At 42.8% G+C, this 72,089-nt stretch overlaps 1 protein-coding gene across 1 annotated transcript; it reads right to left on the reverse strand.

Moving 5' to 3' along the window:
• Positions 1–52,027: 52,027 nt before the first annotated feature.
• LOC121839943 (keratin-associated protein 5-9-like) lies at positions 52,028–52,792 on the reverse strand. The gene is made up of 2 exons (XM_042300535.1): positions 52,456–52,792; positions 52,028–52,296 (listed from the first exon to the last, which is right to left on the reverse strand). Exons 1-2 carry the CDS (start codon positions 52,790–52,792, stop codon positions 52,028–52,030), a joined length of 606 nt encoding a protein of 201 aa, XP_042156469.1.
• Positions 52,793–72,089: the final 19,297 nt, after the last annotated feature.

A 72,089-nucleotide genomic window follows, 5' to 3' on the forward strand; every position in this document is an offset into this window, starting at 1 on the left:
ACTGCGTTTCACTGAGCTAATTCCCACAAAGCAGTAAATGTGTGGAGATATGGACTAAGTCTTGCAGTTTGCCTTTAGGGCTGGAGAAATGACATAACAGAGGAGATTTAATGGAGAAACACTTCCCAAGCTAATGTTCCACCAGGGACAAATATCATAGGACCTGAGTTCCATTTATAGAACCCTGAGGGCACAATATGTAACAAGTCATTTCCTTTATGTAATTTATGGTCATAACTACTGCAGTGTGTGATGGCCTTTATGATGGTCGTACTATAAAGATTCCAGGTAGTATTATTGATTAATGGGAAATATGTTCTTGGAGAGAATATGCTTCTAGAGGTTCATATGATATTATACAGTGCCTTCGGAAAGTATTCAGACCCCTTGACTTCTTCGGCATTTTGTTAGGTTACAGCCTTTTTCTGAAATTGATTAAATATTTTTTTCCCCTCATCAATCTACACACAATACTCCGTAATGACAAAGCAAAAATAGTTTTTATTTTTTTTATTTAGGCAAAACATTATGATGGAAAAAATATTTAATCAATTTTCGAATAAGTCTGTAACCTAACATAATGTCGAAAAAGTCAAGGGGCCTCAAGTCTTCCTGGATATGACGCTACAAGTTTGGCACGTCTGTATTTGGGGAGTTTCTCCCACTCTTCTCTGAAGATCCTCTCAAGCTCTGTCAGGTTGAATGGGGAGCATTGCTGTTGAGCTATTCTCTGGTCTCTTCAGAGATGTTCGATTGGGTTCAAGTCTGGGCTCTGGCTGGGCCACTCAAGGACATTCAGAGACTTGTCCCGAAGCCATTCCTGCATTGTCTGGCTGTGCGTTTACGGCCGTTGTAAGGTAAACCAGTCTGAGGCTCTGGAGCAGGTTTTCATCAAGGATCTCTCTGTACTTTGCTCCATTCATCTTTAACTCGATCCTGACTAGTCTCCCAGTCCCTGCTGCTGAAAAACATACCCACAGCATGATGCTACCAACACCATGTTTCACTGTAGGGAAGGTGCCAGGTCTTCTCTAGAAGTCACGCTTGACATTCAGGCCAAAGAGTTCAATCTTGGTTACATCAGACCAAAGAATCTTGTTTCTCATGTCTGAGAGTCTTTAGGTGCCTTTTGGCAAACTCCATGCGGGCTGTCATGTGCCTTTTATTGAGGAATTGGCCACTCTACCATAAAGGCATGATTGGTGGAGTGCTGCAGAGATGGCTGTCCTTCTGGAAGGTCCTCCCATCTCCACAGAGGAACTCTAGAGCACTGTCAGAGTGACCATCGGGTTATTGGTCACTCTGACCAAGGTCCTTTTTCCTGATTGCTCGGGCGGGCGGGCGGCCAGCTCTAGGATGAGTCTTGATGGTTCCAAACTTCTTCCATTTAAGAATGATGGAGGCCACTGTTCTTGGGGACCTTCAATGCTGCAGAAAAATTTTGCTACCCTTCCCCAGATCTGTGCCTCAACATAATCCTGTCTCCGAGCTCTACGGACAATTCCTTCAATCACATGGCTTGGTTTTAAATTAAATAAATAAAAATAAAATTTCACATGCACCGAATACAACAGTGAAATGCTCACTTGAAGCTCTCATCCTGCTCCACTACAGCCAGTCGATCAGAATGGGGGCGTGCTCAACCTCCTTTTCCTGTAGTCCACAATCATCTCCTTTGTCTTGATCACGTTGAGGGAGAAGTTGTCCTGGCACCACACGGTCAGGTCTCTGACCTCCTCCCTATAGGCTGTCTCATCGTTGTCAGTGATCAGGCCGACACTGTTGTGTCATCATCAAACTTAATGATGTTGGAATTGCGCCTGGCTGTGCAGTCATGAGTGAAGAGGGAATACTGGAGGGGGCTGAGCAAGCACCCCTGAGGGGCCCCTGTGTTGAGGATCAGCATGGCGGATGTTTTGTTACCTACCCTTACCACCTGGGGGCAGCCCATCAGGAAGTCCAGGATTCAGTTGCAGGGGAGGTGTTTAGTCCCAGGGTCCTTACCTTAGTAATGAGCTTTGAGGAGACTATGGTGTTAAATGCTGAGCTGTAGTCAATGAATAGCATTCTCACAGAGGTGTTCCTTTTGTCCAGGTGTGAAAGGGCAGTGTGGAGTGCAATAGAGATTGCATCATCTGTGGATCTGCTGCTGCGGTATACAAACTGGAGTGGGTCTAGGGTTTCTAGGATAATGGTGTTGATGTGAGCCATGACCAGCCTTTCAAAGCATTTCATGGCTACAGACGGGAGTGCTACGGGTTGGTAGTCATTTAGGCAGTTTACCTTAAAAATTCTTGGCGCGGCCATCCCTTTAGCAGGATCATTTTCGTCAACATCCGTTGAATTGCAGAGTGCCAAATTCAAATTAAATTACTAAAAATATTACATTTTCATGAAATCACAAGTGCAATATAGCAAAACACAGCTTAGCTTGTTGTTAATACACCTGGCGTGTCAGATGTCAAAAAAGCTTTTCGGCGAAAACAAACCAAGCATTTATGTAAAGACATCTCTCTCAGCAGACAAAACATTACATTTGATGATCTTCGGATGTTTGCACTCACGAGACTCCCAGTTACACAATAAATGTTCCTTTTGTTCCATAAAGATTATTTTTATATCCCAAATACCTCCATTTGTTTGGCACGCAATGTTCAGAAATCCACAGGCTCGAGCAGGCACGACGGGGCAGACGAAAATTCCAAATAGTGTCCGTAAAGTTTGTAGAAACATGTCAAACGTTTTTTATTATCAATCCTCAGGTTGTTTTTACAATAAATAATGGATAATACTTCAACCGGACCACAGCTTTTTCAATAGGAGAGAGAGAGAACAGTCTGCTCCAAGCTGCTTGCGCATGCAAAACTCTGCTGGCACCAAGCCATCCACTGACACGATTTGATCTTTCTCACTCATTTTTCAGAATAAAGGCTGAAACTATGTCTAAAGACTGTTCAGACCATGTGGAAGCCATAGGAAAAGGAATCTGATTGATATCCCTTTAAATGGAGGGAAGGCATGCAATGGAACAGAAAAAATAGAAGGCACTGCTCTTTGGATTTTCCTCGGGTTTTCGCCTGCAATATCAGTTCTGTTCTACTCACATACAATATTTTGACAGTTTTGGAAACCTTAGAGTGTTTTCTATCCTAATCTGACATTATATGCATATTCTAGATTCTGAGCCTGAGAAATAGTCCGTTTAATTTGGGTACGTTTTTCATCCAAACATCAAAATACTGCCCCCTACACTCAAGAGGTTGTTCTTGGGCACAGGGACTATGGTGGTCTGCTTGAAACATGTTGGTATTACAGACTCCGACAGGGAGAGGTTCAAAATGTCAGTAAAGGCACTTGCCAGTTGGTCAGCGCAAGCTCGGAGTACACGTCCTGGTAATCCATCTTGCTCTGCGGCCTGTTTAACGGTCTTACTATCATCGGATGTGGAGAGCGTGATCACACAGTCAACAGGAACAACAGCTGATGCTTCTATGCATGTTTTGATGTTACTTGCCTCGAAGCGAGCATAGAAGTCAGCTCGTCTGGTAGTCTCGTGTCACTGGGCAGCTCTCGGCTGAGCTTCCCTTTGTAGTCTGCAATAGTTTGCAAGCCCTGCCACATCCGACGAGCATCGGCGCATGTGTAGTACGATTCAATCTTAGTCCTGTATTGATACTTTGCCTGTTTGATGGTTCGTCTGAGGGCATAGCAGGATTTCTTATAAGTTTCTGGGATAGTGTCCTGCTCCTTGAAAGCGGCAGCTCTACCCTTTTGCTTGGTGCGAATGTTGCCTGTAATCCATGACTTCTGTTTGGGGTATGTACATACAGTTAATGTGGGGACGACGTCCTCGATGAACTTACTGATGAAGCCAGTGACTGATGTGGTGTTCTCCTCAATGACGTCCGAGGAATCCTGGAACATATTCCAGTCTGTGCTAGCAAAGCAGTCCTGTAGTTTAGCATCTGCTTCATCTGACCACTTTTTTATAGACCGTAAACAGGATTCCTGTAATCAGGATTCCTGTAAACAGGAATCAGGAGGATAGGATTGTGGTTCGATTTGCCAAATGGAGGGTGAGGGAGTTTTGTATGCTTCCTCTGGTTGCACATGTAACATGCTGATAGAAATTAGGTCAAACTGATTTAAGTTTCCCTGCATTAAAGTCCCCGACCACTAGGAGCGCTGCCTCTGGATGAGTGATTTCCTGTTTGTTTATGGCAGTATACAGCTCATTGAGCACGGTTTTAGTGCCAGCATCGGTCTGTGGTGGTATGTAGACAGCTACGAAAAACACAGATGAAAACTCTAGGTAGATAGTGTGGTCTACAGCTTATCGTGAGATACTCTACCTCAGGCGAGCAAAACCTCTGACAAGACAGTGTATAACCCGCCAGCTTGATTTTCTTAATGTCGTCATTCAGCCACGACTCAGTGAAACATAAGATAGTACAGTATTTAATGTCCAGTTGGTAGGGTATACGTGCTTTCAGCTCGTCCCATTTATTTTCCAGTGATTGAACATTAGCTAGCAGGATGGTTTTTCCTCTGACGTGCACTGTCAACTGTGGGACCTTATATAGAAGCCTTTCCAAATCATGTCCAATTAATTTAATTTAACACAGGTGGACTCCAATCAAATTTTAGAAACATCTCAAGGATGGTTAATGGAAACAGGATTTACCTTAGCTCAATTTCTAGTCTCATAGTAAAGGGTCTGAATACTTATGTAAATAAGATATTTCTGTTAAAATTTGTATAACTTTGCCAAAATTTACTAAAACCTGTTTTCACTTTGTCAAGAGGTCTGAACTACTTTCCGAAGTCACTGTATGTGACTTTAAGGGTTTTGCTAGAGTATAATTTGTATTATTCAGAGCCCTTGCTCCATTATGACCCCTGACCCCTATCCCTCAGTGCACATCTGAAAAGACTGTCTAGAAGCAAGCCAAAGCTAGATACATCTGTTTCCATATCACCTTAGACCTATCCAGTCCTTTTTGACCTATAGACATAGAAATAGGCTAGAACCAAACTTGTTTCTACAGTATGTATTTTAAGCAGAACCGTACTGGTGATGTGTAGTGCTGTACTACAGTTCATCACAGTCCTTCCAGGAGAGAAGAGGACAGGCTATATACGGGGTCATGTTGTAGGCTACTGTCACGTTGAATATCCTGTCTATGCCATGATTCCTCTACTGCATTATATGCAAAACGTCAGTCCTTCTGGGGATTGGCATCAATGCCTCCTTTAATGTTCTGAGACAGCATCTGCGCCCCAAATTGAACCTTATTCCCTTTATAGTGCACTACTTGTGACCAGGACCATAGGGCTGTAGGGCATTATATTGGTAATAGGGTGGGTGTCATTTGTGATGCATATGCGTTCAAGGGTTTTCTCTGCAGAAGCGTTCCATATTCAGTGGTGGGCTTCATTGTAGGATTCCATCTGGCTCAACGCGGCGGTACAATGTGTGAGTGTATTGTTGCTGTATCAGGGTGCAATGGAAACTCATTAATCAACTAGGGGTTTATCGAACCAGACAGAACAAGCCAGGTTTCTTTACACTCAGCTTGACCTCAGTCAGATCCCATGTAATTGCAAGTGTAACTTGCCATGTCAAAATCAAAAATACATCCCTGAATTTTACGTCTATTCTTTGAGTTAAAAAGAAGAATAAGAACTATGAAAAGATAATGAGTGAATATGGACATCACATTCTCTGCAGGATTAACATCATTACTATATAAGACACAGCTTGCTCTGGTCGGTTATTTCCTGATGGTAATAATACTGCTTCAGTGTTGTCCTCTTCCCGAATGCCACTGATTCTCTATTAGTCCACTTCAGAGTAGGCACCGCTGTCAATCAAATCTCTAATTTTTGCAGACTTGTCTGTCTGTCAGTGTGTGGGCCTGTAGAGTGTGGAGATAGCTAGACACTGGAGGTTCAGGTGGAGAGGGAAAAGACTGTTTCAAAGAGACCTGGGTTCAAATAGTATTTCAAATCCTTCAAATACTTTGAGCGTTTGCTTGAGCATGTCTGGATTGCCAGATTGGAAAGGATCTAGGTTGGTGCTTTTGGGACTACTCTATTGGTTCCTTTGCACCAGACAAGCTCAACCAAGCGTAGATAAAGTATTTGAAAGATTTTGAATACTATTTGAACCCCGATCAGTGTCTCAGACACCTATGTGCAAATCCAGGCAGGTCAGCCGTGATACAAGTCAGTAGTCAACATCCATCCATGTCTGAGGACATCGAGAGATGACGTGGAAATTGGCCACTAGGGGCCAATTTAGTAGGCTTTGGTTTTGCTCAGGTGTTGTGGACGGGGTTGGCGGATGGGTGTAAGCATCTGCCTCTGGTTCCAAAGGTTGCATTTTTGAATTCAGCAATTTTGGTTTTAAGCCTATCCCAAACCTTGCTCTTTACCATAGCCATTCAGAGTTAATGCCTAACCTTAATCATTCAGAATTCATGTCTAAACTTAACCTTTGAACGATACAGAGAAGAAACTAACGACTTTGAAATGTTATGTTTAGAAGAATTTGACATTTGACCTGAAACATGGATGAATGTCTAATTCTGACCTGAGACTGTGAGACCTTTTTGTGCAAATCTCCCAATTCACTTGAGTGTAGTTTACTATCCCCTCACGCTGAAGCCTGACCAGTGGGGTTATTTAGTTTGTAAATCGAGACCTTAACAGCCTGTCTGTGCACCAGCCAAGGAGAGAAGACTCTTGTTTGTGTCCTAAATCATAACCCTCTGGTCAATAGTAGTGCACTATAAAGGGAATGTGCCCTGGTCAAAAGAAGTGCACTATAAAGGGAATGTGCCCTGGTCAAAAGAAGTGCACTGTAAAGGGAATGTGCCCTGGTTAAAAGTAGTGCACTATAAAGGGAATACCATTTGAGACACAAATCTCTCATCTCTATGAATAGCAAAGCAGCCGAGCCAGCTGGGGCCGACAGTAATCAACATAAATAACAGGTTAGCATCTTTTGTTTTTACAGATTAAACCTGATCTTTCTTCAAATTCTGCAGCACTTCAGAACTACGTTCATTTAGAGACCGGCTGTCTGCCTGCCTCGGATGAAATATTGAGCTTCTAACTTTTGTTGATGATTAGTAGCAAGAGGGTCTCAGGTAAAGCACATCTGGGTTGGAGTGGTTCAATATACTGCACAGTTACATTTCTATATACTGTTTTTCATTCAGTTTAGGCCCTTAGTAGTTAGGCCAATGTTTAAATTAGGACCAGGTCAATATTACGTAAGTGTCAAAACCCTAAGAAGGGTTGCACCGCTGAAAATAGTAAAATACTTGCCTATGACAATTAAATGTTTCCTCCTTGAAATGAAAATGTTTGGCCACAGAGATCACTGAAACAGGGAAAAGAAGCAGTGAATCAGTTTTCCCATATATCTCACTGTGGAGTAGTGTCAGGAACCAGCACAGCCAATAATACCAGCCTGCCTGCTCCCTAGTGTGCGCTGGACTTTACCAGCCCTCCCTCCATGTCCATGGGAAGCTAGCTCCAGCCCAAGCCCTACAACCCCCCATCCCACCTGGCCCCATGCTAGTCTGTCTCTGAGAGCCCTGTGATTTGCTCAGGGATGCAGGGAAGGGATGTTGAGGATGAATACGTGGTGTACTAACAAAGCATTAAACATGCCCACAGGCTTTGCGTGAGAAACAGACAGATCTTTCAGAAGGAGAGAGAAGGGGAGAGAAAAAGCCTTGCCCTTGAGGCAGTACTTTTTAATGCACGGACCAAAGTCACCATTTTCTGCGCGTCACCAGTGATAGCATATGTGTGTGTGCCTGAGGAGCTGTTCTGTAGCCAAGCAATCCCTCTCTTTTCCCTTCTTCACGTGCAAATGGTATTTCTCCCCACCTCACAGAGAGAAAGGAAGGAAGGACTGACAGACGATAGAGCCACACAAGGACATTTCTGCTCATCTCCAGGCCTGCAGGGAGACAGAGACTCTGCAGGGAGACAGAGACTCTGCAGGGAGACAGAGACTTAAAGGTTACCTTCAGATGGGTAGCACTGACAGTGCGGCAGATTGGACATGGCATTTCTCATAGGGGACAGAGCTCCTATTCTATTTTTTCAGCTCTTATCCTGCACTCCTAGTGGCAGGGAAGTGCTACTGCAGGCAGCGCCTCTGAGTGAAGGTTGAGAAAAGGCAATTGGTGTGGGAAACTTCCTTACATTAAAATATTATTTCGATAAAGAATTTAAAATGCGTAAATTTGAAGTCTAATACGATGATGAAAATGAACTCAGCACTGAAACATCTGAGAGAGAGATAACAGAGAAGAATCACTTTGATGGACTCCTGTACTCTGCTTTATGAATTTATGAATGATCTACTGTTCATTATTTAATCAAGCAACATGCCCATTTGTTTTTTTTAACCTGTCAACACTTAATTTACACATGACAAATGTTGTACTCGCACATTTTCTCCTTTGTCTTGTCTCAAATCAACACATCCCGAAATACAGTTGAAGTCGGAAGTTTACATACACCTTAGCCAAATACATGTAAACTCAGTTTTCACAATTCTTGGCATTTAATCCTAGTAAAAATCCCCTGTCTTAGATCAGTTAGGATCGCCACTTTATTTTAAGAATGTGAAATGTCAGAATAAGAGTAGAGAGAGTGATTTATTTCAGATTTTATTTCTTTCATCACATTCCCAGTGGGTCAGAAGTTTACATACATTCAATTAGTATTTGGTAGCATTGCCTTTAAATTGTTTAACTTAGGTCAAATGTTTTGGGTAGCCCTTCACAAGCTTCCCACAATAAGTTGGGTGAATTTTGGCCCACTCCTCCTGACAGAGCTGGTGTAACTGAGTCAGGTTTGTAGGCTTCATTGCTCGCACACACTTTTTCATTTCTTCCCACAAATGTTCTATAGGATGGAGGTCAGGGCTTTGTGATGGCCACTCCAATACCTAGACTTCGTTGTCCTTAACCATTTTGCCACAACTTTGGAAGTATGCTTGGGGTCACTGTCTATTTGGAAGACCCATTTGCGACCAAGCTTTAACTTCCTGACTGATGTCTTGAGATGTTGCTTCAATATATCCACATAATTTTCCTGCCTCATGATGCCATCTATTTTGTGAAGTGCACCAGGCCCTCCTGCAGCAAAGCACCCACACAACATAATGCTACCACCCTCGTGCTTCACGGTTGGGATGGTGTTCTTCAGCTTGCAAGCCTCCCCCTTTTTTCTCCTAACATAACTATGGTCATTATGGCCAAACAGTATGATCTTTGTCCCCATGTGCAGTTTCCAACTGTTGTCTGGCTTTTTTATGGCGGTTTTGGAGCAGTGACTACTTCCTTGCTGATCGGCCTTTCAGGTTATATCGATATAGGGCTCGTTTTACTGTGGATATAGATACTTTTGTACCAGTTTCCTCCAGCATCTTCACAAAGTCATTTGCTGTTGTCCTGGGATTGATTTTCACATTTCACGCCAATGTACGTTCATTTCTAGGAGACAGAACGCGTCTCTTTCCTGAGCGGTATGACGGCTGCGCGGTCCCATGGTGTACCACGTCCCATGGTCGTGGTACCTTCAAGCATTTGGAAATTGGTCCCAAGGATGAACCAGACCTGTGGAGGTCTGCAATTTTTTTTCTGAGGTCTTGGCTGATTTCTTTTGATTTTCCCATGATGTCAAGCAAAGAGGCACTGAGTTTGAAGGTCGGCCATGAAATACATCCACAGGGACACCTCCAACTGACTCAAATGATGTCAATTAGCCTATCAGAAGCTTCTAAAGCCATGACATAATTTTCTTGACATTTTCCAAGCTGTTTAAAGGCACAGTCAACTAAGTGTATGTAAACTTCTGACCCACTGGAATTGTGATATAGTGAATTATAAGTGAAATAATCTGTCTGTAAACAATTGTTGGAATAATGTGTTGTGTCATGCACAAAGTAGATGTCCTAACCGACTTGCCAAAACTATAGTTCATTAACAGGAAATTTGTGGAGTGGTTCAAAAACAAGTTTTAATGACTACATCCTAAGTGTATGTAAACTTCCGACTTTAACTGTACAGTATATCTTACTGTAGGCTATAATACTTTAATTTCCATTTTGGTGAACATAAGCCATATTGCAGAACATTCTGCTGAAACAGTTCAGAGTCTTGGGACAGATATGTTATCACACACATGGATTCTGAAGGGGTGATAGAGGTATTCTTGTAACAGAAATTAATTTAACAAAGTTTATTCCACTTCAATAAAATGTCTCAATCACATCCAAGTGCTTGATTACACAACAAATAATATACTTTTCCATCCCAAATACACTGTATGAATATCACTGTTTAGGTCATATTAACAAATGCTCACACCACGTCAAAGTCAACTGACTCTCTCTCCCCTGTTAAAGTGGACATTTTAGTATGCTTGTCCATGTATGTGACTGAATTGAGATAATGTGAGAAGCCCGAAGCTGCAGCCCTGACTGGCTGATGTGTCTTAGAGCTTTAAGACAAGAGGATTTCTCTGTTGCTCTGGTTTATTCATTCATCCAGTTTACTAAAGTGACTTTGACTCTGATGTCAAAGTGCATCAGCTGCTGTCCCAAAAGCCAAATGGAAGTCTGGTGTCTGATGTGTGTAGTCTGGCCTTACAGAGTATATATTTACTCTATCTTTCAGTTTCGGAGTTAGGACCAGAATGCAGGACTCTGTGTAGGTCAAGTGAGGACCAGAATACATGACTCTGTAGGTCAAGTGAGGACCAGAATACAGTACTCTGTGTATGTCAGGTGAGGACCAGAATACAGGACTCTGTGTAGGTCAAGTGAGGACCAGAATACAGGACTCTATGTCAGCCAAGTGAGGACCAGAATACAGTACTCTGTGTAGGTCAAGTGAGGACCAGAATACAGGACTCTGTGTAGGTCAAGTGAGGACCAGAATACAGGACTGTGTATGTCAAGTGAGGACCAGGATACAGGACTCTGTGTATGTCAAGTGAGGACCAGAATACATGACTCTGTAGGTCAAGTGAGGACCAGAATACAGGACTCTGTGTAGGTCAAGTGAGGACCAGAATACAGGACTATGTGTAGGTCACGTGAGGACCACAATACAGTACTCTGTGTAGGTCAAGTGAGGACCAGAATACAGGACTCTGTGTAGGTCACGTGAGGACCAGAATACAGGACTCTGTGTAGGTCATGTGAGGACCAGAATACAGGACTCTATGTCAGCCAAGTGAGGACCAGAATACAGTACTCTGTGTAGGTCAAGTGAGGACCAGAATACAGGACTCTGTGTAGGTCAAGTGAGGACCAGAATACAGGACTGTGTATGTCAAGTGAGGACCAGGATACAGGACTCTGTGTATGTCAAGTGAGGACCAGAATACATGACTCTGTAGGTCAAGTGAGGACCAGAATACAGGACTCTGTGTAGGTCAAGTGAGGACCAGAATACAGGACTATGTGTAGGTCACGTGAGGACCACAATACAGTACTCTGTGTAGGTCAAGTGAGGACCAGAATACAGGACTCTGTGTAGGTCACGTGAGGACCAGAATACAGGACTCTGTGTAGGTCACGTGAGGACCAGAATACATTACTCTGTGTAGGTCAAGTGAGGACCAGAATACAGGACTCTGTGTAGGTCACGTGAGGACCAGAATACAGTACTCTGTGTAGGTCAAGTGAGGACCAGAATACAGTACTCTGTGTTGGTCAAGTGCATATTGAGAGTGTAATGGATATGAGATACTTACATTTTTGAAATATGAGTAAGTAGATTGTCTGCTCTGCAGATGGTAATTATAGATCATTGATATATAGACGATCACCAAATCACTACCGCACCATTTGCAGTATAGCTATACAGCAGAACTAGTTATTGTGGTGAGAGCAACACAGCAACATAACCTTACTGCCGATGGCCAGAACAACACTGTGTGGGAAGTTTCTATCGTAGCCAAGCACACAAGGACTCCCAACACTATTGGCACCAAGTTAATTCTGTATTTTCTATGAGTCCAGAAGGCATTTAAAGACTCTCATAATAAAACATGTGCTTTAATCGTATCACTAGCGTTCAGGGATGAGGCCGATCAGTCTGTTGAGGGTAGTGAAATAAAGGACTATGTGTCTCTGAGGGGTCCTGAATCAGAGCTTAATGATTGTGTTAACACCATGCAGCACTAGGATTCAGCATGAGACTGGTCCGTTTGTTTACTCTAGTAGAAACAATGGGCTGTATGTGGTCTCGGAGTGGTCCTGATCCACCATTAGCTTTTCTAACACCTAGACCAGGCCTGGGCAAAGGTCGGCCTGGTGGCCGTGTGTGGCCCGCAACCTGATTCAATATGGCCAGCAGAATCATGCTCAGATCACATAAAGAATGTGCGATAGTAAAGTTTTGAAAAACTTAGTTGTTATTCAAATTAAAAGCCCACTGAATACTCGTTTTTGTGGAATGATTTAACTTCCACCGCTTGTGGGACATTTATTTTGAAGGCACGTATAAATAACAACTGCACAAGGACAGACAGTGACTGACAGGCTGACACACATGTCACAGTTACAAATAGTAACTAGCTAGAAATTGGGCAAAAATGAGTTATTCAAAGATTTCAAAGAAGAGGAAGGTAGACAATGAATGTAGGGTGTTCCAGCAAGACTGGACTTCGAAATATTTCTTTATTGAGGTACCAGGGAAAGCTGTGTGCTTAGTGTGACACTTCCAGACAAAGCATGCAGAGAAATATAGGAATATGTCTTCTGAACAGAGTGCAAGTGCATCGAAAGAGTTGCTTTCTCAGTTGCCAAAGGAGCAAGGACTTTTCACAAAACTGCATTCAGCAAACGACGGGATTGCGAGAGCTAGCTATGTACTGTCCCACAAAATTGCTAATCATAGCAAGCCATTCACTAAGGGCGAATTCATTAAATAATGTTTAATTGACTCTGCAGAAATACTTTGCCCCGACAAGAAAGAGCTTTTTGAAAATGTTTCCCTGTCAAGACGAACAGTGACACGACGTTTTGAGGACATCACAGAGAATATGAAACAACAGTTGAAAGACAAGGTAAAGAATTTCACCTATTTCTCCTTGGCCCTGGATGAGAACAGTGATACACGTGACATGTTTATATTCTTACAAGGCATAACCACAGACTTTGAAATTACAGAGGAGTTTGCTTCAGTGCAGTCAATGAAGAGCACAACCACAGGGGAAAATGTATTGGAGGAGGTTAATAAGTGTGAGACAAAGCTGGGACTGAGTTTTGAAAAGTTATCCAGTGTGACCACCGATGGTGCCCAAACTAGACAGGAAAAAACAGTGGACTTTTGAAAAGGATAGTAGTAGCTGAGCTGAACCCAGATCAGAAATGTTTTTTTCCTGCTTTGCATTATTCATCAGGAGGTCCTCTGTAAATGTGTTCTGAAAAGAGCCATGTTGTGGATACAGTCACTAAAGTGGTAAACTTCATCAGAGTAAAATCTTTAAACCACAGGCAGTTTGTCTCACTGTTGGACGACACAGAGTCGGGTCAGGCAGATCTCCCCTACCACACAAACGTGAGATGGCTAAGTTTGGGGAAGGTGTTTTAAAGGGTGTGGGACCTGAAGTCAGAGATCGCTGAGTTTTAGCAAATGAAAGGAAAATATGTGGATTTCCCTCAACTGCAAGATAAATAATGGTTTGCTGATTTTGCCTTCACCGTCGACATCGTGGCCCTCATGAATGAACTGAATTCCAAACTACAAGGGAAGTGCCTTTTTGCACATCAGATGCACATCTTTGTCAAAGCCTTCAAGGGAAAACTACTCCTCCTGACCCACCAAGTAGAAGACAACATTCTCATCCACCTTCCAACATTTCTAGTCTGTCCCCTATCAGATGACCTTCTGACACTACTAGTCTGTCCCCTATCAGATGACCTTCTGACACTACTATTCTGTTCCCTATCAGATGACCTTCTGACACTACTAGTCTGTCCCCTATCAGATGACCTTCTGACACTACTAGTCTGTTCCCTATCAGATGACCTTCTGACACTACTAGTCTGTTCCCTATCAGATGACCTTCTGACACTACTAGTCTGTTCCCTATCAGATGACCTTCTGACACTACTAGTCTGTTCCCTATCAGATGACCTTCTGACACTACTAGTCTGTTCCCTATCAGATGACCTTCTGACACTACTAGTCTGTTCCCTATCAGATGACCAGAAGTGTACATCACTGCTCCGTGCCTTGAACGGCTTTGAGGATTTCAAAGTGTTGGAAAATGATATGATGTTGGTTTCCTCTCCTTTAACCTTAAATGTGGTTAACGATCCCACTGACCTGCAACTTGAGCTTATCGATCTTCAGTCTGATGCAGTGATTGGAGAACTATTCAAAATAATGTCACTGACTAGGTTTTATGCATCTCTCGATGAACAAAGCTTTCCAAAGATCAGGAGTCATGCTCAGAAGATGTTTGTACTGTTTGGGTCAACGTGTGTACAGTATGTGAACAGACATTTTCAGTGATGAAATTTAACAAGTCAAAGCACAGATCATCTCTTACTGACTCTCACCTCTCAGCAATACTGCACAGCGACGTCAGAATGAATACCTGACTTCACTGCTCTAGTCAATACCCATCAGAGACTTCACTCCTCACACTGATTGAGTAGTTTAAAAGTAATGTTGAGCCCTCTCTATTTCCTGTGTTTTTGTGCATACCCGTTTTAACAAGAGTTCTGTCCGTGGTGCTGAATACAGGGTACTTTTCCCTCCGTGTAGTTCATTGCAAGTTTAATAATGAAAATACCTTCCAAAACGGGAACATGGATGCGGTTTATTTTTGTGCTTGTTAAAAAGGTCAAATAAGTAGAATATCTGGAAGTGATTTACAGTAGATATATCAGTCTACACAGTCATACACATGATGTGTAATCCTGTAATATAATTCTGGCCCGCAATGGCAAAAATATATATTCTAATTGCCCAGGCCTGATCTAGAACCTGCGGTTTATTTACAGTTCTGTTAAAATGGACCATGTGTGGTCTCTGTGTACTGATAGGCCATATAATAATGGAACGTGTGCAGTCTCCTATTGGTCCTGAAACATAGCTCCGCTCTAATGGGATCCTGGGGGGCTTACACATCAAGGCCCCGGGGGCGTCCAGGGAAACGCCTGCTTCACCAGGAAATAATGAGGTTGCTCACTGTATAATGAACCAACTGATGGGGGCAGGTAGTCGCTGGGGACTCTGGCTCTATTCAACTTCAATTTGTTGAAACATGTTCCGGATTGTATTTATTCTCTTCATTTTCCCTCCCTCGCTTCTCTCTTTCATCTCTTCCTCTATTTGTTCCCTCTCCTCCTCCTCCTCCTCCTCCTCCTAGTCCTTCTCTTTCACGTGTTGTAATTTTGTCGTGCCATCATCCTCATCATCATCCTCATCCTCATCCTCACCAGCAGAAGCAGGATATGACAACCCACCGGTTTTAATCATTCTCAATCGGGTGGTACCACAGTTGGTTTGACCTGTTCCCTCTCTCTGTGGGGACAGAATCACAAAATGGAGAAGATTGGAAACACAATAACCTTCATCAAGGACGGACTGAGAGGCACCGCTGCCACTGAAGAGAACAGATGGAGGGAAAGAGGGATGGACCAGCCTACTGGAAAGCACTTTAGGAAAAGAAAACCACTGGTGCAGTTAATACAGAAGGAGAAGAAGGTAGGAGAGAAAAGTGATGAAAGGGCCTAAAAGCTGACTATGATGACTTGTATATATAGCTCAGCTGATGCCAGAGCAGAGCAGTTGGGGGTTATTGGTTTAAGGCCTAACGTGGCATGCTATTCCAGCTAAAGGGATTTTAACTGAGGAGGAGTGTGTTTATTAGGCCAAGGATTACACTGAATACTTCTACGGAGAGCGTTATAGCTGCAGGACTCAGAGTGTATATTTACAGAGCAAACAGTCAGAGTAAGTCTCTTTACAAAGCAAACAGCCACAGTAAGTCTCTTTACAGAGCAAACAGTCAAATGAAGTCTCTTTACAGAGCAAACAGCCACAGTAAGTCTCTTTACAAAGCAAACAGTAAGTCTCTTTACAGAGCAAACAGCCACAGTAAGTCTCTTTACAAAGCAAACAGCCACAGTAAGTCACTTTACAGAGCAAACAGTCAGAGTAAGTCACTTTACAGAGCAAACAGTCAGAGTAAGTCTCTTTACAGAGCAAACAGTCAGAGTAAGTCACTTTACAGAGCAAACAGTCAAAGTAAGTCTCTTTACAGAGCAAACAGTCAAATGAAGTCTCTTTACAGAGCAAACAGCCACAGTAAGTCTCTTTACAAAGCAAACAGTAAGTCTCTTTACAGAGCAAACAGTCACAAACAGTCAAAGTAAGTATCTTTACAAAGCAAACAGCCACAGTAAGTCTCTTTACAAAGCAAACAGCCACAGTAAGTCACTTTACAAAGCAAACAGCCACAGTAAGTCTCTTTACAAAGCAAACAGTAAGTCTCTTTACAGAGCAAACAGTCAAAGTAAGTCTCTTTACAAAGCAAACAGTTACAGTAAGTGCAAACAGTCACAAACAGAGCAAACAGTCAAATGAAGTCTCTTTACAGAGCAAACAGTCACAAACAGTCAAAGTAAGTATCTTTACAAAGCAAACAGCCACAGTAAGTCTCTTTACAATGCAAACAGCCACAGTAAGTCTCTTTACAAAGCAAACAGCCACAGTAAGTCTCTTTACAATGCAAACAGCCACAGTAAGTCTCTTTACAAAGCAAACAGCCACAGTACGTCTCTTTACAAAGCAAACAGCCACAGCAAGTCTCTTGCATATTCACTACTGATTCATGTATTTGTATCCTGGGCATTTTTAAGAGATTCTTGACTCAGCAACAATTAAACAATTAAACAGCCTTTATTACATGTTAAGAAGGTGCGGATAATTTCAATCAATATCTATGAAAAAGAAAATCTATTTTCTACCATCCCACTACATAGTCCAGACCAAACATATTATTAGCACATTGTTGATATGGTTGGTTTGGACCAGAACTTTATTGTTGATATGGTTGGTTTGGACCAGAACTTTATTGTTGATATGGATGGTTATATCTTGAGCTGTAGATGGATAGTGGCACATCAAAACACACACAAACACACACACACGCACACACGCTAGCTAGTTAGCGGTGGTGCACGCTAATAGCGTTTCAATCGGTGATGTCACTCGCTCTGAGACCTTGAAGTAGTTGTTCCCCTTGCTCTGCAAGGGCCACAGCTTTTGTGGAGCGAATGGTAACGATGCTTTGAGGGTGGTTGTTGTCGATGTGTGCAGAGGGTCCCTGGTTCAATCCCAGGTAGGGGCGAGGAGAGGGACGGAAGCTAAACTGTTACATAAGTATACAGTATATGTATGTAAATATAGAGTATATGTATGAAAGTATACAGTATATGTATGTAAGTATACAGTATATGTATTTAGGAAGGAACATTATGTGGATATATTGAAGCAACATCTCAACACATCAGTCAAGAAGTTAAAGCTTGGTCGCAAATGGGCAATGACCCCGAGAATACTTCCAAAGTTGTGGCAAAATAGCTTAAGGACAACAAAGTCAAGGTATTGGAGTGGCCATCATAAAGCCCTGGCCTCAATCATATAGAAAATGTGTAGGCAGAAATGAAAAAGTGCCTGTACGAGCAAGGAGGCCTACAAACCTGACTCAGTTACACCAGCTCTGTCAGGAGGAACGGGCCAAAATTCACCCAACTTATTGTGGGAAGGTTGTGGAAGGCTACCTGAAAAGTTTGACCTAAGTTAAACAATTCAAAGGCAATGCTATCAAATACTAAAAATCAAATCAAATCAAATCAAATTTTATTTGTCACATACACATGGTTAGCAGATGTTAATGTGAGTGTAGCGAAATGCTTGTGCTTCTAGTTCCGACAATGCAGTAATAACGAGCAAGTAATCTAACTAACAATTCCAAAAAAACTACTGTCTTATACACAGTGTAAGGGGATAAAGAATATGTACATAAGGATATATGAATGAGTGATGGTACAGAGCAGCATAGGCAAGATACAGTAGATGATATCGAGTACAGTATATACATATGAGATAAGTATGTAAACCAAGTGGCATAGTTAAAGTGGCTAGTGATACATGTATTACATAAGGATGCAGTCGATGATATAGAGTACAGTATCAACGTATGCATATGAGATGAACAATGTAGGGTAAGTAACATTATATAAGGTAGCATTGTTTAAAGTGGCCAGTGATATATTTACATAATTTCCCATCAATTCCCATGATTAAAGTGGCTGGAGTAGAGTCAGTGTCATTGACAGTGTGTTGGCAGTAGCCACTCAATGTTAGTGGTGGCTGTTTAACAGTCTGATGGCCTTGAGATAGAAGCTGTTTTTCAGTCTCTCGGTCCCAGCTTTGATGCACCTGTACTGACCTCGCCTTCTGGATGACAGCGGGGTGAACAGGCAGTGGCTCGGGTGGTTGATGTCCTTGATGATCTTTATGGCCTTCCTGTAGCATCGGGTGGTGTAGGTGTCCTGGAGGGCAGGTAGTTTGCCCCCGGTGATGCGTTGTGCAGACCTCACTACCCTCTGGAGAGCCTTACGGTTGAGGGCGGTGCAGTTGCCATACCAGGCGGTGATACAGCCCGCCAGGATGCTCTCGATTGTGCATCTGTAGAAGTTTGTGAGTGCTTTTGGTGACAAGCCGAATTTCTTCAGCCTCCTGAGGTTGAAGAGGCGCTGCTGCGCCTTCCTCACGATGCTGTCTGTGTGAGTGGACCAATTCAGTTTGTCTGTGATGTGTATGCCGAGGAACTTAAAACTTGCTACCCTCTCCACTACTGTTCCATCGATGTGGATGGGGGTGTTCCCTCTGCTGTTTCCTGAAGTCCACAATCATCTCCTTAGTTTTGTTGACGTTGAGTGTGAGGTTATTTTCCTGACACCACACTCCGAGGGCCCTCACCTCCTCCCTGTAGGCCGTCTCGTCGTTGTTGGTAATCAAGCCTACCACTGTTGTGTCGTCCGCAAACTTGATGATTGAGTTGGAGGCGTGCATGGCCACGCAGTCGTGGGTGAACAAGGAGTACAGGAGAGGGCTCAGAACGCACCCTTGTGGGGCCCCAGTGTTGAGGATCAGCGGGGAGGAGATGTTGTTGCCTACCCTCACCACCTGGGGGCGGCCCGTCAGGAAGTCCAGTACCCAGTTGCACAGGGCGGGGTCGAGACCCAGGGTCGCGAGCTTGATGACGAGCTTGGAGGGTACTATGGTGTTGAATGCCGAGCTGTAGTCGATGAACAGCATTCTCACATAGGTATTCCTCTTGTCCAGATGGGTTAGGGCAGTGTGCAGTGTGGTTGAGATTGCATCGTCTGTGGACCTATTTGGGCGGTAAGCAAATTGGAGTGGGTCAAGGGTGTCAGGTAGGGTGGAGGTGATATGGTCCTTGACTAGTCTCTACTAATTGAGTGTATGTGTCAAAGGGTGGGTATAGCTGGTGCATGGAAGTCAGGCACAGGAGAGCAGAGATGAGTGGACAAAGCACTTTACTCACACCATTATTAAAACAGGACGCAAACGCGTCACAAACACAAATGCCCAAAGAACAAGTGAGGCAGCACAAAGTACACACAACCAAGTACAAAGTACCGACTGCCACAAAGCAGAGGAAAGGGCAAAGGGTACAAAACAAAACCTGGCGTACATCAGCCAAAAGCAACCAGACAATAAACAATTTCACACACAGACATGGGGGGGACAGAGGTTTATATACACAACAAGTAATGAGGGAATGTAAACCAGGTGTGTGTGGGAAAACAAGACAAAACAAATGGAAAATGAAAGGTGGATCGGCGATCGCTAGAAGACGGTGACGTCGACCACCGAACGCCACCCGAAACAAGGAGAGAAACCGACTTCGGCGGAAGTCTTGACAATATGTAAACTTCTGACCCACTGGGAATGTGATGAAAGAAATAAAAACTGAAATAAATCATTCTCTCTACTATTATTCTGACATTTCACATTCTTAAAATAAAGTGGTGATCCTAACTGACCTAAGACAGGGATTTTTACTCTGATTAAATGTCAGGAATTGTGAAAAACTGAGTTGAAATGTATTTGGCTAAGGTGTATGTAAACTTCCGACTTCAACTGTATGTAAGTATACAGTATATGTATGTAAGTATACAGTATATGTATGTAAGTATACAGTATATGGAAGTAGTTTAGTACATAAAATAATGGGGTTAAAAACCTTTTCTTCCTTATATCTCTCAGATATAGGACAGGCACTTCAAACAAACTTCCTTTTGATTTATTTTTTGAATATATATTTTTCCATGTAGGAATCTGGTGTCCCGTTCGCGGGACAGTTGAGCGAATGTAGGCTAATGTGATTAGCTTGAGGTTGTAAGAACTAAAAAAATACCAGGACATAGACATATCTGATATGGGCAGAAAGCTTAAATTCTTGTTAATCTAACTGCACTGTCAGTTCTTCAAAGGTAAATTATTTAATTTGATTGCTTTTCTTATTTTCGTGAAAATGTTGCCTGCTGCTAGCAGAGCCTAGCCTAGCATAGCATTATGCCATGATAAACGTACACAAATGCTTGTCTAGCATTGGCTGTAATCATATTTTGAAAATCTGAGATGACACTGTGATTAACAAAAGGCTAAGCTGTGTCTCAATATATTTCATTTGTGATTTTCATGAATAGGAAAATTTTCTAGGGACATTTATGTCCGCGGCGTTATGCTAATTAGTTTGAGGCGATGATTACGCTCCCGTATGCGGGATGGGTAGTATCAAGAAGTTAAAGTATTAGAGTGAAAGAATACCATGCTACTGTTTGAGGAGAGTGCACACTTACGAACTTGAAAATATATGAATAAACCAATGAGGCACATTTGGGCTGTCTTGATACACCATTTTGAATAGATATGCAAAAGCTCACTGGATCACTCTAAAACTTTGCACGTACAGGTGATGCCATCTAGTGGACAAAGTCTAAATTGCGTCTGGGCTAGAATAATATATTATGCCCTTTCTCTTGCATTTCAAAGATGATGGTTAAAACAAATACAGAAGAATGGGTTGTTTTTTATGTGTATTATCTTTTACCAGATCTAATGTGTTATATTCTCTTACGTTCCTTTCACATTTCCACAAATGTATTTTCAACGTATTTTCCTTTCAAATGGAATCAATAATATCATATCCTTACTTCAGGGCCTGAGCTACAGGAAGTTACATTTGGATATGTCATTTTAGGCAGACAAAAAATCAAACAGGGGCGGATCCTTTAAAGAAAATACTCACACACCTGAAACTTGAGGTTCTCTGTCTAACAGTGTAGTCAGAAAGACCTAACTAACACATGGAAACCATATGTTTGTCCATTCCATTGACTCCATTCCAGCCATTATTACAGTTTTTTTGGATCACTTACACACTAAAATTAAAAGTAGTACACTATTAGCAAAACCTTACACTCAAGAAGCAAAACATCAGCCCATATTTGCACAACTATAAGCACATTGTCAACCTCACACTTGTAGCAAAACTCTACACACGGTGATTTGCAAAACACTAAACACACTTAACATACATTACACACAAACATCTATCATGAAGTCACGTCCTTGCAATACCAAAGCACTGACTGTCAGATTACCACACCCTCCAACCTATTGGTTCAACACAGTCATCAGGTGTGCAAACACTTGTTTGCTTAATTGTAGACACACCAATCAGGTGTATGAGCACTATAAAAAGCAGCAGGTGAGTTCATCGGTCTTCAAGCACAATGGAAAGAGTCAGAGAAAGAGTAAGACGAGGACGAGGAGGACGAGGAGGACGACGAGGAGGACGAGGAGAACGAGGAGGACGAGGAGGAGGAGGAGGAGGAGGAGGAGGAGGAGGAGGAAGGAGAGGAAGACAAGAAGGTGCTCAAAGAGGACCGGATCTGACAAATGAGATCCGCGCAACACTGGTTGACCACGTTGTCAACCGCGGCCTGCCGCTGAGGGAGGCTGGACTGGGAGTACAGCCAAATCTAAGCCGATATACAGTGGCAAGTCTGATGAGAACATTTAGACTGGAAAATAGGTAATGTAAAAATATCATCATATCAAAAACATCTGCACGGTTTCAGTAACTGCTTACAGTACTGTATTCTATGCACTATCAGCACTTCTATTACCTTTTCCTGTGAAATTACTGTATTATTGTATACTGTTTGTTTTTTTCTACATAGGATTGAGGGTCAGGGACAACAAGGGGGAAGGCCTCCTATGTTCACAGAACAGCAAGAGAGGGAGATAGTAAACATGGTTTTGGCCAACAATGCTATAATGCTATAACAATGCTATAACACACTATAACTCTCCAAGCTAACATTGTCAATAACCACGCCATTTTCAACAATATCCTTCAGGTCTCAACATCAACACTGGCACGCATCCTAAAAAAAAAACATATTCAAATGAAGCAAATTTATCGAGTGGCTTTCGAGCGCAATTCCGAAAGGGTGAAAAGACTGCGGCATGATTATGCAGAGGTATGTATTCACTTTAGCACTGTGATCTTGCATACTGTCTCAATCTTTTACTGTACTGTAATATGTATACTAGATCTACACTGAACTACACAATTTTGCCTGACACTGTTTTTCAGAGAGTTTTATGAATGGATGGAGAGGAGATCCAGCATGAGTTCATTTACGTAGATGAGGCTGGGTTCAACCTGACGAGAACACGAAGGAGGGGAAGAAACATCATTGGCCACAGGGCTATAGTCAATGTCCCAGGGCAACGTGGGGGTAATATAACACTCTGTGCAGCCATTACACAGAATGGGGTCCTCCACTGCCATGCCCATATGGGCCCTTATAACACAGCACTCATACTTACATTCTTGGACCAATTGCACAACATAACAGCAGCAAATCAAATCGATCATATGCAATACATTGTTGTCTGGGACAATGTGTCTTTCCACCGCTCTGCTCTGGTTCAGAACTGGTTTCAGCAACATCCACATTTCACCCTCCTATATCTTCCACCATACTCTCCATTCCTCAACCCTATAGAAGAGTTTTTCTCTGCATGGCGGTGGAAGGTATATGATCTCCGTCTCCAGGCTGAGGTACCCCTCATTCAAGCCATGGAGGAGGCCTGTGACCAGGTGGAGGTAGCAGCAATGCAAGGATGGATTCCTCATTCAAGACGTTTCTTTCCAAGGTGTCTTGCTAATGACAACATTTTCTGCGACGTTGATGAAATTCTCTGGACAGCGAAGAGACAATGTCTATTTTTTTGTTGTTGTTTGTTTTTTACAAAACGTAAAGTGACGTTTGGTTACAGTATTATGAATCTCCATGTCAACATTTTGGGCGTGTTGAGAAATAAATGAGTTTCTTCAGTCTGCAACATTGGTCTTGTGTAGTGTTTGGTGAATTGACATTATATTTGTACTTTGTTGATAGTAGCCTACTCTAATCATAGGGAAGTAGAAGTGCTAAAAGTGTTTTAGGTTTATCACAGCAGAGTGTAACTCGTGCAAACAGAGTATAGTAATGTGAAATGTGTGTGTTTCTTAAATGGTAACAAAGTGTGGTTTTTAAAAAAGAAGTGTATAGTTTTTACAAGAGTGTTTAATTTTGCAAAGGATCTGTAGTGTTTTGCTAATTGGGTGTGTGGTTATGCTAATTGTGTGTAGTGTTTTGAAAATCGTGCTTAATTAAGCAATCAAAAAAACTGTAAAAGCCGTCCTCCCCTCAGCAGCCTCCACTGGTATGTAAAGTGCATTCGTAAACAATTCAGCCCTCTTTTTCCACATTTTGTTAGGTTACAGCCTTATTCTAAAATGTATTAAATAATTTTTCCCTCATGAATCTACACACAAAACCCCATTATGACATCACAATACCCCATAATGACATCACAATACCCCATAATGACAAAGCAAAAACAGGTTGTTAGAAATGTTTGCTATTTCTCTAATAAAAAACTGAAATTTTACATTTACAAGTATCTAGACCCTTTACTCAGTACTTTGTCGAAGCACCTTTGGCAGCGATTACAGCCTCAAGTCTTCTTCGGTATGACGCTACAAGCTTGGCACATCTGTATTTGGGGAGTTTCTCCCATTCTTCACTGCAGATCCTATCAAGAACTGCCAGGTTGGATGGGGAGCGTTGCTGCACAGCTCTTGGGCCACTCTTGGACATTCAGAGACTTGCCCCAAAGCCACTCCTGCGTTGTCTTGTCTGTGGTTTTGGTCGTTCTCCTGTTGAATGTGAAACTTCACCCCAATTTGAGCACTCTGGAGCAGGTTTTCATTAAGGATCAATCTGTACTTTACTCGTCCATCTTTGCCTCGATCCTGACTAGTCTCGCAGTCCCTGCCGCTGAAAAACATCCCCAAAGCATGATGCTGCCAGCACCATGCTTCACTGTAGGGACGATGCCAGGTTTCCTCCAGACGAGACACTTGGCATTCAGGCCAAAGAGTTCAATCTTGGTTTCATCAGACCAGAGAATCATGTTTCTCATGGTCTGAGAGTCTTTAAGTGCCTTTTGGCAAACTCCAAGTGGGCTGTCATGTGCCTTTTACTGAGGAGTGGCTTCCGCCTGGCCACTCTACCATAAAGGCATGATTGGGGGAGTGCTGCAGAGATGGTTGTCCTTCTGGAAGGTTCTCCCATTTCCACAGAGGAACTCTGGAGCTCTGTCAGAGTGACCATCGGGTTCTTGGTCACCTCCCTGACCAAGGCCATTCTCCCTTGATTACTCAGTTTGGCCGGATGGCTAGCTCTAGGATAAGACTTGGTGTTTCCAAACTTCTTTCATTTAAGAATGATGGAGGCCACTGTGTTCTTGGGGATCTTCAATACTGCAGACATTTTTTGGTACCCTTCCGCAGATCTGTGCCTCGACTTAATCCTATCTCTGAACTCTACAGACAATTCCTTCAACTTCATGGCTTGGTTTTTACTCTGACATGCACTGTCAACTGTGGGACCTTTATATAGACAGGTATGTGCCTTTCCGAATCATGTCCAATCAATTGAATTTACCACAGGTTGACTCTATTCAAGCAGGATGGAAGCAGGAGGCCCATCCACTTGGGAACCAGGCCAAGCCAATCAGAAAGAGGCTGCTTATGGTAGAGAAATTAACATTAAATTCTCTGGCATCAGCTCTGGTGGACATTCCTACGGTAAGCATCCCAATTGCGCACTCCCTCAAAACCTGAGACATACGTGGCATTGTGTTGTGTGACAAAATATTTTAGAGTAGCCATTTATTGTTTAAGCAGCTTCTTGATATGCCACACCTGTCAGTAGATAGATTATCTTGGCAAATGAGAAATCCAAGGATATAAACTAATTTGCCCACAAAAATCTTGAGAAAAAAATCTTTGTGTGCATATGGAACATTTCTGGGATCTTTTGTTTCAGTTCATGAAACATGGGACCAACACTTTACATGTTGCAATTATATTTTTGTTCAGTATATTTCCCAATGCCCCAGGACAGTAATTGGGGACATTACCCTATGTATGATGTTAGATGGGTGTCTTTACTTTCTGTGGTCACTAAAGATCCCATGGCACTTATTGTCAGAGTAAGGGTGTTAACCCTGGTGTCCTGGCTAAATGTTCTATCTGGCCTTCAACCATGGCCACATAATCATCCACAGATTCCAACTTACCTGGAAAATAAAGTAAAATAAAGTGAGAGAGGATTAGTTCCTCTGGCTCCAGCTGCATCTCACAGGAGACAATTTAAAGGCTCATTTAGTACAAATTAGTTGATATACTGAGATACTGTGTGTGTGTGTGTGTGTGTGTGTGTGTGTGTGTGTGTGTGTGTGTGTGTGTGTGTGTGTGTGTGTGTGTGTGTGTGTGTGTGTGTGTGTGTGTGTGTGTGTGTGTGTGTGTGTGTGTGTGTGTGTGTGTGTGTGTGTGTGTGTGTGTGTGTTTGTGTTTACTCTTCTGATGACACTACAACTTAAGCATAGTAATGCCTTGGGATCCTGCTGTATGCAAACACACCATAACATAGCAAATTCAGCAGGAATGCTAACAGAGACATGACTACAGCGTTATGTGGTCTGTATTACTGTATCCCCTGGTTGCTATAGAAAAACAGCTCCCTCCTGCTACAGCGTCCCGTTACGTAACCTTGGTGAATCTTGGAAATGACAAAACATAATGCTGTGGACAGTTGTCCTGGAATTTTCTCTCTATCTCTCTCTCTCTCTCTTCTCTCTCTCGCTTAAATGAATGTGTCTCTGCAGCTTCCTGACCTTGCCAGCATCGCTTAATGGATGTGCCTCTACAGCTTCTTGACCTTGCCAGCATCGCTTAATGAATGTGCCTCTACAGCTTCCTGACCTTGCTAGTATCACGTGTCTCTGCAGCTTCCTGATCTTGCTAGCATCATGTGTCTCTACTGAACTGTACAGTACCCAAAAAATGAAAGAAGGCTGTGTGTGTGTGTGTGTGTGTGTGTGTGTGTGTGTGTGTGTGTGTGTGTGTGTGTGTGTGTGTGTGTGTGTGTGTGTGTGTGTGTGTGTGTGTGTGTGTGTGTGTGTGTGTGTGTGTGTGTGTGTGTGTGTGTGTGTGTGTGTGTGTGCGTGCGTGTGTGTTAGTGATGATCGGGTTGACACATGACCCACAGTCCCCGATGGGTTATATCCACGGGATGGGCAGGTTTAGGGTCATGAAATAACATATCCTGCACCCCCTGTCAAAAAATAATTCCCCTGTCTCTAAACAAACCATGTGTGTGTGTGTGTGTGTGTTTGTGTGTGTGTGTGTGTGTGTGTGTGTGTGTGTGTGTGTGTGTGTGTGTGTGTGTGTGTGTTTTTTGACAAAGAGAGTTTTTGAGACCACAGAGAAGGAGGACATATGAGGCGACTCAGTGAGGTTAGAGAGGGAGGAGAGATCAACAGAGATAAAGAGAGGGGGATGAGGAGCAGGAGGAAGTGAGGGACATGGAGGAAAACCATTGAGGCGTCACAGGCATGCACAACCACCTTCCCTTTCCTCCATGCTGAGATCCACCGTCTGAAAACAAGGTATTTTATTCCTCCTCTCCTCCCAATGAAACAATCCTGACTGGGACGGATAATCAGTTATATAATGCAGCTTTTGTAATCTTCTCCTCTTCTGCCTCCAGCTCCAGGGAGTAGAGAGATGGGGAGGAGAGAGCGAGAGAGAGAGAGAGAGAGGGAGAGGGAGAGGGAGAGAAAGAGAGAGAGAGAGAGAGAGAGAGAGAGAGAGAGAGAGAGACAGAGAGAGAGAGAGAGAGAGAGAGAGAGGGAGAATCAGAGGGAGTGAGTAAGGTATGTTCCATTAGAAACTACATTGACATTCACTGGGCTGTAGAAGTGTTCAACGGAAGCGATAAGGGAGAGCCGAGACACTGGTAAGGGTTGTAAAGGCCATGACATGGACTGTGTCACGTGAAAGCAAGCCTGTGTGAGACAGTCTTTCTACGGGGATTCTCATAGAGCTGTCACATCATTATTACCTCACTAGCTGTGTGAAGATCACGCAACTAATTTACACACAGGTGAGATGCTTGGTTACCAGCCCTTCCCACAATGCAGAGTTAAAAAACTATAATACAAGAAAAACAGTAACAAGAGGAATAAAATAGAGAAGAATGGAGCTATGTGCAGGGAGTACTAGTACCAGATCAATGTGCAGGGGTAATAGCTATTTACAGAGAGTACCAGATCAATGTGCAGGGGTAATAGCTATTTACAGAGAGTACCAGATCAATGTGCAGGGGTAATAGCTATTTACAGAGAGTACCAGATCAATGTGCAGGGGTAATAGCTATTTACAGAGAGTACCAGATCAATGTGCAGGGGTAATAGCTATTTACAGAGAGTACCAGATCAATGTGCAGGGGTAATAGCTATTTACAGAGAGTACCAGATCAATGTGCAGGGGTAATAGCTATATACAGAGAGTACCAGTACCAGATCAATGTGCAGGGGTAATAGCTATATACAGAGAGTACCAGTACCAGATCAATGTGCAGGGGTAATAGCTATGTACAGGGAGTACCAGTACCAGATCAATGTGCAGGGGTAATAACTATATACAGGGAGTACCAGTACCAGATCAATGTGCAGGGATATTAGGTATTTGAGGTAGATATGTATCATGAAGGCAGGGTAAAGTGACTAGGCATCAGGATAGATTATATTAAGAGTTAATAAAGAACAGAGTAGCAGCAGCATATGATGAGTGTAAGTCTTGTGAGTGTCTATATATAGCCTGGTGAGTGTGTATATAGTGTCTATATATAGCCTGGTGAGTGTGTATATAGTGTGTATATATAGTCTGGTGAGTGTGTATATAGTGTGTATATATAGCCTGGTGAGTGTGTATATAGTGTGTATATATAGTCTGGTGAGTGTGTATATGTAGTCTGGTGAGTGTCAAATATATAGTCTGGTGAGTGTGTATATATAGCCTGGTGAGTGTGTATATAGTGTGTATATATAGTCTGGTGAGTGTGTATATGTAGTCTGGTGAGTGTCAAATATATAGTCTGGTGAGTGTGTATATATAGTCTGGTGAGTGTGTATATAGTATATATAGTCTGGTGAGTGTGTATATATAGTCTGGTGAGTGTGTATATAGTGTGTATATATAGTCTGGTGTGTGTGTATATATAGTCTGGTGAGTGTCTATATATAGTCTAGTGAGTGTGTATATAGTGTGTATATATAGTCTGGTGAGTGTGTATATATAGTCTGGTGAGTGTGTATATAGTGTGTATATAAAGTCTGGTGAGTGTGTATATATAGTTGGTAAGTGTGTATATATAGTTGGTAAGTGTGTATATAGTCTGTATATATAGTCTGGTGAGTGTGTATATATAGTCTGGTGAGTGTGTATATATAGTTGGTGAGTGTGTATATATAGTTGGTGAGTGTGTATATATAGTCTAGTGAGTGTCTATATATAGTCTGGTGAGTGTGTATATATAGTTGGTGAGTGTGTATATATAGTCTAGTGAGTGTCTATATATAGTCTGGTGAGTGTGTATATATAGTCTGGTGAGTGTGTATATATAGTCTAGTGAGTGTGTATATATAGTCTGGTGAGTGTGTATATATAGTCTGGTGAGTGTGTATATATAGTCTGGTGAGTGTGTATATAGTGTCTATATATAGTCTAGTGAGTGTGTATATAGTGTGTATATATAGTCTTGTGAGTGTGTATATATTGTCTGGTGAGTGTGTATATAGTGTGTATATATAGTCTGGTGAGTGTGTATATATAGTCTGGTGAGTGTGTATATTTAGTCTGGTGAGTGTCTATGTAGTGTGTATATATAGTCTGGTGAGTGTCTATATATAGTCTGGTGAGTGTGTATATATTGTCTGGTGAGTGTGTATATAGTGTGTATATATAATCTGGTGAGTGTGTATATATAGTCTGGTGAGTGTCTATATATAGTCTAGTGAGTGTGTATATAGTGTGTATATATAGTCTAGTGAGTGTCTATATATAGTCTGGTGAGTGTGTATATATAGTTGGTGAGTGTGTATATATAGTTGGTGAGTGTGTATATATAGTCTAGTGAGTGTCTATATATAGTCTGGTGAGTGTGTATATATAGTTGGTGAGTGTGTATATATAGTCTAGTGAGTGTGTATATATAGTCTGGTGAGTGTGTATATATAGTCTGGTGAGTGTGTATATATAGTCTGGTGAGTGTGTATATATAGTCTGGTGAGTGTGTATATATAGTCTGGTGAGTGTGTATATATAGTCTGGTGAGTGTGTATATATAGTCTGGTGAGTGTGTATACATAGTCTAGTGAGTGTGTATATATAGTCTGGTGAGTGTGTATATATAGTCTGGTGAGTGTGTATATAGTGTCTATATATAGTCTAGTGAGTGTGTATATAGTGTGTATATATAGTCTGGTGAGTGTGTATATATAGTCTGGTGAGTGTGTATATATAGTCTGGTGAGTGTGTATATAGTGTATATATATAGTCTGGTGAGTGTGTATATATAGTCTGGTGAGTGTGTATATATAGTCTGGTGAGTGTGTATATAGTGTATATATAGTCTGGTGAGTGTGTATATATAGTCTAGTGAGTGTGTATATATAGTCTAGTGAGGGTGTATATATAGTCTGGTGAGTGTGTATATATACTCTGGTGAGTGTGTATATTTAGTCTGGTGAGTGTGTATATAGTGTATATATATAGTCTGGTGAGTGTGTATATATAGTCTAGTGAGTGTGTATATATAGTCTAGTGAGTGTGTATATATAGTCTGGTGAGTGTGTATATATAGTCTGGTGAGTGTGTAGATAGTGTGTATATATAGTCTGGTGAGTGTGTATATAGTGTGTATATATAGTCTGGTGAGTGTGTATATATAGTCTGGTGAGTGTGTATATATAGTCTGGTGAGTGTGTATATAGTGTATATATATAGTCTGGTGAGTGTGTATATATAGTCTGGTGAGTGTGTATATATAGTCTGGTGAGTGTGTATATAGTGTATATATATAGTCTGGTGAGTGTGTATATATAGTCTAGTGAGTGTGTATATATAGTCTAGTGAGGGTGTATATATAGTCTGGTGAGTGTGTATATATACTCTGGTGAGTGTGTATATTTAGTCTGGTGAGTGTCTATGTAGTGTGTATATATAGTCTGGTGAGTGTCTATATATAGTCTGGTGAGTGTGTATATATAGTCTGGTGAGTGTGTATATATAGTCTGGTGAGTGTGTAGATAGTGTGTATATATAGTCTGGTGAGTGTGTATATAGTGTGTATATATAATCTGGTGAGTGTGTATATAGTGTGTATATATAGTCTGGTGAGTGTCTATATATAGTCTGGAGAGTGTGTATATGTAGTCTGGTGAGTGTCAAATATATAGTCTGGTGAGTGTGTATATATAGTCTGGTGAGTGTGTATATAGTGTGTATATATAGTCTGGTGAGTGTGTATATAGTGTGTATATATAGTCTGGTGTGTGTGTATATATAGTCTGGTGAGTGTCTATATATAGTCTAGTGAGTGTGTATATAGTGTGTATATATAGTCTGGTGAGTGTGTATATATAGTCTAGTGAGTGTGTATATATAGTCTGGTGAGTGTGTATATAGTGTGTATATAAAGTCTGGTGAGTGTGTATATATAGTTGGTAAGTGTGTATATAGTGTGTATATATAGTCTGGTGAGTGTGTATATATAGTTGGTGAGTGTGTATATATAGTTGGTGAGTGTGTATATATAGTCTAGTGAGTGTCTATATATAGTCTGGTGAGTGTGTATATATAGTTGGTGAGTGTGTATATATAGTCTAGTGAGTGTGTATATATAGTCTGGTGAGTGTGTATATATAGTCTGGTGAGTGTGTATATATAGTCTAGTGAGTGTGTATATAGTGTGTATATATAGTCTGGTGAGTGTCTATATATAGTCTGGTGAGTGTGTATATATAGTCTGGTGAGTGTTTATATATAGTCTAGTGAGTGTGTATATATAGTCTGGTGAGTGTGTATATATAGTCTGGTGAGTGTGTATATAGTGTGTATATATAGTCTGGTGAGTGTGTATATAGTGTGTATATATAGTCTGGTGAGTGTGTATATAGTGTGTATATATAGTCTGGTGAGTGTGTATATAGTGTATATATATAGTCTGGTGAGTGTGTATATATAGTCTGGTGAGTGTGTATATATAGTCTGGTGAGTGTGTATATAGTGTATATATAGTCTGGTGAGTGTGTATATATAGTCTAGTGAGTGTGTATATATAGTCTAGTGAGGGTGTATATATAGTCTGGTGAGTGTGTATATATACTCTGGTGAGTGTGTATATTTAGTCTGGTGAGTGTCTATGTAGTGTGTATATATAGTCTGGTGAGTGTGTATATATAGTCTGGTGAGTGTGTATATATAGTCTGGTGAGTGTGTATATATAGTCTGGTGAGTGTGTATATATGTCTGGTGAGTGTGTATATAGTGTCTATATGTCTAGTGAGTGTGTATATAGTGTGTATATATAGTCTGGTGAGTGTGTATATATAGTCTGGTGAGTGTGTATATATAGTCTGGTGAGTGTGTATATAGTGTATATATATAGTCTGGTGAGTGTGTATATATAGTCTGGTGAGTGTGTATATATAGTCTGGTGAGTGTGTATATAGTGTATATATATAGTCTGGTGAGTGTGTATATATAGTCTAGTGAGTGTGTATATATAGTCTAGTGAGGGTGTATATATAGTCTGGTGAGTGTGTATATATACTCTGGTGAGTGTGTATATTTAGTCTGGTGAGTGTCTATGTAGTGTGTATATATAGTCTGGTGAGTGTCTATATATAGTCTGGTGAGTGTGTATATATAGTCTGGTGAGTGTGTATATATAGTCTGGTGAGTGTGTAGATAGTGTGTATATATAGTCTGGTGAGTGTGTATATAGTGTGTATATATAATCTGGTGAGTGTGTATATAGTGTGTATATATAGTCTGGTGAGTGTCTATATATAGTCTGGAGAGTGTGTATATGTAGTCTGGTGAGTGTCAAATATATAGTCTGGTGAGTGTGTATATATAGTCTGGTGAGTGTGTATATAGTGTGTATATATAGTCTGGTGAGTGTGTATATAGTGTGTATATATAGTCTGGTGTGTGTGTATATATAGTCTGGTGAGTGTCTATATATAGTCTAGTGAGTGTGTATATAGTGTGTATATATAGTCTGGTGAGTGTGTATATATAGTCTAGTGAGTGTGTATATATAGTCTGGTGAGTGTGTATATAGTGTGTATATAAAGTCTGGTGAGTGTGTATATATAGTTGGTAAGTGTGTATATAGTGTGTATATATAGTCTGGTGAGTGTGTATATATAGTCTGGTGAGTGTGTATATAGTGTGTATATATAGTCTAGTGAGTGTCTATATATAGTCTGGTGAGTGTGTATATATAGTTGGTGAGTGTGTATATAGTGTATATATATAGTCTGGTGAGTGTGTATATATAGTCTGGTGAGTGTGTATATATAGTCTGGTGAGTGTGTATATAGTGTATATATATAGTCTGGTGAGTGTGTATATATAGTCTAGTGAGTGTGTATATATAATCTGGTGAGTGTGTATATAGTGTGTATATATAGTCTGGTGAGTGTGTATATATAGTCTGGTGAGTGTGTATATATAGTCTGGTGAGTGTGTATATAGTGTGTATATATAGTCTGGTGAGTGTGTATATATAGTCTGGTGAGTGTGTATATATAGTCTGGTGAGTGTGTATATAGTGTATATATATAGTCTGGTGAGTGTGTATATATAGTCTAGTGAGTGTGTATATATAGTCTAGTGAGTGTGTATATATAGTCTGGTGAGTGTCTATATATAGTCTGGTGAGTGTGTATATATAGTCTGGTGAGTGTGTAGATAGTGTGTATATATAGTCTGGTGAGTGTGTATATAGTGTGTATATATAATCTGGTGAGTGTGTATATAGTGTGTATATATAGTCTGGTGAGTGTGTATATATAGTCTGGTGAGTGTGTATATATAGTCTGGTGAGTGTGTATATATAGTCTGGTGAGTGTGTATATATAGTCTGGTGAGTGTGTATATATAGTCTGGTGAGTGTGTATATATAGTCTGGTGAGTGTGTATATAGTGTGTATATATAATCTGGTGAGTGTGTATATAGTGTGTATATATAGTCTGGTGAGTGTGTATATATAGTCTAGTGAGTGTGTATATAGTGTGTATATATAGTCTGGTGAGTGTGTATATATAGTCTAGTGAGTGTGTATATATAGTCTGGTGAGTGTGTATATATAGTCTGGTGAGTGTGTATATATAATCTGGTGAGTGTGTATATAGTGTCTATATATAGTCTAGTGAGTGTGTATATAGTGTGTATATATAGTCTGGTGAGTGTGTATATATAGTCTGGTGAGTGTGTATATATAGTCTAGTGAGTGTCTATATATAGTCTGGTGAGTGTGTATATATGGTTGGTGAGTGTGTATATATAGTCTAGTGAGTGTCTATATATAGTCTGGTGAGTGTGTATATATAGTCTGGTGAGTGTTTATATATAGTCTAGTGAGTGTGTATATATAGTCTGGTGAGTGTGTATATATAGTCTGGTGAGTGTGTATATATAGTCTGGTGAGTGTGTATATAGTGTCTATATATAGTCTAGTGAGTGTGTATATAGTGTGTATATATAGTCTGGTGAGTGTGTATATAGTGTGTATATATAATCTGGTGAGTGTGTATATAGTGTGTATATATAGTCTGGTGAGTGTGTATATAGTGTGTATATATAGTCTGGTGAGTGTGTATATAGTGTGTATATATAGTCTGGTGAGTGTGTATATATAGTCTGGTGAGTGTGTATATATTGTCTGGTGAGTGTGTATATAGTGTGTATATATAGTCTGGTGAGTGTGTATATATAGTCTGGTGAGTGTGTATATATAGTCTAGTGAGTGTGTATATATAGTCTGGTGAGTGTGTATATATAGTCTGGTGAGTGTGTATATATAGTCTGGTGAGTGTGTATATAGTGTCTATATATAGTCTAGTGAGTGTGTATATAGTGTGTATATATAGTCTGGTGAGTGTGTATATATAGTCTGGTGAGTGTGTATATATAGTCTGGTGAGTGTTTATATATAGTCTGGTGAGTGTGTATATATAGTCTGGTGAGTGTGTATATATAGTCTAGTGAGTGTCTATATATAGTCTGGTGAGTGTGTATATATAGTCTGGTGAGTGTTTATATATAGTCTAGTGAGTGTGTATATATAGTCTGGTGAGTGTGTATATATAGTCTGGTGAGTGTGTATATATAGTCTGGTGAGTGTGTATATAGTGTATATATATAGTCTGGTGAGTGTGTATATATAGTCTGGTGAGTGTGTATATATAGTCTGGTGAGTGTGTATATAGTGTGTATATATAGTCTGGTGAGTGTGTATATATAGTCTGGTGAGTGTGTATATATAGTCTGGTGAGTGTGTATATATAGTCTGGTGAGTGTGTATATAGTGTGTATATATAGTCTGGTGAGTGTCTATATATAGTCTGGTGAGTGTGTATATATAGTCTGGTGAGTGTGTATATATAGTCTGGTGAGTGTGTATATAGTGTGTATATATAGTCTGGTGAGTGTGTATATAGTGTGTATATATAATCTGGTGAGTGTGTATATATAGTCTGGTGAGTGTGTATATAGTGTGTATATATTGTCTGGTGAGTGTGTATATAGTGTGTATATATAGTCTGGTGAGTGTGTATATAGTGTGTATATATAGTCTGGTGAGTGTGTATATATAGTCTGGTGAGTGTGTATATATTGTCTAGTGAGTGTGTATATAGTGTGTATATATAGTCTGGTGAGTGTGTATATATAGTCTGGTGAGTGTGTATATATAGTCTAGTGAGTGTCTATATATAGTCTGGTGAGTGTGTATATATAGTCTGGTGAGAGTTTATATATAGTCTAGTGAGTGTGTATATATAGTCTGGTGAGTGTGTATATAGTGTGTATATATTGTCTGGTGAGTGTGTATATAGTGTGTATATATAGTCTGGTGAGTGTGTAGATAGTGTGTATATATAGTCTGGTGAGTGTGTATATAGTGTGTATATATAATCTGGTGAGTGTGTATATATAGTCTGGTGAGTGTGTATATATAGTCTGGTGAGTGTGTATATATTGTCTGGTGAGTGTGTATATAGTGTGTATATATAGTCTGGTGAGTGTGTATATATAGTCTGGTGAGTGTGTATATATAGTCTGGTGAGTGTGTATATTTAGTCTGGTGAGTGTCTATGTAGTGTGTATATATAGTCTGGTGAGTGTCTATATATAGTCTGGTGAGTGTGTATATATTGTCTGGTGAGTGTGTATATAGTGTGTATATATAATCTGGTGAGTGTGTATATAGTGTGTATATATAGTCTGGTGAGTGTGTATATAGTGTGTATATATAGTCTGGTGAGTGTATATATAGTGTATATATAGTCTGGTGAGTGTGTATATATAGTCTGGTGAGGGTGTATATATAGTCAGGTGAGTGTGTATATATAGTCTGGTGCGTGTGTATATATAGTGTATATATAGTCTGGTGAGTGTGTATATATAGTCTGGTGAGTGTGTATATATAGTCTGGTGAGTATGTATATATAGTCTGGTGAGTGTGTATATAGTGTGTATATATAGTCTGGTGAGTGTGTATATAGTGTGTATATATAGTCTGGTGAGTGTGTATATAGTGTGTATATATAGTCTGGTGAGTGTGTATATAGTGTCTATATATAGTCTGGTGAGTGTGTATATATAGTCTGGTGAGGGTGTATATATAGTCTGGTGAGTGTGTATATAGTGTGTATATATAGTCTGGTGAGTGTGTATATATAGTCTGGTGAGGGTGTATATATAGTCTGGTGAGTGTGTATATATAGTCTGGTGAGTGTGTATATATAGTCTGGTGAGTGTGTATATATAGTGTATATATAGTCTGGTGAGTGTGCATAGGGTCAGTGCAAGATAGGGTCAGTGCAGAATGTCTGGGTTAACATGTATTAACTACTTAACAGTCTAATAGCTATTTAGCAGTCTTATGGCTATTTAGCAGTCTTATGGCTTGGGGGTAGATGCTGTCTCGGAGCCTCTTGGTCCAGGAGCCGATGTTCCAGTATTGTTTGCCCGGACAGTAGAAGTTTGAACCGTTTTTGGGTCGCTGGAGTCTTTAGCAATTTTTCTGGACTTCCTCTGACACTGTCTGATATGCAGCAGAGGTTGTGGATGGCAGGGAGCTTGGCCCCAGTGATGTACTGGGCTGTCCACACTACGTTCTGTGACGCTTTGCAGTCGAGGGTGGTGCATTTGGCATATAAAGCAGTAATGCAGCCAGGCAAGATGCTCTCGATGGTGCAGCTGTAGAACTTTATGAGGGTCTGAGGGCCCATGCTGAATCTTTTCAGCCTCCTGAGGGGGAAGAGGTGTTGTCGTGCCTTCTTCACGACTGTGTTGGTGTGTGTGGACCATGTAAAATCCTTAGTGATGTGGTCACACCTCGACCTGCTTCACTACAGGCCCATCGATGTGGATGGCGGGGGGGGGGCGTGCTCTCCCCTCTTTCTCCTATAGTCTACGATCAGCTCCTTGGTCTTACAGACGTTCTGGGATAGGTTGTCGTCATGGCACCACACTGACAAGTTTCTGACTTCCTCCCTGTGGGCTGTCTCATCGCCGTCAGTGATCAGGTCGAACCACCGTTGTTGTCATCAGAAAACTTGATGATGGTGTTGGAGTCGTGTGTCGCCACACGGTCATGGGTGAACAGGAAGTACAGGGTGGTACTGTATCTCCTATATCCCCTCGTTCACCGCCTCTTCTAACTCCCTCTTACCCCTCATAACTAGAGCCTGATTCAGACCACGACACCACCATATTTCAGTAGAGGCCGTTAGACAGCCAATGAGATGGGGGTATTTGGAGGCTCCATCATAACATGTTAGCGTTATGGGCCTGATGAGGGGCCCTGGGGAGAGGGCTCTCCTCACTATGTACAGACATAAATACATAGATGATGGGGAACACAGGGAACGGGAAGGCAAGCTAGCAGCATAGGTCAGCTAGGGTTAGGGTTGGAGGTTAGGGTCGGAGGTTAAGGTTGGGGTTGGGGTTGGGGTTGGGGTTAGGGCTGGAGCTAGGGTTAGGGTCGGAGGTTAAGGTTGGGGTTGGGGTTGGGGTTGGGGCTGGAGCTAGGGTTGAGGTTGGGGTTGGGGTTGGAGCTAGTGTTAGGGTAGGGGCTGGGGCTGGAGCTAGGTTAAGGTTAAGGTTAAAGTTAAGGTGAAGATGGCTTGTTGATCCCTGTGAATGGAAATTGTTGGAACTATTGGTTGCCATGTTTACTTCCTGGAAGTTGGAAGACAATGACAGCATTATAACTCTTCTAAACGCTTGTAAAGAAAAAGAGTTTGATTGCCTTGTCTTTTCTAACCAAGAGTAAAACTACCACAGAGAGGCCTAAACATGAATTCTAGTAAGTGACAGTAGGTTATTCTGACAGCACCAGAGAGGCAGACAGAAAAGTAAACACAGAAAACGTAACAGTGAGTGAGATAGAGAGAGAGGAGAAAATATATTGCAGCAGCCCAGGACATCATTTACCCCAAAGGATGAATAGGATTACCATAGCCCCAAAAGATAGAGGCTGCATCTGAAATGGCTCCCTATTTACTATACAGAACACTTCTTTTGACAAGGGCCCATAGGGCTCCCAAAGGGCTCTGGGTAAAAAACTAGTGCACTATAAAGGAAATATGGTGTCATTTAGGAGGTAGTCAGATATCTTCTCTGGCCCTGTGAATAGTGAAAAAGTGTTAGGCCAAAAAAGGCAATTCCAGAGTTAATTAGAGAGGAGTTTCCCATCTGGCCTCCGACTGCAGAGGGTAAAATAAACAATGTGCTGCTCGCCGATAAAAACCGACTGGCTCCATTTGTCGTTGTTTTTTCCCCAGATTATTGGACTGGATGGTTCTTTTGTTTTTTTCTCAGTCTCAGAGTTCAATGATGGGTTGATTGTTTCATTAATCCAATTATGTTGGATTTCACAATCTGGCCATCTGGCCACTAAAAGTATATGTATAAATTTAACCTCAATATTCTCCCAGAACCTGTCAGAGCAGTGGAGACCAAGTATCATTATGATGTTTCCATAATAAATCAGTATAATTCCATGTAAATATACGTACATTAACATAGTACAACTCGATCCAAATGAGCATTAAATTATTTGCAACCAGTACAGCACCACCTAAAGTTTGGGTGATGAAATTGCAGAAGGGCTGGCAAATACAACATCCTGAAACTGAAAATAATAATCAAGAATGCACTTGACAATTTTCCCTATATTGGAAATGGCTGGGGGAAGGGGTATGTGTTTCTGTATTGGTAATGGCTTGGGGAAGGGGTCTGTGTTTCTGTATTGGTAATGGCTGGGGATAGGGGTCTGTGTTTCTGTATTGGTAATGGCTGGAGGAAGGGGTCTGTGTTTCTGTATTGGTAATGGCTGGAGGAAGGGGTATGTGTTTCTGTATTGGTAATGGCTGGAGGAAGGGGTATGTGTTTCTGTATTGGTAATGGCTGGAGGAAGGGGTATGTGTTTCTGTATTGGTAATGGCTGGAGGAAGGGGTATGTGTTTCTGTATTGGTAATGGCTGGAGGAAGGGTCTGTGTTTCTGTATTGGTAATGGCTGGAGGAAGGGGTATGTGTTTCTGTATTGGTAATGGCTTGGGGAAGGGTCTGTGTTTCTGTATTGGTAATGGCTGGGGAAGGGGTCTGTGTTTCTGTTTCGGAAATGGCTGGAGGAAGGGGTATGTGTGTCTGTATTGGTAATGGCTGGAGGAAGGGGTATGTGTGTCTGTATTGGTAATGGCTGGGGAAGGGTCTGTGTTTCTGTATTGGTAATGGCTGGAGGAAGGGGTATGTGTTTCTGTATTGGTAATGGCTTGGGGAAGGGGTATGTGTTTCTGTATTGGTAATGGCTTGGGGAAGGGTCTGTGTTTCTGTATTGGTAATGGCTGGAGGAAGGGGTATGTGTTTCTGTATTGGTAATGGCTTGGGGAAGGGTCTGTGTTTCTGTATTGGTAATGGCTGGGGAAGGGGTATGTGTTTCTGTATTGGTAATGGCTGGGGAAGGGGTCTGTGTTTCTGTATTGGTAATGGCTGGGGAAGGGGTATGTGTTTCTGTATTGGAAATGGCTGGGGAAGGGGTCTGTGTGTCTGTTTCGGAAATGGCTGGAGGAAGGGGTATGTGTTTCTGTATTGGAAATGGCTGGAGGAAGGGGTCTGTGTTTCTGTATTGGTAATGGCTGGGGAAGGGGTCTGTGTTTCTCTATTGGTAATGGCTGGTGGTAGGGGTCTGTGTTTCTCTATTGGTTATGGCTGGGGGTAGGGGTCTGTGTTTCTGTATTGGTAATGGCTTGGGGAAGGGGTCTGTGTTTCTCTATTGGTAATGGCTGGGGATAGGGGTCTGTGTGTCTGTATTGGTCTGGGGGAAGGGGTCTGTGTTTCTGTATTGGTTATGGCTGGGGAAGGGGTCTGTGTTTCTGTATTGGTAATGACTGGGGAAGGGGTCTGTGTGTCTGTATTGGTCTGGGGGAAGGGGTCTGTGTTTCTGTATTGGTAATGGCTGGAGGAAGGGGTATGTGTTTCTGTATTGGTAATGGCTGGAGGAAGGGGTCTGTGTTTCTGTATTGGTAATGGCTGGAGGAAGGGGTATGTGTTTCTGTATTGGTAATGGCTTGGGGAAGGGGTCTGTGTTTCTGTATTGGTAATGGCTGGGGGAAGGGGTCTGTGTTTCTGTTTCGGAAATGGCTGGAGGAAGGGGTATGTGTGTCTGTATTGGTAATGGCTGGAGGAAGGGGTATGTGTGTCTGTATTGGTAATGGCTGGGGGAAGGGGTCTGTGTTTCTGTATTGGTAATGGCTGGAGGAAGGGGTATGTGTTTCTGTATTGGTAATGGCTTGGGGAAGGGGTATGTGTTTCTGTATTGGTAATGGCTTGGGGAAGGGGTCTGTGTTTCTGTATTGGTAATGGCTGGAGGAAGGGGTATGTGTTTCTGTATTGGTAATGGCTTGGGGAAGGGGTCTGTGTTTCTGTATTGGTAATGGCTGGGGGAAGGGGTATGTGTTTCTGTATTGGTAATGGCTGGGGAAGGGGTCTGTGTTTCTGTATTGGTAATGGCTGGGGGAAGGGGTATGTGTTTCTGTATTGGAAATGGCTGGGGGAAGGGGTCTGTGTTTCTGTTTCGGAAATGGCTGGAGGAAGGGGTATGTGTTTCTGTATTGGAAATGGCTGGAGGAAGGGGTCTGTGTTTCTGTATTGGTAATGGCTGGGGGAAGGGGTCTGTGTTTCTCTATTGGTAATGGCTGGTGGTAGGGGTCTGTGTTTCTCTATTGGTTATGGCTGGGGGTAGGGGTCTGTGTTTCTGTATTGGTAATGGCTTGGGGAAGGGGTCTGTGTTTCTCTATTGGTAATGGCTGGGGATAGGGGTCTGTGTGTCTGTATTGGTCTGGGGGAAGGGGTCTGTGTTTCTGTATTGGTTATGGCTGGGGAAGGGGTCTGTGTTTCTGTATTGGTAATGACTGGGGAAGGGGTCTGTGTGTCTGTATTGGTCTGGGGGAAGGGGTCTGTGTTTCTGTATTGGTAATGGCTGGGGGAAGGGGTCTGTGTTTCTGTATTGGTTATGGCTGGGGAAGGGGTCTGTGTTTCTCTATTGGTAATGGCTGGGGATAGGGGTCTGTGTGTCTTTATTGGTAATGGCTGGGGAAGGGGTCTGTGTTTCTGTATTGGTAATGGCTTGGGGAAGGGGTCTGTGTTTCTCTATTGGTAATGGCTGGGGATAGGGGTCTGTGTGTCTTTATTGGTAATGGCTGGGGATAGGGGTCTGTGTGTCTTTATTGGTAATGGCTGGGGAAGGGGTCTGTGTTTCTGTATTGGTAATGGCTGGGGAAGGGGTCTGTGTTTCTCTATTGGTAATGACTGGTGGTAGGGGTCTGTGTGTCTTTATTGGTAATGGCTGGGGAAGGGGTCTGTGTTTCTCTATTGGTAATGGCTGGGGATAGGGGTCTGTGTGTCTTTATTGGTAATGGCTGGGGGAAGGGGTCTGTGTGTCTGTATTGGTAATGGCTGGGGAAGGGGTCTGTGTTTCTCTATTGGTAATGGCTGGGGATAGGGGTCTGTGTGTCTTTATTGGTAATGGCTGGGGATAGGGGTCTGTGTGTCTTTATTGGTAATGGCTGGGGGAAGGGGTCTGTGTTTCTGTATTGGTAATGGCTGGGGAAGGGGTCTGTGTTTCTCTATTGGTAATGACTGGTGGTAGGGGTCTGTGTCTCTGTATTGGTTATGGCTGGGGAAGGGGTCTGTGTTTCTGTATTGGTGATGGCTTGTGGAAGGGGTCTGTGTTTCTCTATTGGTAATGGCTGGGGATAGGGGTCTGTGTGTCTGTATTGGTCTGGGGGAAGGTGTCTGTGTTTCTCTATTGGTAATGGCTGGGGAAGCGGTCTGTGTTTCTGTATTGGTAATGGCTGGGGATAGGGGTCTGTGTGTCTGTATTGGTTATGGCTGGGGAAGGGGTATGTGTTTCTGTATTGGTTATGGCTGGGGGAAGGGGTCTGTGTTTCTGTATTGGTAATGGCTGGGGTAGGGGTCTGTGTGTCTGTATTGGTCTGGGGGAAGGGGTCTGTGTTTCTCTATTGGTAATGGCTGGGGATAGGGGTCTGTGTGTCTGTATTGGTCTGGGGGAAGGGGTCTGTGTTTCTCTATTGGTAATGGCTGGGGGTAGGGGTCTGTGTGTCTGTATTGGTCTGGGGGAAGGGGTCTGTGTTTCTCTATTGGTAATGGCTGGGGATAGGGGTCTGTGTGTCTGTATTGGTCTGGGGGAAGGGGTCTGTGTTTCTCTATTGGTAATGGCTGGGGATAGGGGTCTGTGTGTCTGTATTGGTCTGGGGGAAGGGGTCTGTGTTTCTCTATTGGTAATGGCTGGGGATAGGGGTCTGTGTGTCTGTATTGGTCTGGGGGAAGGGGTCTGTGTTTCTCTATTGGTAATGGCTGGGGATAGGGGTCTGATTTTCTGTATTGGTTTGGTTCTGTGATTCTGTATTGTGTTCCCACAGACCCCTACGTAATGTAAACTGTTACTCCATCTAGCCTGACTATAAAGCATTCCAGAGAAGAGAGAATAGGATGACAGAATTCTCAGACCGTTACTTTGACAAAGACATGTTCCCGTTGAAATAATCTGCATTGTAAATCTTTTCAAGGTAACACAGTCTGCGATTTAGAGGAACGCACTGCATGAGATGAGGAGGTTGTTCCTGTTTCTCATGCTCTGTCATCCTGATTACAATTCTGTCTCTGTGAGGAGGAAGAAGAAGAAGATGAAGATGAAGAAGAGTAACGAGAAGATCCTCAAGTACAGTTGAATATTTTACTATGTTAATTTCCTCTTTAGATACTGGTGTTACATATTCACTGGCTACTTTCCAATATCCACAGTAGCATATCACTTAGAATAAATCAATGTTTTTGGGAATGCATCCTAAGTGCTGTACTAGTGTAGACACTGGAAGACAGCCAGCCAGCAGAATCACTTCAACCCCAGAGTTAAAGCAGCCTCACTCCTCAGTACCTAGTATGGCAGTGAGTGTTACATGATCACACTGTCTCCAGTCTCTCTCTCAAACTCTCCAGTCTCTCAGTCTCTCTCTCAAACTCTCCAGTCTCTCAGTCTCTCTCTCTAACTCTCCAGTCTCTCAGTCTCTCTCTCCATCTCACCATTCTCTCAGTCTCTCTCTCCATCTCACCATTCTCTCAGTCTCTCTAACTCGCCAGTCTCTCAGTCTCTAACTATCCAGTCTCTCAGCCTCTCTCTCTAACTCTCCAGTCTCTCAGTCTCTCTCTCCATCTCACCATTCTCTCAGCCTCTCTCTCTATCTCTCCAGTCTCTCAGTCTCTCTCTCTCTCTATCTCTCCAGTCTCTCAGTCTCTCTCTCTCTATCTCTCCAGTCTCTCAGTCTCTCTCTCTCTCTATCTCTCCAGTCTCTCAGTCTCTCTCTCTAACTCTCCAGTCTCTCAGTCTCTCAGTCTCTCTCTAACTCTCCAGTCTCTCAGTCTCTCTCTCTAACTCTCCAGTCTCTCAGTCTCTCTCTAACTCTCCAGTCTCTCAGTCTCTCTCTAACTCTCCAGTCTCTCAGTCTCTCTCTCTAACTCTCCAGTCTCTCAGTCTCTCTCTAACAATCTAGTCTCTCAGTCTCTCAGTCAATTCAATTCAATTCAATTCAAGGGCTTTATTGGCATGGGAAACATGTGTTAACATTGCCAAAGCAAGTGAGGTAGACAACATGCAAAGTGAATATATAAAGTGAAAAACAACAAAAATTAACAGTAAACATTACACATACAGAAGTTTCAAAACAGTAAAGACATTACAAATGTCATATTATATATATATATACAGTGTTTTAGCAATGTACAAATGGTTAAAGGACACAAGATAAAATAAATAAGCATAAATATGGGTTGTATTTACAATGGTGTTTGTTCTTCACTGGTTGCCCTTTTCTCGTGGCAACAGGTCACAAATCTTGCTGCTGTGATGGCACACTGTGGAATTTCACCCAGTAGATATGGGAGTTTTTCAAAATTGGATTTGTTTTCGAATTCTTTGTGGATCTGTGTAATCTGAGGGAAATATGTCTCTCTAATATGGTTATACATTGGGCAGGAGGTTAGGAAGTGCAGCTCAGTTTCCACCTCATTTTGTGGGCAGTGAGCACATAGCCTGTCTTCTCTTGAGAGCCATGTCTGCCTTTCTCAATAGCAAGTCTATGCTCACTGAGTCTGTACATAGTCAAAGCTTTCCTTAATTTTGGGTCAGTCACAGTGGTCAGGTATTCTGCCGCTGTGTACCCTCTGTGTAGGGCCAAATAGCATTCTAGTTTGCTCTGTTTTTTTGTTAATTCTTTCCAATGTGTTAAGTAATTATCTTTTTGTTTTCTCATGATTTGGTTGGGTCTAATTGTGCTGTTGTCCTGGGGCTCTGTAGGGTGTGTTTGTGTTTGTGAACAGAGCCCCAGGACCAGCTTGCTTAGGGACTCTTCTCCAGGTTCATCTCTCTGTAGGTGATGGCTTTGTTATGGAAGGTTTGTGAATCGCTTCCTTTTAGGTGGTTGTAGAATTTAACGGCTCTTTTCTGGATTTTGATAATTAGTGGGTATCGGCCTAATTCTGCTCTGCATGCATTATTTGGTGTTCTACGTTGTACACAGAGGATATTTTTGTAGAATTCTGCGTGCAGAGTCTCAATTTGGTGTTTGTCCCATTTTGTGAAGTCTTGGTTGGTGAGTGGACCCCAGACCTCACAACCATAAAGCGCAATGGGCTCTATGACTGATTCAAGTATTTTTAGCCAAATCCTAATTGGTATGTTGAAATGTATGTTTCTTTTGATGGCATAGAATGCCCTTCTTGCCTTGTCTCTCAGATCGTTCACAGCTTTGTGGAAGTTACCTGTGGCGCTGATGTTTAGGCCAAGGTATGTATAGTTTTTTGTGTGCTCTAGGGCAACAGTGTCTAGATGGAATTTGTATTTGTGGTCCTGGTGACTGGACCTTTTTTGGAACACCATTATTTTGGTCTTACTGAGGTTTACTGTCAGGGTCCAGGTCTGACAGAATCTGTGCATAAGTCTCTCTCTCTAACTCTCCAGTCTCTCAGTCTCTCTCTCTAACAATCTAGTCTCTCAGTCTCTCTCTTAACTCTCCAGTCTCTCAGTCTCTCTCTCTAACTCTCCAGTCTCTGTCTCTCTCTTAACTCTCCAGTCTCTCAGTCTCTCTCTCTCTAACAATCTAGTCTCTCAGTCTCTCTCTTAACTCTCCAGTCTCTCAGTCTCTCTCTCTAACTCTCCAGTCTCTCTCTCTCTCTCTCTCTCTCTCTCTCTCTCTCTCTCTCTCTCTCTCTCGTAGACTACTACTATACAGTATGTTGTAGACTACTGACTAACATGTAGACTACTATTATACAGTAACATGTAGACTACTACTATACAGTAACATGTAGACTACTACTATACATAAACATAGGCTACTACTATACAGTAACATGTAGACTACTACTATACAGTATGTTGTAGACTACTACTATACAGTAACATGTAGAATACTACTCTACAGTAACACGTAGACTACTACTATACAGTATGTTGTAGACTACTACTATACAGTAACATGTAGACTACTACTATACAGTATGTTGTAGACTACTGCTATACAGTAACATGTAGACTACTACTATACAGTAACATGTAGACTACTACTATACATAAACATAGACTACTACTATACAGTAACAGTATGTTGTAGACTACTACTATACAGTATGTTGTAGACTACTACTATACAGTAACATGTAGACTACTACTGTACAGTAACATGTAGACTACTACTCTACAGTAACATGTAGACTACTACTATACAGTATGTTGTAGACTACTACTATACAGTAACATGTAGACTACTACTCTACAGTAACACGTAGACTACTACTATACAGTATGTTGTAGACTACTACTATACAGTATGTTGTAGACTACTACTATACAGTATGTTGTAGACTACTACTATACAGTAACATGTAGACTACTACTATACAGTAACATGTAGACTACTACTATACAGTAACATGTAGACTACTACTATACAGTATGTTGTAGACTACTACTATACAGTAACATGTAGAATACTACTCTACAGTAACACGTAGACTACTACTATACAGTATGTTGTAGACTACTACTATACAGTAACATGTAGACTACTACTCTACAGTAACACGTAGACTACTACTATACAGTAACATGTAGACTACTACTATACATAAACATAGACTACTACTATACAGTAACATGTAGACTACTACTATACAGTAACATGTAGACTACTACTATACAGTATGTTGTAGACTACTACTATACAGTAACATGTAGACTACTACTATACAGTAACATGTAGACTACTGCTATACAGTAACACGTAGACTACTACTATACAGTATGTTGTAGACTACTACTATACAGTAACATGTAGACTACTACTATACAGTATGTTGTAGACTACTACTATACAGTATGTTGTAGACTACTACTATACAGTAACGTGTAGACTACTACTATACAGTATGTTGTAGACTACTACTGTACATAAACGTAGACTACTGCTATACAGTATGTTGTAGACTACTACTATACATAAACATAGACTACTACTATACAGTAACATGTAGACTACTACTATACAGTAACATGTAGACTACTACTATACAGTAACATGTAGACTACTACTGTACAGTAACATGTAGACTACTACTCTACAGTAACATGTAGACTACTACTCTACAGTAACATGTAGACTACTACTCTACAGTAACATGTAGACTACTACTATACAGTAACATGTAGACTACTACTATACAGTAACATGTAGACTACTACTATACAGTAACATGTAGACTACTACTGTACAGTAACATGTAGACTACTACTCTACAGTAACATGTAGACTACTACTCTACAGTAACATGTAGACTACTACTCTACAGTAACATGTAGACTACTACTGTACAGTAACGTAGACTACTACTCTACAGTATGTTGTAGACTACTACTATACAGTAACATGTAGACTACTACTATACAGTAACATGTAGACTACTACTCTACAGTAACATGTAGACTACTACTCTACAGTATGTTGTAGACTACTACTATACAGTAACATGTAGACTACTACTATACAGTAACATGTAGACTACTACTATACAGTAACATGTAGACTACTACTATACAGTAACGTGTAGACTACTACTATACAGTATGTTGTAGACTACTACTATACATAAACGTAGACTACTGCTATACAGTATGTTGTAGACTACTACTATACATAAACATAGACTACTACTATACAGTATGTTGTAGACTACTACTATACAGTAACATGTAGACTACTACTATACAGTAACATGTAGACTACTACTATACAGTAACGTAGACTACTACTATACAGTAACATGTAGACTACTACTATACATAAACATAGACTACTACTATACAGTAACATGTAGACTACTACTATACAGTAACATGTAGACTACTACTCTACAGTAACATGTAGACTACTGCTATACAGTAACACGTAGACTACTGCAATACAGTAACATAGACTACTGCTATACTGTCAGATTAACACTCCAAACTGCCTACCCGGGCACTCGGAGGCGCCTGCATGGTCCTAAAGCACACCTTTTCCTAATGTTGTGTCACATTCCAAGCAGCTCCCATGTGGCGCATTGGTCTAAAGCACTGCATCTCAGTGCTAGAGGCATCACTACAGACACAACCGGCTGTGATTGGGAGTCCCTTAGGGCACGCACAATTGGCCCGGTGTGGGCCGTCATTGTACGTAACAATTTGTTTTTAACTGAATTTCGTGAAAGTTGCACCCCTGGTCAGATGTAAGGTCTATGGTAACGTGGTAGAGAACTGATGGAGTCTGCATACAGACAGTACACACTGTACGTTGAGAGCTAATCCTAGGCTGCTCCAGGGCAAGAGGGCTCTAGGTCTCTAGTCTAGAAGATACTCTCTCCATTTCCACTCATGTAAGGTCTTTATGAATGAAAGTTACAGTCACATTTCATTATGGGAAAGTTAGAGATGTGCATGTCCTTGTGACTGGGCTCTACAGTTCTCCAGAGGAGTTGGCTTTTTATTTTCTGAGGCAGAGTTCTTGGCAGAGCCTGCCTGACATGATAACCCCTGATATGATAGCCCCTGATCTGATAACCCCTGATATGATAACCCATGTGCTCTCATGCAATGACTGCGTCGTATTCCTTACATTGTGCATTACTTTAGTAGAATCAAATCGAATCAATTCAAATGTTATTTGTGGCATGTGCCGAGTATCACAGGTGTAGGTACACCTTAACGTGAAATACTTACTTTTGAGCCCTTAACCAGCAATGCAGCTTTGAAAAGTAAGTTAAAAAAATGTGCTAAAGTAAGGGGTAAACAGTAACACAGTAAAAGAACATTAACGAGGCTGGTATTCAGTCCCCGGGTCCTTAGCTTAGTGATGAGCTTTGAGGGCTCTATGGTGTTGAACGCTGAGCTGTAGTCAATGAACAGAATTCTCACTTAGGTGTTCCTTTTGTCCAGGTGGGAAAGGGCAGTGCGGAGTGCAAAATAGATTGCATCATCTGTGGATCTGTTGGGGCGGTATGCAAATTGGTGTGACGTGTCGCACCACAGTAGCCCAGAGTACAGTAGACCTGGTGTACAGTAGCCCTGGTGTACAGTAGCCCAGTGTACATTAGCCTAGTATACAGTAGCCCAGTGTACAGTAGCCCTGGTGTACAGTAGCCCAGTGTACAGTAGCCCAGTGTACAGTAGCCCTGGTGTGCAGTGGCCCAGTGTACAGTGCCCAGTGTACAGTAGCCCAGTGTACATTAGCCTAGTATACAGTAGCCCAGTGTACAGTAGCCCTGGTGTACAGTAGCCCAGTGTACAGTAGCCTGGTGTACAGTAGCCCAGTGTACAGTAGCCCTGGTGTACAGTAGCCCAGTGTACAGTAGCCCAGTGTACAGTAGACCTGGTGTACAGTAGCCCTGGTGTACAGTGGCCCAGTGTACAGTAGCCTAGTATACAGTAGCCCAGTGTACAGTAGCCCTGGTGTACAGTGGCCCAGTGTACAGTAGCCCAGTGTACAGTAGCCCAGTGTACAGTAGCCCTGGTGTACAGTAGCCCAGTGTACAGTAGCCCAGTGTACAGTAGCCCTGGTGTACAGTGGCCCAGTGTACAGTGCCCAGTGTACAGTAGCCCAGTGTACAGTAGCCTAGTATACAGTAGCCCAGTGTACAGTAGCCCTGGTGTACAGTAGCCCAGTGTACAGTAGCCTGGTGTACAGTAGCCCAGTGTACAGTAGCCCAGTATAGAGTAGACCTGGTGTACAGTAGCCCAGTGTACAGTAGCCCAGTGTACAGTAGACCTGGTGTACCGTAGACCAGGTGTACAGTAGCCTGGTGTACAGTAGCCCAGTGTACAGTGGCCCAGTGTACAGTAGACCTGGTGTACAGTAACCCTGGTGTACAGTGGCCCAGTGTACAGTAGACCTAGTGTACAGTAGCCCTGGTGTACAGTAGCCCTGGTGTACAGTAACCCTGGTGTACAGTGGCCCAGTGTACAGTGGCCCAGTGTACAGTAGACCTGGTGTACAGTAGCCCTGGTGTACAGTAGCCCAGTGTATAGTAGCCCTGGTGTACAGTAGCCCAGTGTACAGTAGACCTGGTGTACAGTAGCCCAGTGTACAGTAGCCCAGTGTACAGTAGCCCAGTGTACAGTAGACCTGGTGTACAGTAGCCCAGTGTACAGTAGCCCAGTGTACAGTAGCCCAGTGTACAGTAGACCTGGTGTACAGTGGCCCAGTGTACAGTAGCCCAGTGTACAGTAGCCCAGTGTACAGTAGCCTAGTATACAGTAGCCCAGTGTACAGTAGCCCTGGTGTACAGTAGCCCAGTGTACAGTAGCCCAGTGTACAGTAGCCCAGTGTACAGTAGCCCAGTGTACAGTAGACCTGGTGTACCGTAGACCAGGTGTACAGTAGCCTGGTGTACAGTAGCCCAGTGTACAGTGGCCCGGTGTACAGTAGACCTGGTGTACAGTAACCCTGGTGTACAGTGGCCCAGTGTACAGTAGACCTGGTGTACAGTAGCCCTGGTGTACAGTAGCCCTGGTGTACAGTGGCCCAGTGTACAGTAGACCTGGTGTACAGTAGCCCTGGTGTACAGTAGACCTGGTGTACAGTAGACCTGGTGTACAGTAGCCCAGTGTACAGTAGCCCAGTGTATAGTAGCCCTGGTGTACAGTAGCCCAGTGTACAGTAGACCTGGTGTACAGTAGCCCAGTGTACAGTAGCCCAGTGTACAGTAGCCCAGTGTACAGTAGACCTGGTGTACAGTAGCCCAGTGTACAGTAGCCCAGTGTACAGTAGACCTGGTGTACAGTGGCCCAGTGTACAGTAGCCCAGTGTATAGTAGCCCTGGTGTACAGTAGCCCAGTGTACAGTAGCCCAGTGTACAGTAGCCCAGTGTACAGTAGACCTGGTGTACAGTGGCCCTGGTACTGACCTCTCATTCCACAGATCTAATGATATACATTTGTTCTGTTTAGTTCATTTGCCGATTTTTAAAACTACATACAGTGTGATTACTGCACACACACACAGCGTGAATACAGCACCGACACACACACACATGCACGCACGCACACACACACACACACACACACACACACACACACACGCACGCACGCACACACACACACACACACACACACACACACAGCGTGAATACAGCACCGACACACACGCACGCACACACACACACACACACACACACACACACACACACACAGTGTAAATACAGCACACCCATCCAAGGAACGTTCTGACGTAAGGAGAGAGAGATCCTGGCAGAGGAGTGGAGAGGGAGCTGTAGCTAATTTCACGCTCAGTATTTTCCTGCCATGCAACGCTAATTTCCCATTCAGTCTGAGTGATGAAATATGTGCCCTGTGATCCCTGGTTGCCGCCAAGGCCCAGAACGCACCCCAAATGGCACCCTATCTCCTATATAGTGCACTACTTTTGACCAGGCAACGTAGGGAATAGGGTGCCATTTGGGACGGACACACTGAGATATCTTCACATGGGGATTCCTTCCTCTCAAATCTATATTAGTGCCCTTTTCATACAGGCATCCTAATTCCCAGAGAAGCCAGACTAAATCATGCGGGAGAGAGTAGTAGCAGTTTAATTTGCTCACTTCTCGCTTTCTCCCAATCCCCGAGTGACACTGCGATGTTCACTAAGTGTACAATACATTAAGAACGCCTTACTAATGTTGCATTGCACCCCCCCCACCCTTGCATTTCTCCTCAGAAAAGCCTAAATTAGTCGGGGAACAGACTCTATAAGGTGTCGAAAGCTTTCTACAGGAATGCTGGCCCAAGTTGACTCACACAGTTGTGTCAAGTTGGCTGGATGTCCTTAGGGTGGTGGACCATTCTTGATACACACCGGAAGCTGTTGAGCCTGAAAAACCCAGCAGCGTTGCAGTTCTTGACACAAACCGATGAGCCTGGCACCTACTACCATACCCCGTTCAAAGGCACATAAATATTTTGTCTTGCCCATTCACCCTCTGAATGGCACACATACACAATCCATGTCTCAATTGTATCAATCCTGTCTCCTCCCCTTCACCTACACCAGTTATTCACAAACTGTGGTACACATACCTCCAGGGGTACACTCAGTGCAGTCGCGGGTACACATACCTCCAGGGGTACGCTCAGTGCAGTCAGGGGTACACATACCTCCAGGGGTACACATACCCCCAGGGGTACACTCAGTGCAGTCGGGGGTACACATACCCCCAGGGGTACACATACCCCCAGGGGTACGCTCAGTGCATTCGGGGGTACACATACCCCCAGGGGTACACTCAGTGCAGTCGGGGTACACATACCCCCAGGGGTACACTAAGTGCAGTCAGAGGTACACATACCCCCAGGGGTACACTCAGTGCAGTCGGGGGTACACATACCTCCAGGGGTACACTCAGTGCAGTCGGGGTACACATACCTCCAGGGGTACACTCAGTGCAGTCGGGGTACATATACCCCCAGGGGTACACATACCTCCAGGGGTACGCTCAGTGCAGTCGGGGGTACACATTCCCCCAGGGGTACACTTACCTCCAGGGGTACGCTCAGTGCAGTCAGGGGTACACATTCCCCCAGGGGTACACATACCTCCAGGGGTACACTCAGTGCAGTCGGGGTACACATACCCCAGGGGTACACATACCTCCAGGGGTACACTCAGTGCAGTCGGGGTACACCTTCCCCCAGGGGTACACATACCTCCAGGGGTACGCTCAGTGCAGTCGGGGGTACACATTCCCCCAGGGGTACACATACCTCCAGGGGTACGCTCAGTGCAGTCGGGGGTACACATTCCCCCAGGGGTACACATACCCCCAGGGGTACGCTCAGTGCAGTCGGGGTACACATACCCCCAGGGGTACACTCAGTGCAGTCGGGGTACACATACCCCCAGGGGTACACTCAGTGCAGTCGGGGTACACATACCTCCAGGGGTACACTCAGTGTCAGTCGGGGTACACATACCCCCAGGGGTACACTCAGTGCAGTCGGGGTACACATACCCCCAGGGGTACACTCAGTGCAGTCGGGGGTACACATACCTCCAGGGGTACACTCAGTGCAGTCGGGGGTACACATACCCCCAGGGGTACACTCAGTGCAGTCGGGGGTACACCAAATAAAAATAAATATATTTTTTATTTTTATATATTTCCCCCCAAAAAATGTAAGGTTGTTTTGCTTTTCTTCCATTTTTCAAACAGTCCATTTATATTTTCCAACGGGGCCATTCATTTGGGTGAGATTATTTTCTCGCCTGAGTAGACTCTTTTCACCTCTGAAAATGAAATTAAACCATCTAGTGTTCAGCGAAATAACAACACACTGTCAAATACAGGTATCCTAGTCAAATAATTAACATCCAATCACATTAGCCGTTACTCTCTCGCGGGAATTCCACTAAGTTCCACTATGTAGCCAAACGTAGCTGCTGCTGATGTTGGTATCTGTTCTGATGGTGAAAAAGCCATGACAGGGAGACATAGTGGAGTGGTAACGCACGTGTAAGCAGTTGCTCCCGACACCACTTGGGTCACTACAGCATCCACTGAGAGAAGTTTTTGGACACCACAGTGAAAACGGTTAAAACAAGGCCCATGAACTCTGGTGTATTTTCTGCACTATGCAATGACATGGGCAGCGACCATGTAACGCTTTTACAACATACAGAACAGCGCTGGTTATCAAGGGGCAAAGTATTGACACGTTTTTTTTTTATTGAGAGACAAGCTTAAAGTTTTCATTACAGACCATAATTTTCACTTGTCTGACCGCTTGCATGATGAAGAGTTTCTCACATGACTGGCCTATCTGGGTGATGTTTTATCTCACCAGAATGATCTGAATCTAGGATTACAGGGACTCTCCGCAAATATATTCAATGTGCGGGACAACATTGAGGCTATGATTAAGAAGTTGGAGCTCTTCTCTGTCTGCATTAACAAGGACACTGGGCTTTTCCATCATTGTATGATTTTTTGTGTGCCTATGAACTCAAGCTTACGGACAACGTCAAATGTGATATAGCAAAGCACCTGAGTGAGTTGGGTGCTCAATTCCGCAGGTACTTTGCCGAAATGTACATCACTAACAACTGGATTCCTTATCCCTTTGGTGCCCTGTCCACAGACAGGCTCATCGAAATTGCAACAAACGGTTCTGTAAATTGAATTTAATCAGAAGCCACTGACAGATTTCTGGATTGGGCTGCGCTCAGAGTATCCTGCCTTGGCAAATCGCGTTGTTAAAACACCGATGCCCTTTCCAACCATGTACCTATTGTGAGAGTGGATTCTCGGCCCTCACTAGCATGAAAACTAAATACAGGCACAGACTGTGTGTGGAAAATGATTTAAGACTGAGACTCTCTCCAATACAACCCAACATTGCAGAGTTATGTGCATCCTTTCAAGCACACCCTTCTCATTAACCTGTGGTGAGATTATTCTCGCCTGAGTAGCCTCTTTTTTCACTGCCAAAAATGTAATTAAACCATCTAGTGTTCAGCGATATAACACAATGTCGAATACAGGTAGCCTCGCCAAATAATTAACATCCGTCTGGGTTTCTGTACAGCACTTTGTGACATCGACTGATGTAAAAAGTGCTTTATAAATACATTTGATTGATGGTGAGTTATTCACAATTTTCGATTAACAAATAAGGTTTTATATATAAGGTGGTTAAATAAAGAGCAAAATGATTGATTATTATTATATTATTATTTGTGCCCTGGTCCTATAAGAGCTCTTTGTCACTTCCCACGAGCCGGGTTGTGACAAAAACTCATTCTTATGTTTAATTAATAAATGTATCGTATAGTGTGTGTGTGTGTGGCAAGCTTACAATAATGGCAAAAACAACATTTGAGAGTGCACTGACCCTGGTGCTAGAGGGGGTACAGCTGGAGGTTGAATGTTTGAAGGGGTACGGGACTACAACAAGTTTGGGAACCACTGATCTACACTGATTGAAGTGGATTTAACCAGTGACATCAAAACGGAATCATAGCTTTCACCTGGATTCACCTGGTCAGTCTTTGTCATGTAAAAAGCAGGAGTTCCTAATGTTGTGTCCACTCAGGGTAAATTACCATCATATTCCCCAGCGCTGTTCTGCTCTGTGATCACTCTCCAGGTGTAATGTTACTGTGAAATGTGAGGTAAACACAAAGCTCATTGTCTAAAACCCAAATATCTTTGTGAATACATAACCTGCTATTCTAAAACACAAGGTAGGACTACTACAGTAATGGATGCTGTCAGGTATACAAACACGAAAAAGCACAGCTGTGACATCTTTGTCCTCGGAAACAAATAACAACGCGAATCCTCCTAAACAACCAATCCTGAGCCGATACGGTCTCAGCTGTGGGCCTCCTCTCCTCCCCTCCTTCCTACTCTGCTCTCCCCTTCTCTCCTCCCCTCCCTCCTACTCTGCTCTCCCCTCCTCACCTCCCCTCCCTCCTACTCTGCTCTCCCATCCTCTCCTCCCCTCCCTCCTACTCTGCTCTCCTCCCCTCCCTCCTACTCTGCTCTCCCCTCCTCCTCTCCTCCCCTCCCTCCTACTCTGCTCTCCCCTCCTCACCTCCCCTCCCTCCTACTCTGCTCTCCCCTCCTCTCCTTCCCTCCCTCCTACTCTGCTCTCCCCTCCTCTCCTCCAACTCTGCTCTCCCCTCCTCACCTGTCAAAAGTGGTTACGGAGGAAGCCGCCCTCGCTTCGGTCGGTCCGACAGCTCATCTGGTAGCTGTGGAAACCAGAGGTGTCCCCAGGTGAACCAATGGCAGTGCCCGTTATGAAAATTGGGCGCCATGGGAGTGATAGAGGAGGGGTGAGGAGGGAGTGCGGGGTGTTGTGCGTGCATTGTGCATGCATGCGTGATTTCGAGGCACACGTAGAAACTTTTCCCTCATTGGTGGATTCCATCCAGTATACATCACACCATCTCAGTTGGCATAACAACAAATCGTCTTGTGTTGTGATTCTTCTGATCTAGAATGGAGAGCTGTCGACTCGATACCAGAATACCTTGTTAGCACCACATAGCACCATTAACTGTTATTTTCCTTGACAACATATGTGAGAGGAGAGGAGAAAAGGATAGGAGAGGAGAAAAGAAGGGAGGGAGGGAGGGAGGGAGGGAGGGAGGGAGGGAGGGAGGGAGGGAGGGAGGGAGGGAGGGAGGGAGGGAGGGAGGGAGGGAGGGAGGGAGGGAGGGAGGGAGGGAGGGAGGGAGGGAGGGAGGGAGGGAGGGAGGGAGGGAGGGGGAGGGAGGGAGGGAGGGAGGGAGAAAAAGGATGGGAGAAGGGAGGGGAGGAGAAGAGGAGAGGAGAGGAGAAGGGAGGGGAGGGGAGGGAAGGAGAAAAGGATAGGAGAAGGGAGGGGAGGAGAAAAGGAGAGGAGAGGAGAAGGGAGGGGAGGGGAAAAGGATAGGCGAGGACAAGGGAGGAGAGGCGAGGCGAGGAGAGGAGAGGAGAGGAGAGGGAGAGGAGAGGAGAGGAGAGGAGAGGAGGAGGGAGAGGAGAGGAGAGGAGAGGAGAGGAGAGGACAGGACAGGACAGGAGAGGAGAGGAGAGGAGAGGAGAGGAGATGAGTGCTCTCTCCTGTCAGAACACAGTTTTAACTCCTACTGGGCTGGAGATAGCAGGATTACTGTATCTTTTTAGGCGGAAGGTGGAGGTGTTTCCGACAGTGATCCAGTTCAGGGGCAGACTGGTCATCTGGCATTTGGGCAAATGCCAGATGGGCTGGTCTATTTTTAGCTAAGTGGGCCTGTCTAACTATTTGTTTCTTTTGGAAAATGATCATTGTCTGTTTCAGAATGGGGGTCTTGAGAGAAGAATTTACCCGGTGTGGGGGCCTCAAGAACAAAAAAGGGCCGGTTTTCACTCAATTTCCTAATCGACGCGGAAATTGTTTCGTCACTCCAAGGAGAGCATGTTAGGAGGTAAACGAGATTATAATTACAATGCTCTCAGCAAACATCGACAACCTTCCTCCCCTCATCTGCATTTACTCAGATCGCTGCTCTGCTTGCATTCACATAAACACGCATTGGTTTTCACACAGAGAGAGAGAGATGGTGTTCTGATAACCCCAGTTCATGCTATGGACTCCAGGGCCGGCCCTAGCCACTAAGTGACATAAGCCACCACTAGGGGGCCCTGTATCCATTTATTAGTAGTATTTTATATTGGAAACATTTTCAGGGACTCAGCCGGGCTCTCAACTTACTGTTCAGAGTTAGAATAGTAGAATAAATGCTACAAGACCAGACCTAACATCTAGCTACAAGACCAGACCTAACCTCTAGCTACAAGACCAGACCTAAACTCTAGCTACAAGACCAGACCTAACCTCTAGCTACAAGACCAGACCTAACATCTAGCTACAAGACCAGACCTAAACTCTAGCTACAAGACCAGACCTAACCTCTAGCTACAAGACCAGACCTAACATCTAGCTACAAAAGCCTGTGGAGGAGAGGAGAGAGAGAGATGCTGCTTTCTCCATGTGTAACTTGGTCTTCCTAATGCTAATCCCAGACAGACAGACAGACAGACAGACAGACAGACAGACAGACAGACAGACAGACAGACAGACAGACAGACAGACAGACAGACAGACAGACAGACAGGCAGGCAGACAGACAGACAGACAGACAGACAGACAGACAGACAGACAGATAGACAGACAGACAGACAGACAGACAGACAGACAGACAGACAGACAGACAGACAGACAGACAGACAGACAGACAGACAGACAGACAGACAGACAGACAGACAGACAGACAGACAGACAGACAGACAGACAGACAGACAGAGCTGCTGTATTGATTTAGTCAAGTCTTGGTCATTTTGACAAAATTCACATTTTTATCATTTTAATAATAATTTAGTCTTGTTATTGTCAAAATGACAAAAACAATGGGCCATTTTAGTCAACTAGTAACATTTTAGTCGCATCACATTTGTATTGCCTCATCAACCTCAGTAAACAAAAATCACTGACTTCCATGTAAACAAACATACATAGTCCTGTTCTACCAACATGTTTTTCTGAATAACATCCTATTCTCTTCCCAACAGCAGAAATATGACAAACCTATATATGAATTATCGGTCCCACTTTATTTGAAGTGCATCTTATGGAGGCTTCATAAAGCATTCATATAGACTTCACAAGGACTACATAAATGGGTCACAAATCATCTCTAACAGTATGTCCTGCTCTGTAAAGGAGTAAAACACATAAAACAAATAAATTGATGGTTATGTCCCATTATGAACCTTCATAGAGCATGATATACAGTTATAGATGATTTGTGAAGCATCTTTGTAGTGCTTATGAGGTCTAGAGGGAGGGAGGGAGGGGAGGGAGGGAGGGAGGGAGGGAGGGAGGGAGGGAGGGAGGGAGGGAGGGAGGGAGGGAGGGAGGGGGAGAGAGGGAGGCAGAGACAGAGAGAGAGAGGGAGGGAGGGAGAGACAGAGAGAGAGAGAGAGGGAGGGAGGGAGGGAGGGAGGGAGGGAGGGAGGGAGGGAGGGAGGGAGGGAGGGAGGGAGGGAGGGAGGGAGGGAGGGAGGGAGGGAGGGAGGGAGGGAGGGAGGGAGGGAGGGGGAGACAGAGAGAGAGAGGGGAGGGAGGGAGAGACAGAGAGAGAGAGAGAGGGAGGGAGGGAGAGACAGAGAGAGAGAGAGAGGGAGGGAGGGAGAGACAGAGAGAGAGAGAGAGAGAGAGAGAGAGAGAGAGAGAGAGAGAGAGAGAGAGAGAGAGAGAGAGAGAGAGAGAGAGACAGAGAGAGAGAGAGAGAGAGAGAGAGAGAGAGAGAGACACGGCGGCACAATCACCAGATGGTGCCTCAAAGTTTTGGCGTAGTAGAATGGATATGGTGTCAATTCCGATTCAAAGGTCAAACAGTCACGAGAAACATCATTGCGTGAGCAAACACTTGAGAGAAGAACTGTGGTCGAGCGAGCAAAGGACAGGTGCCGCGAGCGCAGGCCAGCGTGTTGTGTTCAAATTAAACTTGAGAGCTTGCTAGTGTGACTTTCAGCCAGCAGAACTGCATTTCCGCCCGCAGTCAATTAATTTGAGAGCAGAGATTTTGGTTCGCCTGAAGAAATACTCTCTCACACCAATTTTCCAGCGCTCCAAAATCTGTTTTGCTCTGTTAACTGTTTACTGTAATTTTATCAATTCAAGTCAATTAACATGTAGCAGTCCACTGAAACACAATTGGTCAGGTTTTTTGGACCAATCACCTCTTTACTGCTCTCTAACCAGAATTTTTACCATTGAGATGAAAAACAAAACGGTGAAAGGTGAACGATGGCTGACAAAAATAAAGTAGTAAGTTCGATAGTTTTTCAGTGGAGAAACTAGCTAACCAACTAGCTAGCTAATCAACTATGAATTCAATATTGAAATTGAAGTAGACAGTTATTTAGTCTTATTTTATTAAAGCAGGCTATTGATGAGGCAAGCTAGTTGAACAACAGCTAGCTATGAAGCTAACTACCTAACATTAACTAGCTAACAAATGTTTAGCCATGCAGTTTATATCCTCTTGAAGCTAGGGGGCACTATTTTTATTTTTGGAAAAATAACGTTCCCAAGTAAACTGCCTATTCCTCAGGACCAGATACTAGAATATGCATATAATTGACAGCTTAGGATAGAAAACACTCTAAAGTTTCCAAAACTGTCAAAATATTGTCTGTGAGTTTAACAGAATTGATATTGCAGGCAAAATCCTGAGAAAAATCCAATCAGGAAGTGACTCTTATTTTGAAACCCCTGTCTTTCTATGCATCCCTATTGCCCATTGAAAGGGATATCAACCAGATTCCTTTTTCTGTGGCTTCCCTAAGGTGTCGACAGCCTTTAGCCGTAGTTTCAGGCCTTTATTTTGAAGAATGAGCGTAAATGTCCACATTGCGTAAGTGGTCTGTTGTTGGCTCTCAGTGTGATTTTTTTCGCAAAACAGAGAGGTAGCCATTTTTCCCCCCGGTCCTAGTGAAAAGCCAACTATAAAAAATATCTTTATGGAACAAAAGGAACATTTGCTGTCTAACTGGGAGTCTCGTGAGTGAAAACATCCGAAGCTCATCAAAGGTAAACGATTAATTTGATTGCTTTTCTGATTTTCGTGACCAAGTTGACATCGATGGCTCTGAACGAACTTTATTTAACTCTCTGCAAACTGGAAACGATTTATCCGGAGGCTGCATTCATTGTAGCTGGGGATTTTAACAAGGCTAATCTGAAAACAAGACTCCCTAAATTTTATCAGCATATTGATTGCGCAACCAGGGGTGGAAAGACCCTGGATCATTGTTATTCTAACTTCCGCGACGCATATAAGGCCCTGCCCCGCCCCCTTTCGGAAAAGCTGACCACGACTCCATTTTGTTGATCCCTGCCTACAGACAGAAACTAAAACAAGAAGCTCCCACGCTGAGGTCTGTCCAACGCTGGTCCGACCAAGCTGACTCCACACTCCAAGACTGCTTCCATCACGTGGACTGGGAGATGTTTCGTATTGCGTCAGACAACAACATTGACGAATACGCTGATACGGTGTGCGAGTTCATTAGAACGTGCGTTGAAGATGTCGTTCCCATAGCAACGATTAAAACATTCCCTAACCAGAAACCGTGGATTGATGGCAGCATTCGTGTGAAACTGAAGGCACGAACCACTGCTTTTAATCAGGGCAAGGTGTCTGGTGACATGACTGAATACAAACAGTGCAGCTATTCCCTCCGCAAGGCTATCAAACAAGCTAAGCGCCAGTACAGAGACAAAGTAGAATCTCAATTCAACGGCTCAGACACAAGAGGTATGTGGCAGGGTCTACAGTCAATCACGGACTACAGGAAGAAACCCAGCCCAGTCTCGGACCAGGATGTCTTGCTCCCAGGCAGACTAAATAACTTTTTGCCCGCTTTGAGGACAATACAGTGCCACTGACACGGCCTGCAACGGAATCATGCGGTCTCTCCTTCACTGCAGCCGAAGTGAGTAAGACATTTAAACGTGTTAACCCTCGCAAGGCTGCAGGCCCAGACGGCATCCCCAGCCGCGCCCTCAGAGCATGCGCAGACCAGCTGGCCGGTGTGTTTACGGACATATTCAATCAATCCCTATACCAGTCTGCTGTTCCCACATGCTTCAAGAGGGCCACCATTGTTCCTGTTCCCAAGAAAGCTAAGGTAACTGAGCTAAACGACTACCGCCCCGTAGCACTCACATCCGTCATCATGAAGTGCTTTGAGAGACTAGTCAAGGACCATATCACCTCCACCCTACCTGACACCCTTGACCCACTCCAATTTGCTTACCGCCCAAATAGGTCCACAGACGATGCAATCTCAACCACACTGCACACTGCCCTAACCCATCTGGACAAGAGGAATACCTATGTGAGAATGCTGTTCATCGACTACAGCTCGGCATTCAACACCATAGTACCCTCCAAGCTCGTCATCAAGCTCGAGACCCTGGGTCTCGACCCCGCCCTGTGCAACTGGGTACTGGACTTCCTGACGGGCCGCCCCCAGGTGGTGAGGGTAGGCAACAACATCTCCTCCCCGCTGATCCTCAACACTGGGGCCCCACAAGGGTGCGTTCTGAGCCCCCTCCTGTACTCCCTGTTCACCCACGACTGCGTGGCCATGCACGCCTCCAACTCAATCATCAAGTTTGCGGACGACACAACAGTGGTAGGCTTGATTACCAACAACGACGAGACGGCCTACAGGGAGGAGGTGAGGGCCCTCGGAGTGTGGTGTCAGGAAAATAACCTCACACTCAACGTCAACAAAACTAAGGAGATGATTGTGGACTTCAGGAAACAGCAGAGGGAACACCCCCCATCCACATCGATGGAACAGTAGTGGAGAGGGTAGCAAGTTTTAAGTTCCTCGGCATACACATCACAGACAAACTGAATTGGTCCACTCACACAGACAGCATCGTGAGGAAGGCGCAGCAGCGCCTCTTCAACCTCAGGAGGCTGAAGAAATTCGGCTTGTCACCAAAAGCACTCACAAACTTCTACAGATGCACAATCGAGAGCATCCTGGCGGGCTGTATCACCGCCTGGTATGGCAACTGCACCGCCCTCAACCGTAAGGCTCTCCAGAGGGTAGTGAGGTCTGCACAACGCATCACCGGGGGCAAACTACCTGCCCTCCAGGACACCTACACCACCCGATGCTACAGGAAGGCCATAAAGATCATCAAGGACATCAACCACCCGAGCCACTGCCTGTTCACCCCGCTGTCATCCAGAAGGCGAGGTCAGTACAGGTGCATCAAAGCTGGGACCGAGAGACTGAAAAACAGCTTCTATCTCAAGGCCATCAGACTGTTAAACAGCCACCACTAACATTGAGTGGCTACTGCCAACACACTGTCAATGACACTGACTCTACTCCAGCCACTTTAATCATGGGAATTGATGGGAAATTATGTAAATATATCACTAGCCACTTTAAACAATGCTACCTTATATAATGTTACTTACCCTACATTGTTCATCTCATATGCATACGTTGATACTGTACTCTATCATCGACTGCATCCTTATGTAATACATGTATCACTAGCCACTTTAACTATGCCACTTGGTTTACATACTTATCTCATATGTATATACTGTACTCGATATCATCTACTGTATCTTGCCTATGCTGCTCTGTACCATCACTCATTCATATATCCTTATGTACATATTCTTTATCCCCTTACACTGTGTATAAGACAGTAGTTTTTTTTTGGAATTGTTAGTTAGATTACTTGCTCGTTATTACTGCATTGTCGGAACTAGAAGCACAAGCATTTCGCTACACTCGCATTAACATCTGCTAACCATGTGTATGTGACAAATAAAATTTGATTTGATTTGATTTGATTTGAAGTTACAGGCCGCTAGGTGTACATAATGTTTTGTTAGTATATCGAATAATTTACACAAATGCTTGTATTGTTTTCGCTGTAAAGCATCATTTCAAAATCTGGGATGACAGTGTGATTAAAACCTCTTGCTCCTACTTGAGACGCAGACGTCCCAACTAGAGCTCTGGAAATGCAAATGCGCTACGCTAAACGCTAATAGTATTAGTTAAAACGCAAACGTTCATTAAAATACACATGCCTGGTATTGAATTAAAGCTACACTCGTTGTGAATCCAGGCACCAAGTCAGATTTATCTGATAGCATGTAACACCCCAAAAGACCCGTAGGGGATGTAAACAAAATAATTAGCATAGTCGGCGCTACACAAACCGCACAATAAAATATAAAATATTCATTACCTTTGACCATCTTCTTTGTTGGCACTCCTTGATGTCCCATAATCAATACTGGGTCTTTTTTCGATTAAATCGGTCCATATATAGCCTAGATATCGATCTATGAAGACTGTGTGATAAACGGAAAAAAATAGCGTTTCATAACGTAACGTCATTTTTTAAAAGTTAAAAAGTCGACGATAAACTTTCACAAAACACTTCGAAATACTTTTCTAATGCAACTTTAGGTATTAGTACATGTTAATAAGCGATAAAAATCATCAGGAGGCGATGTAAATTCGATAGGTGGTCGTCTGGAAAAAATGTCCGGAAAAAACTCAACCAATACATCAAGTTGGAGGTCGGAGGGAATCGGTTCCCTTGGGTTGGTTCTACCAAGAATCAAATCCGAAGCAAATGAGAATACTCTAGACATCCTGTGGAAGCTGTAGGTACTGCAACCTCGGCCTCATTTAATACGGTTCACCTTTAACAATGGGTTGAAGTGGCGCATGGATATTTTTTTCCACTTTCAGTGAACAGATTTTCCTGCGCTTTTCGATGAAACAGACGTTCTGTTATAGTCACAGCCGTGATTTAACCAGTTTTAGAAACGTGAGAGTGTTTTCTATACACACATACTAATCATATGCATATACTATATTCCTGGCATGAGTAGCAGGACGCCAAAATGTTGCGCGATTTTTAACAGAATGTTCGAAAAAGTAGGGGGTCGGCTTAAGAGGTTTTAACAAAAGGCTAAGCTGTGTTTCACTATATTTCACTTGTGATTTCATGAATATGAATATTTTCTAGTAAGATTATTTGACCGTTGCGCTCTGCTATTTAGCGTAGTTGATGACAATTATCCCGGATCCGGGATGGGTGGTTCCAAGATTAACCAAAGCCAAAGCTACTACTATTGGTTAGAAAGATGGTTCTATACTGAATGTACAGTATGTGATAGTCATTGCTAAACAATATGAGTAGTGTAGGTAAGGTATAAGTGAACCTAAAGGAAGAAAGCTCTCCAAAAGGTGGGTTGTTCTGACAGCATGCTGTTCTATACTGAGCCATGCTGACTGACAAGTGGCAATTACACTATAAAGGAGTGACGTTGAGACTCAGATGTTTTTGCTTTAAAATGTATGTCAAACAAACCAATTGCCGTGGAATTGCCCTACAGCTTGGCTCAGTCCAGTCACACATCTTATCACTTATTTGGCTAATTGTTTAACCATAGTTGCCTATTTTGATACAGCTACAGGGTAGCCTAGTGGTTAGAGCATTGGACTAGTAGCGGTTGCAAGTTCAAACCCCCGAGCTGACAAGGTACAAATCTGTCGTTCTGCCCCTGAACAGGCAGTTAACCCACTGTTCCTAGGCCGTCATTGAAAATGAGAATTTGTTCTTAACTGACTTGCCTAGTTAAATAAAGGTATAAAATAAAAATGGACTGTTACCTTGAACGCAACATCAATATGTTAAAACATTTGAACTCCAACTGAACTCGGTCTGTGACATCATTGTGAGTAGAGAGAACACATTTGACCAGGTGGATTAAGGCTTCTCCTCAGGAGACAGGTCATTGTGTGTAAAGAGAACAGTCAGGTTTCTACTTCATCGCCCTGGACCTCTACAGCAACGAAGCAGAGAACCTTGAGTTTGGACCAGTGAGTCACCAACTCATCCTATGACTTACACAACTCAGCACATATGAATCCTTCCTCAAACTCCAGTGCCATACTTTGTTTAACTTGTACCAATGTCTATGGGTTATACATTTATTTTAAGTTGGGACTCCATTGTCATGACGTGGCCCTTTTGGGTGTATATCGTGGCTCCCCACCTCTCTCACTCTTTCTCCCACCACAGGTTTTACAACGGTCATAAATTCCTGGTAGAAACTCTCTTGTTGCTGCCATGGAGTATTGAGCGAGAGAGCCTACAGTGCCTCGCAAAAGCATTCATACCCCTTGGCTTTTTTCCTATTTTGTTGCATTACAACCTGTAATTTAAATGGATTTTGATTTTGATTTCATGTAATGAACCTACACAAAATAGTCCAAATTGGCTGAAGTGAAATGAAAAAAGGACTTGTTTAAAAAAATAAAATTCAAAAAATGGAAAAATGGTGCGTGCATATGTATTCACCCTCTTAGCCATGAAGCCCCTAAATAAGATCTGGTGCAACCAATTACCTTCAGAAGTCACATAATTAGTTAAATAAAGTCCACCTGTGTGCAATCTAAGTGTCACATGATCTCAGTATATATACACTTGTTCTGAAAGTCCCCAGAGTCTGCAACACCACCAAGCAAGGGGCACCACCAAGCAAGCGGCACCATGAAGACCGAGGAGCTCTCCAAACAGGTCAGGGACACAATTGTGGAGAAATACAGATCAGGGTTGGGTTATAAAAAAGTATCAGAAACTTTGAACATCTCACCATTAAATCCATTATTTTTAAAAATTAAGAATTAGGCACCACAACAAACCTGCCAAGCGAGGGCCGCCCACCAAAACTCACAGGCCAGGCAAGGAGGACATTAGTCAGAGAGGAATTAAAGAGACTACAGATAACCCTGAAGGAGCTGCAAAGCTCCACAGCGGAGATTGTCCATAGGACCACTTTAAGCCGTACATTCCACTGAGCTGGGCCTTATGGAAGAGTGGACAGAAAAGACAGTCCTTAAAGAAATAAACAAGCAAACATGTTTGGTGTTCGCCAAACGGCATGTGGGAGACTCCCCAAACATATGGAAGAAGGTACTCTGTTCAGATGAGACTGAAATGGAGCTTTTTGGCCATCAAGGAAAACTATATGTCTGGTGCAAACCACACACCTCTCATCACCCCGAGAACATCATCCACACAGTGAAGCATGGTGGTGGCAGCATCATGCTGTGGGGATGTTTTTCATCGGCAGGGACTGGGAAACTTGTCAGAATTGAAGGAATGATGGATGGCGCTAAATACAGGGATATTCTTGGGGGAAACCTGTTTCAGTCTTCCAGGGATTTGAGACTGGGACAGAGGTTCACCTTCCAGCAGGACAATGATCCTAAGAGAACTGCTAAAGCAACACTCAAGTGGTCTAAGGGGGGGCATTTAAATGTCTTGGAATGGTCTAGTCAAATTCCAGACCTCAATCTAATTGATAATCTGTAGTATGACTTAAAGATTGCTGTACACTAGCGGAACCTATCCAACTTGAAGAAACTGGGCTAGATGTGCCAAGCTTATAGAAACATACCCCAAGAGACTTGCAGCTATAATTACTGCAAAAGGTGGCTCTACAAAGTATTAACTTTGGGGGGGTGAATAGTTATGCATGTTATGCAAGTTTTCAGTTTTTTTGTCTTATTTCTTGTTTCTTTCACAAGAAAAAATATTTTGCATCTTCAAAGTGGTAGGCATGTTGTGTAAATCAAATGATACAAACCCCAAATAAATCTATTTTAATTCCAGGTTGTAAGGCAACAAAATTGAAAAAATGCCAAGGGGGTGAATAGTTTCGCAAGCCACTGTACACTGTATAAAGACATTCTTCCTGACAAAACTCCTAATTGGAGAATTCCCCAAAATTGGAGAATTAAACAATATTTATATTTTGAGAATGTGGGAATGGTCCGTGGACACTTAAGGGACAGTCATGTCGAGTTTGTCTCAATTGGTGACCTCATGAAGGATATGAAACACATATTACTGTACACTTCTCAATTATGGGGTTTGCATCTGATGGTTGTGTAAAATATATGATTGAATATGAAATTATTTGTGAGAAGATGTAATGTGATGTTTGCCTTTTAAACGAGTTACTTGTTTAGATACTTGTTTAGATGCGTTTTAACTGGTCAGTGGCCACGCCCCCGTGAGCCCAGACATTACATCAGGCGTCATGGAACGCCCCCTTTTCTACTCTAGTATAAAAGCCACTTCCAACTAAATTTACATTAAATCATAAAACATGAAGCTGTCTCAGCCTCCAGTATTTATGCAATAGTTTGTGTCGGGGGACTAGGTTCAGTCTGTTAAATCTTGAGTATTTCTCCTGTCTCATCCGGTGTCCTGTCTGAATTTAAGTATGCTCCCTATAATTATCTTTCTCTATTTCTCTCTCTCTTCTTTTGGAGGGCCTGAGCCCTAGGACCATGCGTCAGGATTAGCTGGCCTGATGACTCCTTGCTGTCCCCAGTCCACCTGGTCATGCTGCTGCTCCAGTTTCAACTGTTCTGCCTGCAGTTATGGAACCCTGACCTGATCACTGGACGTGCTACCTTGTCCCGGACCTGCTGTTTTGGACTCTCTCTACCGCACCTGCTGTTTCTAACGCTGAATGATTGGCTTTGAAGAGCAAACTGACATTTACTCCTGAGGTGCTGTCCTGTTGCACCCTCTTCAACCACTGTGATTATTATTATTTGACCTTGCTGGTCATCTATGAACATTTGAACATCTTGGCCATGTTCTGTTATAATCTCCACCCGGCACAGCCAGAAGAGGACTGGTCACCCCTCAGAGTCTGGTTCCTCTCTAGGTTTCTTCCTAGGTTCTGGCCTTTTTAGAGAGTTTTTCCTAGCCACCGTGCTTCTACACCTGCATTGCTTGCTGTTTGGGATTTTAGGCTGGGTTTCTGTACAGCACTTTGTGACATTGGCTGATGTAAAAAGGGCTTTATAAATACATTTCATTGATTGATTGATGAAGCGGTAGCTACATGTTGAAATGGTTGGCAAATCTACAAGAGTCAAAAACGCAAGGATGAGGTCCCCACATTGAAATGGCTAAGAAATCTACAAACTAAAGAACAATTATTCAGGCTGCAGCTGTTTAAATACTTTAGTCTGGTAAACACAGCCGATCTAAGAACATTTCCAGATGGTACTCTGAAGTATCCATTATCAAAAACTACAACCACGAAAGACCTTGGGACTTCTGGGGAACGCAATCAGAGACTCTCTGATGAACTATTATCCAGCAGATGGACCGGCGATAACAGAGAGGGACAACCAAGACGTCCACTCGTTAATATGTAAATTGCATTTCTAAAATCCAAATGAGTGGTTGTTAGGGTGCTAAATGTCCATATTTATGATGATGTATTCAACTGTATGTATGTAGTGAATCCATTCTGAGTTTCCCGCTCTTGAACTGACCCCACCCATTTCCTTTGTCTACAAAGCCGTAGGCTTAGCCCACTAGAGATTTTTCTATCATGTCAGTAACCAATGTATGACCTAGTGTGTGTGTGTGTTTATGCAATTCTGTGATTGATTAAGTTATTTAGTAAATAAATAATGAAGCTTATTTGTTTATCACTGATTCATGATCTATGCTCGGGTTCGTGCATATATCCAAGTGTTTGCGACATTCAGAATATGACTGATGAGGTGATAATACATTAATAAGTGACTGAAATCGATAAGATATGAAAATATCTGAAGTGTTATATTTGGGAAATAAACTCTCTTTAAACATTTTCCCATGGTGCCACGACTTCCTAGTTAATTAAAGTTACATGATTAGTTTAATCGCATAATTAAATTACAGACAGAGAATTGATGTCATAAATTAACAGTCTTCACATTGAATGATTTTTACGCTATGACATTTAACGCTATGACACCATACTAAATCTACCTGAACCTCGAGATATTCACTGGTTCTGAGGAAGGTGAAGTGCCCACCAACAGTGCCTAACGATCCACGGTTCCTCGCCTCAGACCTCCTCCAATAGATTTTGAGGAGCCAATGGGTCAAGTTTTTGCTCTCAATTTCTCAAATTGCTCTCCCTTGGTACCCTAGGGTTTGGATTTCAGGCTGATGGGGGGCAAACTTAAAGGCAGGTGCGTGTCTTGATACAGTCTATATGCAAAACTATGTTCCCCCCCCTTTAAATTAGTGGATTCGGCTATTTCAGCCACACCTGTTGCTGACAGGTTTATAAAATCGAGAACACAGCCCTACAATCTCCATAGACAAACATTGGCAGTAGAATGGCCTTACTGAAGAGCTTTCCAAAAAGTCAGTTGGTCAAATGTCTGCCCTGCTAGAGCTGCCCCGGTCAACTGTAAATGCTCTTGTTGTGAAGTGGAAACGTCAACTAGTGCTGTCCTACGGTTGCAACACTCACTACCGAGTTCCAAACTGCCTCTGGAAGCAACGTCAGCACAGTAACTGTTCGTCGGAAGCTTCATGAAATGGTTCCATGGCCGAGCAGCCACACACATGCCTAAGATCACCATGCTCAATGCCAAACATCAGCTGGAGTGGTGTAAATCTCACCACCATTGAACTCTGGAACAGTGGTAACGCGTTCTCTGTAGTGATGAATCACGTCTCACCAACTGGCCGTCCGACGGACGAATCTGGGTTTGGCGGATGCCAGGAGAATGCTACCTGCCCCAATGCATAGTGACAACTGCAAAGTTTGGTGGAGGAGGAATAATGGTCTGGGGCTGTTTTTCATGGTTAGGGCTAAGCCCCTTAGTGAAGGGAAATCTTAACGCTACAGCATACAATTACATTCTAGATTATTCTGTGCTACCAACTTTGTGGCTACCAGTTTGAGGAAGGCTCTTTCCTTTCCTGTTTCAGCATGACAATGCCCCTGTGCACAAAGCAAGGTCCATACAGAAGTGGTTTGTTGAGGTCGGTGTAGAAGAACTTGACTGGCCTGCACAGTGCCCTGACCTCAACCAAAAAAATAGCCCATATTAATATATGTAGCCTTAGAAATAAGGTTCATTAAATCAATAACTTGCTAAGATAAGATAACATTCATATATTATCTATTTCTGAGACTCACTTAGATAATTCCTTTGATGATACATCAGTAGCAATACAAGGATATAACATCTATAGAAGAGACAGAAACACATATGGGGGAGGTGTTACTGTATATATTCAGAGCCATATCCCTGTTATGCTTAGAGAAGATCTTATGGGGGAGGTGTTACTGTATATATTTAGAGCCATATCCCTGTTATGCTTAGAGAAGATCTTATGGGGGAGGTGTTACTGTATATATTCAGAGCCATATCCCTGTAATGCTTAGAGAAGATCTTATGGGGGAGGTGTTACTGTATATATTCAGAGCCATATCCCTGTTATGCTTAGAGAAGATCTTATGGGGGAGGTGTTACTGTATATATTCAGAGCCATATCCCTGTAATGCTTAGAGAACATCTTATGCCAAGTGTTATCGAAGTGTTGTGGCTGCAGGTTCACTTGGCACATCTAAAGCCTTTTCTTTTGGGGTGTTGCTATGGGCCACCAAGTGTTTACAGTCAATATCATAATAATATGTGTGAAATGCTTGATAGTGTATGTGATGTAAACAAAGAGGTCTACCTTCTGAATATTGACTGGTTGACTGACCTGAATATTGACTGGTTTTCATCAAGCTGTCCGCTCAAGAGGAAGCTTCTCACTGTAACCAGTGCCTGGAATCTGGTTCAGGTTATTAATCAACCTACCGGAGTGTTTACAAACACTACAGGGACAAGATTGTTGACATGTATCGATCACATGTTTACTAATACTGTAGCACTTTGTTCTAGAGCTGTATCCATACCCATTGGATGCAGTGATCACAATATTGTGGCTATATCCAGGAAGACCAAAGTTCCAACCGCTGGGCCTAAAATAGTGTGTAAGAGATCATACAATGTGGATAATGTTAAAAAATATTTGTTGGTCTGATGTGATTAATAAGGAGCATCCAGACTCTGCACTTGATGAATTTGATAAAGATGCACGCACCTGTTAAGAAACTGCCTGATAGAACTGTCAAGGCTAAATGGATTGATGAGGAATTGAAAAACTGTATAGTTGAAAGAGATGGGGGAAAAGGAATGGCTAATAAGTCTGGCTGCACGTCTGACTGGCTGACTTACCGCAAATTGAAAAATTATGTGACTAGACTCAACAAAAATAAGAAACTGTATTATGAAGCCAAGATCATTGATATAAAGAATGATGGAAAAAAACATTGCAGTACTTTAAATGAAATTATGGGCAGAAAGACAAATTCTACTCCATCTTTTATCAAATCAGATGGCTTATTCATCACAAAACCATTTGATGTTGCCAATTAATTTTATGATTGCTTCAATGGCAGTGTGGAAACTTAGGCAGGAAATGTCTACAACGAACAGCCATCGTGCTCAGGCATAAAAAAATTAAAATAATGAAAGAAAAGCAATGCAAGTTTGAATTTTGTAAAGTTAGATGTGGAAAAACTATTGTTAACGATCAATAATGACAAACCTCCTGGCGTTGCCACTTTAGATGGAAAGCTACTGAGGAAGGGTATGTCTCTATAGCCACTCCTATCTGTCATATCTTTAATCTGAGACGAGAAGAAAGTACTTGTCCTCGGGCCTGGAGGAAAGCCAAAGTAATTCAGCTACCCAAGAGTGGTAAACCGGCCTTTACTGGTTCTAACAGCAGACCTATAAGCTTGCTGCCAGCTCATAGCAAGCTGTTGGGAATAATGTTGTTTGACCAAATACACTGCTATTTCTCTGAAAACAAATGAACAACAGATTGTCACGTGTGCTCCCTCTCCGGCCTCTAGGTCACCAGGCTGCTCGTTATGGCGCACACCTGTCACGATCGTTACACGCATAATGACACTCACCTGGACTCCATCACTTCCTTGATTACCTGCCCTATATGTCACACCCTTTGGTTCCTTCCCAAGGCGTCGTTGTTTCAGTTTTCTGTCTGTGTGTTGTTCATATTATGTTTCATTTATTTTTGAAATGATTCACTCTCTGAACTTGCTTCCCAGCGCACAC

Source organism: Oncorhynchus tshawytscha, linkage group LG18, assembly GCF_018296145.1.
Source record: "Oncorhynchus tshawytscha isolate Ot180627B linkage group LG18, Otsh_v2.0, whole genome shotgun sequence".
Classification (NCBI taxonomy): Eukaryota; Metazoa; Chordata; class Actinopteri; order Salmoniformes; family Salmonidae; genus Oncorhynchus; species Oncorhynchus tshawytscha.

Coding starts and splice junctions, on each gene's coding strand:
- LOC121839943 (XM_042300535.1), bottom strand. CDS start 52,792: ATGTGTACCCCTGGGGGAATGTGTACCCCCGACTGCACTGAGCGTACC. Junction 52,297..52,455: donor CACTGAGCGTACCCCTGGAG/GTATGTGTACCC, acceptor GACTGCACTTAG/TGTACCCCTGGGGGTATGTG.